The following is a 72,089-nucleotide window of genomic DNA, read 5'->3' on the forward strand; positions in this document are numbered from 1 at the left end:
TGTTCTGGATAAGTTGCAGAGGGCGGAGAGTGGAGGCAGGGAGATTAAGATAGAGGCTGTTACAGTAGTCCAGCCTTGAGAGAACCAGGGCTCGGGAGACAGTGAGCTTCTGGGGGAAGGAGAGGAAGGGAAGAATACCTCTGAGGAGGTGCAGCTGGTAGTGTGGAACGGAGATAGAAGTCAATTAAAAAGATAGAAAATGGCTGCTATCGGGGCCAGCGCCGGAAGGAACCCCGAAGGACGTGGCTATGATCGGATACGTTTCAGGCAGGTAAGGACCCGGCGAGAGCCAATCAGATCATTTTTAACAATCTGATTGTCCCTCGCCGGGTACTACTATTTTGTAACCTTTGGACGAGAAGGAACTCAGAAAGTAACAGGCACAAAATGAGACAAAGATATAATGGGCTTCATGACAGATTCTGCGGTGTGGGAAAAAACGGATGGTAATTCAGTTGTTGCTACTTTTATTGGTGGTAATTGCATTACCGCTGGATTACCTGCACCGCAAACTACAGGTTTGACCTTGAAGTGGAGGATTTTCATCCAGCATCATGCAAGAGATAAATCTGCCACTTGAAGGTAAAATATCTGCAGAATTACAGCTCTCAGCAATTCTGCTGAAATCCCCATGGAATCGTGTTGACTCCAAAAATGCAGATTAACACCACCCTACCATCACTTGTCATCCTGAGGTATAGCCACGGGACCAAGTGGCGGTAATTGTGAGAGGATTTGGTAGTAATTTGGCAGAACGGTTATTGACTTGCACCTGGAAATTGTCCCTGTCTAACTTACCATTGAATCTGGTTAGAAATAACAAATGATAGCCACATTTGCCAACTCTGTGACATGGGACAGGAATCATTAATGGGTATACTGTTTGCCCTTCATCATGAAGTAGAAATAAGAAGAAAACGGATATGCCCCATATTAGTCTGATAACACATGGCATTCATTAAAAAAAAAAAAGTAAACTGCACGGAGGGGGCCATTGCATTTGCACTTTTTTCCAGTGGTCCCCTTAATGCACTTTCACTATGAACTGGAAAGAAAATTGTTAAACCTGGTGAAAACAGGTTGACACATTTTGTATGCACCTTTGTATGCACCTCACAGTTAAAAAAGTGTATATGCCTCCCTCAAGTTACACGAGTTGTAGGCCTTTACGATATATTCCTAGAAAAGGTGCCAGCTTTTTGCAGGTGCTACAAGCCGGCAGATCCCCTAGGAATCCATTGATTTCCCAGCAGCATGAACATGGCATGCTGGCATGAAACCTGGTGCCTGTTGAAGGTGGAACAGGGATGCATGGTGGATTCTGTGCCCCCATTAAAAAATGAACAAAAAAAGGGTTGTTAATGAAAGAGTAAAACTTGTATGCCGGTCTTCTGCACAACATATTCAGTCTGTGGATTTCACAAGTTTATTTACACTTTTATTTAGCAGGTTGCCCTAATGAAACATGTTTTAATACTGACTCTTTCCTAGGCATATATTAGTCAAGGATCTTACATCAAAATAGTTATGCTTAGTAAATGTACAGAAGATCTGCAGAGGAGTGGCAATTCCACATGGAAGGGGTAATATGCCTAAGGAGCCTTGTCTACTGTGTTTCCTATGCATGTGTGACTGAATTTAGGATAATTGTATTGAGCGCATCTGTAGGCCACCAGGAAGAAGTGTGATTCCCAAAATAATAGCATTTGTCAGTCAACACAAAAGCATGTCATGCTTCTCGCAGACGAATGTAGTATAAGGCTGCCAGGAAGGAATTGAAAAGTTATGTTGGTGGAGCAAATGAATGAGTGGGAGGATGCAGAGCAGGGGGGAGGGATAGAGCAACTATGCAATGTGAACAGGGTTGCATGAGACCCACTTAAAAGTGCAATGGGGAAGGGCAAAGAGTGACTATGCAGAATGTGGCCTTTGACAGGTTTCCCTATATAATATCAATCTTTTACGAGTGATCTAGAGACCTGGATCCTATTGCGTGCTATGTCACATATACAGGCACTGGAATGCCTGACCTCTTTCCTAACTGACTGCTCTTCCCATGTCATCTTGTGCACCTTCTCCTCTCCTACTTCCTTTTCCACCTGAGGTGTCCCACAGGGATCTAATCATCTCCCCCTGGCTCTTTAACATTTACCTTGCTCAGCTGGCACTCCTCATCCCCTCCTTCTCCCCAACTTCCAGTGTTATGCAGATGACACTCAACTCTTCTTCAGACTTCCTGCTGACTCACTTGCACCTTTCTTCATTCCCAACTGCCCTTCTGCCATCCAGGCCTCGTGCACTTCCAACAATCTCTGCCTCAATGCTAGCAAAACTGAGATTCTTCTGATTAGGACCCCTGCTCCCTCCCTCTTCCCTTCTCTCTGGCCTTCCACCTTGGGCTCTCCCCCTGCTCCTTCCTCTGAATCCAGAAACCCTGGAGTCATCTGCGACTCCTCTCTATCCTTCTTCCCTCACATGCAGAATATTGCCAAGAAGTCCCACTTTCAACTGTTCTTTCTCGAAGGAATTCTCCCATTTCTCACTTTCCCCCAGAAGCTCAATGTTTCCCGGCCCTGTTTCTCTCTAGACTTGACTATTGCAACAGCTTCCTACTAAACCTACCTCCCTCCACTCTGCGACGCCTTCAGCTAATCCAGAATAAAGCAGCGAGACTTGTTCTTGGCCTTAGGCCAGGGACTGCATCTCCCTGCACTAACATGTCTCCACTGGCTCCCGGTTGCTGCACAGATCAAATTCAAATGTCTCTGCATCTTCCACAAGGCTGTCTGTGGCCGGGAACCACACTATCTGCAACTCTCTTTTATGAAATACTCTCCTTCTAGACCTGTATGCTCCTCTGACACCAACTCTCTGTGTGTAAAGCGTTTTGCTAAACCAAGAGCAGGAGGTAATTCGCTTTCCTCAGCTGTATCCCTCCATTGGAACAGCCTCCCCCTGCTCTGTATCTTGAGCACAACCGTCTTAAGTTCCGAAAGCACCTCTAGACTCTCCTCTTTTCCTCCTCCTTCCCATCTTCTAACCTCAAATCATTTCACATTTGCTTTGATTGGTGTCTTGGACCCTTGTGGATCTTCGGGGCCACTGACCATTCACACTCAATCTCACCAGATTCTGTCTACATTCAGCACTTGCCTTGGCACACCCTCCACACTGGACAATCGCACTTTCCATCCAACTCGGGTTCAGGCCGAATAGAACCTACATACACTGCACTTCATCCATGGCTCATGCTCGAGCACAGACACCCCAGCACCTACCCCACAGCCCTGTTCCTTGTTGCACTTGCTTGTTCTGAATACTCACAAGGCACAACACTCTCACACCTACCTGCACCTCCAATATAGGCTTTCAACACAAACCTTCCCATATGCCCTCTAAACATTACCACAATAAGCACACACACACAGACTCCGTTCTCTACCCTCTATTGATGAAATCTCACTGAGTGATGTTACTCTCCAAATGCACTCCTCCCTAGGCCTACTCCTCATTGAGACAACTTATGCCTGCCTGGGGAAACTTTGCCACTCTCGCCTTAGAGTAAGATCTCTCGCCTCTTCATTCGACTCACCCCCTACCACTCTCCTTTGCCTATGATTGCACCGTCTAACCAGATTAAGCATGTGCTCCTCCCAAATGCATCTTCCTACCTCCTTTGCGCCTCCCTCTACCCAAACCATTAGAACACCTCCACTGCTCTCACCCTCCTTCAAAGCATTAAAATGCCCACTGTTATCCAACACACCACCATTACAATTAATGAGCAAATTACCTCTATCCGTCTGAGCCCAGTTCCCCTCGACCTGATCAATTTATGAACCTTAAATGTGCCCTGATCAACGTTTGCTCTCTAGGAGGACATGCAATTGATACCCACAACCTGATACTAGAACACCAGATTTACCTACTAGCTATTACAGAATCTTGGTTACACCCAGCTTCAGGCCCTACCCTTGCGCTTGCTCTCCCACCTAATTATGGCTACACACGGCCTTTGCCTCAAAGATGATAAAACAGAGGTCCTCTTTTTGGGCACCCCTGCCCGTCTGAACATTCTTGTTAGCAACTACTATTCCATACTCATTCATGGCACTTCCATTCCCGTACTGAAACACATAAAAACAGTAGGCGTTTACCTGGTAGCTGACCTCTCAATGGCCGGGCACATCAATGCCCTTTCATGCTCCATGGCAAACACTTCTAAACTCATCTTGCTAAGTAGACAATACTCATCAGCACACACCTGTTTGACCTTAGCCCAAGTTCTGATCATTTCAAAACTGGACTATTGTAATGTGCTCTCCCTGGATACTTCAGCCACTAACCTATCCAATTTACAACTTCTACAAAATAAAGCCCTAAGAGCTGCTCTGGGCTTACAACGCAGCAGTCATTTCACTGTGACCAGACCTGAAGCGCACTGTCTGCCCATAAACGAAAGGATTCTCTTTAAGCCATGGCTCACAAGTGCTTGTACAAGGTTGCAAATGCATACCTCAATGACAGAAGAACCGTAAATTCAACACAACAGTCTTTTAGATCTAGTGACATCATCTCACTCGACATTAATCGTTCCAAGTGCAAAAGAGCAGGAGGTGACAGCTTCACTTTGCAGCTCCCTCCCTCTGGAATACTCTGCCTGCACATCTCAGAAATGAACAATCTTATCTCATGTTTAAAAACTGATTAAAACATGGCTTTTTTGACACATTTGAATGATACCAGCCGTGTATGGTCACTTGAAACTATACTCTATAACTGAATAATATGGTGTAACGAACGCTGTGATACCCCTGGGTTTGGGTGTTTAATAAATGTCATAAATAAAATCAACACATAAATAGTAAGTTTGACCTCCCTTCTCCCACTGCATTTATTTGTATTTAATTGTACTTACATCCCATGTTTCCTCCCTTCTGCCCTATGGGCGCTTTGAAACAGAATGTATTTCCTGTATAGGCGTCTAACAAGCAAACAATAAATAAATAAATACATGAATAAATGACTTTTATTGGGTGCAAAGGTGCACTCAGGGTGCAGCTTAACAGTGCAACCAAGTACAGTAATACCCAAGGAGACTGCCTGCCACACGCCCAACTCACTGAAAGTATGCCCCAGTGCTCACCTGTCATCTCAGCAGGTTTTGTGAGGGCCCCTGATTTTAAGTGCTGTTTTTGCCTGCACCCAAAATGCGAGGGCCCAGAAGGTTGGGTGTGGGGGTTTGGATGTGTGTTCATCCTATGGTAGCCACCTATCTGCCAGCAGCCAATGACCACATTTTTAGGTGAGATATTTTACTGCATTTTCCACCGGTATTTATGGGGTGCATAGAGGGATAGGATAAAAAGGTGGCAAGGGACATGGGTTAGGGGTGGAGAGGAGCTTCAGGCAATGAGGGGCTCCCCCCCTAGAAAGGCCACGCTTAAATGCACCAACGTGTCGCAGGAGGCCGGCCAGTTTGGGTAGATCCAATCCTTTAACAAGGCTTGCAAGTCCTATAGAGTGGTCCAATCAGAGATGGAATGGATCTGTGTTGGCCCTTTAATCTTTTTCTGGATCCTCTTTCAAATTTCCCCTGAGGGGCATGAAACGGCGAAGAGTGATCTCTCCTCTCTGATTCTCTTAGTTTTGTCTTTGTTAGGGCTCATGTTCATAATTATACATTGTGCATTCAGTGCACATGTCCACATTTGTATGAACATACTCTTGTACCGTTTCATTGGGTTCATGTTCGACTTTCATCCTCCTTCTATGGTTGGCTGGGAAACCAATTCACTCCACAAATAATCATCATTACGACCTCCTCGCCATGGGCTGGTGTCGAATGCCACATATACAATCCTTACAATCCCATGCTCTCCACCAATCAGATGATTCTAAATATGTTGTTGTCTGCTACTTTAATAGCTTTAGCTCCATTTTTCCAATGTCCTATCCTAAAAATGCTGGGGTCAAACTGTGGAAGAGGTGATAGGTGTAGGGTAGCCTTGTCTGACGAGCTAGTATTACTTTCCAGGCACTACACTTCTATCCAAAGTGGTTCATTAAGGGCGGATACCAGCAGTTAAGACCTTCCTTCAAATACAAATTCGACTTGTACAACTGGAATAAGAACTATAACCACCTTGCTACTTTAAAAAGCTTAAAGAATGTCTCTAATGTGGTGCATAGATACAAGTGCCCTCAGCAGTACTTGGTACTGAGTCCTAGCCCAGACATACGCTGGGTTTTACTGCGACTTCGAATTAGCCAACTACCAATTTTAACTGTTCTAGGGCCACAATTGAAAATTCCTGCTGAAAACAGGTCCTGGCGAATCTGTCAATGTAAGGATACCCTGGAAACTGCGAGGCACTTGTTCACTGAGTACCCACACCTCAGTACCGTATACATGTGCACATATGGGAACTTTGTGCACACGCATAACATTATCAAATCAACCAAATTCTGTACATATTGCCTGACCTCCCCTACAGTTGCGATACATATTGCATTATATCGGGTTTGGCGCAACACAACTAAGATGTTGCCCACTGGATACGACAACATTGTAGAATGCCTGTGTCTATGAACAACTGTTGATAAACTGAAGTGTGAACCTTGGACATACAATAGCTTGAACAACTGCCCACATGTGTAACTGAAACAGAGTATTAGATCATATATAATTGTGTATGATCGCACAGGTTAGGTCCTTTATGAAAGGAACTAGCGCCTTATACTAAAACTATGGTACTTATGTTTATGATGTTAGCCTGGTATAGTGCTGCTGCTGATTTGAGATTATTTTTAGGTCTGTAAAAGGAATTTTAGCAAACATTTTAGAACGTTATTATACATGAAATGTAATGTGTATATTTTGTATCATATGTATTTTGTATATGTGTATATATCCCTTTGTTTGATTATATTTATTGTGATTAATTATGAATTTGATACATGTCTTTAACGTCAATTGAATAATAACTTAAAACAAAATAAAAATGAACACATTAGTATCTCATCATCTAGCGAGTAGAGCGCTCGCTTTGACATCTGTGTAGACCCTGCTGACGCAGGTTCAAATCCCGGCAGGGCCAAACTCAGCCTTTCATCCTTCCGAGGTCGATAAATGAGCACCACACACCGTGGGTAATAATAAGCAGCGCTCAGATGCCTGAGGGGTCGCAGCGCTATATAATGCTAAATTATTATTATTATTATTATTATTATTATTATTATTATTATTATTATTATCTATCTCTTTAGTTGAACAGCCAGATATGAGATGCATCCACGTGCACGCACTCATTCTCAACCAAACAAAAAAGCAACACATCCTACATGAAATAATGTCGCTTTACATCTATCCCTGAACCATCCCCTTATACCGCAATGTGTGCATGCTATATATTCTCTTTAACCCTATGGTCCTGAGTGGACCCTTATGTGGTTTATCTAGACAATGTAGCTCGACCTCTTCTTTCCTGTGTTTCTCATTTAGGATGAATTGATAAAACAAAGACGTGAACTCTTATACATAGTTGCACATTCTTGCTTTCACTATTGACCTAAAAGGCATTGATTCATTTAGAAAATACGCATTTCCCCACCTATGCTAAATATTGAGAAGGAACAGCATAAGAATCTATCCATGATTGCAATTTCTTGGGCACGTGTTCGGAATGAAGCTCTCACATGATGCTAATTAGACACATTCCCAATGGCCATCCTATTTCCTCTTTCATGTAGTGGGTCTATCATGTTCCCAATTAAGTCTTGCAGTAGCTTAGATGTATTTCACAGTCTCATTAAAGTATTTTATCAATACATGTGCCCACCAGCTGGGCTTTAATTGGAATAGTTCTGCAGACATAGTCTGTTCCCCTGATGCTTTGTTTTATGGAAGTTCAAATATTATTGACAATCACATGTCATGAATATTAACGTATGTTAATATAAATTATTAAGTGAACTGATCTTGTGAACAGGCAGGTTAGATTCAAAAAGCGATCATTATTTTAAGATGAAATAATCTTATTTTCCAAACAGGGAATGAAAGGAATTGTCCGCTGTTAGGAAACTAGATTCCAATGCTGAAAAAGAGGAGACGGAGAAGTAGAAAACTGAAGAACATTCATTGCTTATAACTCGTCCTCCTTCTTCTTTATTTCAAGCCATTTACATCCTTACTCGTTTCATTACTGTGTAACAGGATCATGAAATAGTGCAATCTTGAAATGCTTTCTTAAAGACATGCTGTCACTATTTTATCTGAATGCTTCCAGGATGGTAATCCAGAAATATGAACCACATTTTGTTAAAGAGCGGATGTTCTATTTTTGAGTGATTAATATGATCTGTAAGACTGAAATTATTTCCATGATTCCAAAAATGTTTGGAAGAAAAATGCGTTTGATCACAGATGTCAGAATTTTAATGGAGGTCCTACATTTTGATCAAGGGTGTCAAATTTCCAATGGACGTCTTAAATTGTATTTCCCATTCAAACTCTCATAGGAGAAGTTGTTCTTGCCTACAGCAAAATAAAATACAGTGTGATGGATTTACATCACAATAGTGACTGAAGCTGGTGACATGCGCAATTCACATGCCTAGTTTGGTTTTGAGAAAATGAATGCAGTGATTTCTTTAAAACTTTGAAAGGTAGGCCAGGGAACCATAATGACCCTAGGTCTGATTGCTCTGCATATAGCCCTGGAACCCATATTCAAAGCTCCACAGAGAAGTTCGATTGCATGAAAAAGAAACCACCGTTGCAGCTCCTTGGATTATGCCCTGGCACTAAGAAGGGCAAGGTCACATACATTAGGGATGAAATATGTCCCATTTTAATGAAAACAAATGACTGCATAAGCCACACATGCGAGGCTTTGGAAAAGGAGGACAGAGCTTTAAATATAGGCGAGGTTAGACAAACGTGGAGTCACTTGGTACTATGGGAAAATGGTAATTGTGAACCTTTTTTTGGCAACTTTTTGTATGAAGGGCTGCTACAGGGAAGGGACATTTAAATGTGGGGTTCGAGGGAGCGGCTAGGAATGACTTTTTCTATTCAAAAGTTTCCTCTCGAATTCCTTATCTGTTTATTCAGAGGATAGCGGCTTGTTAAGTGCTGTAGTCTGAACAATTTAAAAGGAGGATGGTTAACTCTGTTCAGGCACGGGGGAGAACGCAACATTGATAGACTATTCACAGGCAGGCATGAAGGGATGAGTTATGTTCAGTGATGGGAGGTGCAAACAACATCAATAAAAAGTTCTGTATCCAGGTAGACACAGTCTGTTGCCTTAAATGTCAATGTTTAATCTAGGGATAGAAAACACAGTCAGTCCCAAGTTGCACCACTGTGTTTAGATGAACAATCAGGCTGTCGCCTATTAAATAATTGTGGGAACTAAAACTACGAGAGATTCCTGGGAACACTGAGAGAGGGCAGAGTGAAGAACACTGAGGGCAGCCTATATTGTGTGCTTTTCCTTTTAAGTCCTTTTCCTAAGTCTAGAAGTTAGGATTTGGACAGAGGACAAGGTTTCTTATTTTGAGTAATTTTGACGAGGACCCTTAGTTTAGTTTGTTAGGCAGGGAGCTTCCCTTATTAGCAATAGGGTCAGTACAGTGTTTTCTTTAATTTAACATACGTTTCCTGTAGCAAAAGTCCGAGTCTTTCTACTGGTATGCCACACAACACTGTGCACGTACACTACATATGCATTTCGCTTCCATTGACTTATAACCTCCCCACATTCTGCTCTTTTTCTAGGATAGTGCACACAAAGTTTTTTTTTCTGTGTTCCTAAAACATTTTGATCCACTGCTTGTACTATCAGGAGCTTCCCATTGTATCAGTACGTGTGGCACCAACCCCTTTTCAAAGATAAATAGTGCAATGTCATCATACAATTTAATGGGATGGTCCTGCATTGGACAAGAGCACTTTTCAATGAGTTTTGTGTAGTCTGGGTCACTGACTCCCCCAAACACCAGCAGTCCTTTGCCAGCCAAGCTCAAGTGTACTGCAATTCTGCCAACAATTCTTTTTGGAGGCTTGATTCTGAGTATTGTATAGATGCCAGCAGTGCCTTCTTCGGTATCAGATCACGGATGTCATCTGAGGGTCACCAGGGGTTACCGATGCTACCCCTGGTGACTCCCTTTTAAACCCTGACATTTCCTCCTCAACACCTGGTGAAGGAGTGCAGATTCAGGACTCCTGCCCACAAGTGCAGAATCCAGGAAGCGCACTGTGCTTCCTGGTTTCTGTTCTTGTGCGCGAGAGCAGAGAGGACCTCAGAGAGGATCTCAGAAACAGCATCTGGACCTGCAGGGACTCAGAGGTAAGTGAAAGGAAAATGTAATTTTGTATGTGTATGTTGTATTTATGCATGTGTGAATGAGCGAGTATGTGCTTTGTAAATTCAGTTTGAAGACGTGAATATGTGTTTGAAAGAGCTGGTATGTGCTGTGCAAATGCTGGGCCCATCTGGGTGGGCCAGGTTTGTGATAAGGGGGCCCAAGTTCCATTGGGTTTGGGTCTAGGAGCACCCTAAAGAAAGTGCTGGTGTCGATCCAGATTTCACAGATCCGTGATCCTGCAAACATGTCTTCCCAGATCTGGAAAAATACATTTGCACCCCTCTATAAAAATACAGTACAAAAGGAGAAGCAAGGAAAATAGTGTTGCAAAATCAGTCAACCTATCTTCCCTTCCCATCTGCTGTTCCCTTGCTATTATGTCCTATCCTCCTCCACCTTTCACCCCCAGTCACCTTCCTTCAGCTCCCCTAATCACCATTCGCATTTACCTCCACTCCCTCCTACTCCGATCAGCCCCCAACATGTCTTTCTTAGCCTGGCTGGTGAACATCGAGGTTGATGCATCCTCCACCTCCTCTGGGCGGGCTGAGCAGTGAGGTCCCCAGTCTTTGCACCATCTCAGATGATGGTGTTCACCCAACAATCCCTTCCTGTACACTGTGGCTGCTCCCAAGAGGCCCCAGAGGAGGTGCTTGTGGTCCCTGCATCTTATGGCAAAGATATACTGAAGTAAGGAATAGGAGATTTTGTTTCTTAGAAAATTATGTTGCATTTATGCAGCACATTTTAATTGAGTTGTGAGTGTGAGGGAGTGCTAGCATTTAGGAGAGAGTGCTAGGGCTGGGCGAGCTGCATGAGGAGGCAGACTGTGCTGGTTGAGGGGTTTCTGGCTTCTGGCATCACTCCTGGTGGGGTGTGGCAGAGAGGAGAGAACCTTGCTCCCCTGCCTTGCCCCTGTGCATCATTGTTTGCTATATACTGGCTATAATATGCACTTTTCCATGAGGAAGTTTTGTTTGATGTGTTTACATTGATTTGCTATTGAATAACACAATTTTGTTCAATACATGCAGTCTGATAATTTTAAAGAAAGATGTGTGTTCTTGGCTGGTTCCAATGCATGTGTTGCCCATCTATTAAACCATGACTGGGGCATTTGGAATAGCTTATAATGCAAAATGAATCACTTATAGGGGCACCTAATTTTAGCAGGTACGACAAAGTGAAATTAAATGATTTGTACAGGATCACACACTTTGGTTGAGTGGTAAAGCCAGAACTTGAGCCACACCTGAAATTTAGATACTTAACCATGCCTCTTCCAAGCTCAACTTGGTACAAATATGTGTTGAAGTTTGGTTTTGAATACCTACAATACTATGTAATTTTATACAGATTACTTTAAAAATGCACAAGTCAAATGATAAATCAACCTGAAAATGTACTCATCATTGTAGAAACGTGTTGATGAAAAGAGTAAGAGGGGCATTTTTTTTGGAATCCTAAATTACACAGCTAAGGGACCACTCCTGTTTGCACTTTTTGCAAAAGGGGCAATTCCTTAATTGTAATTGTTTCAATCAAGTACTGGAAAAGTAAAGAGTAAAACACAGGCGAAAATCACCTTTGCTCTTTACATTTCCACTACTTGTCTGGGATAGTGTAAATCACTTCCACAATTAATGATTGTGGGAGCCAACCACAATGGATTCCTATGGAACCTGCCTGCTCTTACCAGGTGTAAATGTCAGACAGATCCCAGAGGAATCCATTGGAATCCATTGGTTTTCTGCCAACATAAAAATACATGCTGGTGGAAAACGAACCTGATTTGGCAACTTCATATGCCAAATCATAAACAATCCTGCATTTATCACCACTTCTTGCACTCTGCTTCACTGAGAAAATGATGCCCTATGATTCCAGCTTTGTTTTCCCCATCCTGAATGGAAGCATATAGGCTCCAGCATAAACATTAATGTGAATTTACAAAAAATCTCATACAGACACAAAGTCAAATGAAATGCATGACAAGATCATTGTTTCACACCGCTTGTTCTGTATCCTAATCACCCAACAATCACACTTAAATAGCTTGTTAAAACCCTATATAATTTAAAGAAAAAAGTGCCACAGCAATGGTCACTACCTGTTACCTTTTCTCATCTCTAATTACTTTCTGTTAATCACTTCCTGTTGTAAATAAGTTGCCTCTGAGACACGTTAAAAAGATACAACCTCAGTGGGAGGGCTTGTGCAGCCCTGGGGGAGACAGACAGAGCAGGGGGGCATGGGCATTAGTCCCAGGTTCAAATGTTAAATCCAACTCTGATTGCACTCTTTAGGAAATATTTAAATACTGTTTTTTAGTTTTAAAAGTAGTACACCTTTTATACTTTGCATGCAACATTACAAGAAATGCTCTTCTCTCATGTCATTTTAAAGGTGCTCTTTAAAGGATTCCGGCACTGCCTAAACACCCAGCTCCCAGGATTTACATTATACTTTCCAAACAAGACCCACAATGCAAATGATGTATTCTGTTGGAATGCAAACTCTAAGTTAGTCAAACAGTATGAACTTATCAAGTCGGTACTTAATTTGAATCATGAAATGTTCTGGCAGACTAGTATAGGCTTCCACACAGACAAAGATACATTCTATTTAGGTCAGAGCCCCACTGTTAAATATGCCTGCCTTCCTAGCCTCATAATTTTCAGGCAGGGTCTTGTTGGACCAGCTCAGTGAGGTGCAGCTTGATTCCCTAGGTGTAGCAAGCAAGGCACTCACATCTGGGCATATACATTTTCACTTCGGGAGACAAACTGAAACCAACATGCATTGACAAAGCAAACAGCTTGGGCTTTTGATTAGGCATGGATAGGCATTTGCCAGGCCCTGCCATAAGGGTACCACTTGGCCATAAGATGGGAACAGCTGGAAAATGGTGCGAGTACCTGGGCAAATGATGGCATTGCCTGGCAAATGTCTAATACCTATACACAAGCAAAAACAGTTGGCTTTGCGATTGCTTGTTTAAAACAGTAATTCAGGCAGAGCCATTGACAAAGATATTGCTTATAAAATCAACTGGCTGAAGACACACATTAAGAGTTTTTTTATCATACCAGGAGCTCATTTACAGTGAGGCAATTAAGTAATTAAACACTGAAATAATGCTTAGCTATAAAAATGGCAGGCCCTATTAGCAACACATTTGGTGTTACTTTGTGATAGAGCTTGCGCAAAGAGTTCCAGAAAGGTTACGTTTGGCGAGAGGCAGATAGTTGGTGGTAATGCCATGGGCTCTAACATAGCCATGGCTAGTCAGTGGGTGGGTAAATGACCAAATACACCCATAGGATGTGTGTTTCTCCTTACATTTTATCTCCACCCTCTGTTCCATTGCATTTGCTCTGTCTGGAACCTAATAGGAAAACGTCTGAATCAATTATAACCACTAGCATTGCACTGGCCAGCCTTCTGTTCCATTGTTTGCAAATTGCAGATGGGTCATGGCCTAGCAATTGAGATTGGACTGCACTTTCTGGTGGCAGCACGAAGAGCCATTTGCTAATGGTTCGTCCCCTTCTGTAATGACACAGACATACTACAGAATTACAGCATGGAATGTTGCGCAGAGTAACGGTAGTGGTAATGTTTAATTCAAAGCCTTGCATCTATCACTTTTTTATTTTACTACACTGCAGAATTACATTTGTGTTACTATCAACTTTATCTTTTTACTTATATTCAAGTAGTTAATGCAGCAGAATAAATACTTTGAATATAATTTGTAAGGTCTCCCAGTCAGATGATGCACCTCTGAAATCTGTGTTCAAGCAACATCATCTGTCATTTATTATTTCATATAGTAAACCATTTTATGAAGCATGATGCGAGAAATCGCTATATTCCCAACAAATGTAAACATGACCGATGGCAATAATTAGGCTAGAGCTAGGCCTGATTTCATTTAAAGCTATCATGCTGAAAAAACAAGCAGAAATGTATATCACTATGTGGAATAACCCCAACAATAGATTGTTACTTGCCCTGCATCAGGAAACACTTAAATAAGATACAACATGTCAACTAAAAAAAGTATGGAGGTTGTTTTCAAAGAGATATGCTGGATACAGAGGAAAGGGCAGGACATTGTAAAAATGAAGCATGCACTTGCTACACGTATTGAACTGTGGGAGTGGCTGGAAAATTATGCTCATTTGAAAACCTTAAAAAGTACCAGTCGGGATCCTATTTGTGATGTATGTTTAAGAAACCTCAGCAGTACATGAATCTCTTGCCTTCGCCAAGACTCAGACGTTTTCATACTATTACTGAGACTGAACCATCTGCCAGTATTGTCAGTAACTGGGTCATTTACCAACATACCATGGTGCGACAGTTGGTGTAGCATGTGCAAAGATAAGCACGCCATAGAAACGGCTAAACATGTATTGTCAGAATGCCCTAGTCTCACTGAGACATATACCAGACTTTATGGGATTTATGTTTACAATCTTAATACCATAAAGGATATGCCTTTCTGGGCACCGTATATCAATACAAGGAACATGAAGGTGTATATTTCGATGTATAATGTTTGGCAAAAGGTGGAAAAACTCCTGGAAATAACCACATAATAGTGATTTCATATATTCTTTAAACTCATGCATGCACACTGTAGAAAGTTTAAGCTAGATTGGAACTAGATGCTATTTTTGAATTCACATATTTCAATTTGGTCGATTGGAAATCATTGTGGACTTATGTATTTTAATTTTGTCAGAAATTATATTTTATTTTATATAGCATATCAGCAATTATATTTATAGTTGTAGCCAGATTGAATATGTATTATAGATGTTTTGCACTGTTATGATAATATTGAATTTGCAGAAATTATTGAGTTGATTGATTGATTGATTGATTGTTTATTTGTATAGCGCCTATAGACAATGTGTATCAAAGCGTTTCAAGGATGGAGGGAAACAAGAGAAAATACAATACATTCTTACAGGTCCTTGAAGCAAATCAGAATGTGAGAAATAACTATCATATCATAACTGATAGTACAAGTGCATGGAACAAATAATGGAGAGGTGAGGGAGGAAAAAAGGAGACAATACAAGCAGTAGCATTACTATGTCTGACGGCAATTGTTGCAGTGCAAAAATGACAAGGGGAGGGGAGGGAATGGTAGGGGAGAGGAACAAACGGGTGACTATCTTAACGGTCAATGAACAATCAAGGTAGTGCTAGGGGGAGGGGAGGAGAAATCACGAAGGAGGAGGGGGAAACAGACAAGCTCTTTATCAGAGGTCAGGGACAGTGATAAGAGTAAGTGCTTGTAAAATAGAAGGAAAAAAAAGGGCGGAGGAAGGGAGGATGGAAGCAGAAAGCAGGCGCTACACTTAATATGCCAGACGGGGTAGTGCTGGAGAATAGACAGAGGGGGGAGGGAGGGGAACGAAGGAAGGGTGGGGGGAGACAAGAGGAGGCAAAGGCAAGGATGAGAGAGCAGGAGGAAGAAAGGAGAAGGGAGAGGAAAAGGAATATGAGCCAAAGGGGGAATCAGAAGGATACAGGGTGGGCACAAAGATGAATATGTGGCAGGGGGGGGGGAACCAGCAGCAATGGATGCAGGGGCAAATGGGGGGACCACATGAAAGGAAGCAAGAAGCAGTGGGGGGCAAACACTGATGGACGTAAACATTGAAATGTTTGTTTGTACTAGGCCCTCATTACAACCCCGGCGCTAAACCATGGCGCTATTAGCACCGTGGTTGGTGCCGGTGTTGTAACGAGTCTGCCATGGTGGAATGGGGAAATACCGCCCCATTCCAAGGTTGGCGGGGCGGTATTTCCCCATTTCACCATGGCCCTTCCCCATTCCCATTTTCGCCCCATAGGGATCAATGGGACTGGGGAAGGTGCTAAGTACGGTACTGCAAATTGCGGTACCGTAATTAGCACCGAGGTCCCTTTTAGGGACACTACTTTAACGGCTGGTAAAACCACTTGTTAAGGTCGGGTCCCGCAAAGGGACCTCGTAATCAGGCGTTAAGGGTTTAACGGCACCGACACCTTTTACGGTGCCGTTAAACCCTTAACGCCAGGGTCGTAATGACCCCCATTGAATGTGAAAAGTTTACTTGTATGACACATTAAATAAATATAAAAAATGTAAACATGCTTTAAATTACAGAAAGCAAAACTGTGATTTTAGGTTTGAAAATAGTTGTAGGCAGCCAGCTTGAATGAGTATGCTACCTCCTGGTCATTTCATGGCTGTGGGGAATACATCATTGTCTAGGGCATGAAAATAAATCCTGGCCAACCTCCTGCAGTTCAGCCTCTCAGAATGATATCTCTGAGGTTGCTGCTGCATGTGTAGAGTGAAATCCACCCCCACACTCATATTTCCTCAGGTCCCACTGGCATGGCCTACTTTCTAGGGGGGCCAGAGGGTAGCCTGCCAGGCTATAGCCGGGCCTGGTTGGATGCGTGAATGTGGTGTTTGAATGAGCAAATATGTGATATTTGAATGCGTCAATGAGTGTTTGGATGAGCGAGTATGTGCTTTGTAAATGGTGTTTTAATGCATGAATACATGTTTGAAAAAGTGAGTAAAGGCTGTGTGAATGCTGTTTGAATGCTTGAATGTGTGTTTGAATAAGCAAGTAAATGCTATGTGAGTGCTTGTACTTATTCTCCCAACATATTGCACTCACTCTTGCAAATGGATAAGTAAAAGGGATGTGATGACTTTACTAACCACATCTAACAGCGTGATGGGATGGTAATTCTTGGGATTGGTCCTCTTGCCCCTTTTAAATATAGGAACCACCAGGGCCCTCCACCAAGACTCAGGAAACTGATTGGTTAATGCCACATACTTGAAAAGGAAGGTTGACATTAGTGCCCATATCAGAGGATCTTCCTTTAAAATATTATTAGTCAGGTCGTTAGGGGCGGGGACCTGGGACGGTTTGCTTTGGTTAATTAAATCATACACCAAATCGGTGTTCAATACCAATTCCCATCTATCCTTCACAACACATAACTCACCCGATGGTCCTAACGGTATTGCAGCCTGGCATAAATATAGTTCTTCAAAATGTATAATACAATATGCTTCGGACACTGCATTCAGTTGAGTTATCGAAGCCTTGACCACTTGGGAATAAATAATCTCGTAAAATGCTCTAGAGTCCCTTTTTTAAGCAGGGTACTTAACATTAGTTCTGCGTCTCTCTGCAATACATTGCTTGATGGTCTTTACAGAATGTATTGTAAGCTCATTTTCTCTGCTTACTTAACTCCAATTTTCTATCTAAAACATTGCCGGAGAACATAATTGACCTAATATCTTTGTGCATCTCTTTTTTCTTTAAAGCAAAAGGTCATTAAATTTGTGCACATGAGATCTTTTTCCCACATTGTTTATTCACCCAGGTATTCCCCAAATATATTTTGCCCAATGTGTCTGCCAATAGTTTATTAAAATTGTCGTTATTATATGTAGGCAACTTCCAGTCATCTGTCATCCTTTTAAAAGTCTCCTCCAATTAAATGTAGACAACCTCCAGTCATCTGTCATCCTTTTAAAAGTCTCCACCAAGTTCCAATGAAACAGTCAATCAATTTTGGTGACCGATGAATTCTGTTATTTGTTGAATTGACATTCAACTTGATTAGAGCACTCTGGGTCACGCTACAAACGGAGAGCCCAAATTCAACCCTCAGCACAGAATGGTCACTCCAAGCGTTCTTCTTTATGCTCAAACCCAGACATAAATGATCGTCCACAAAGATATAGTCGATTGTGGACTCATTCAGCCCCTGTGCCATGTTGGTTGCTTTATAAGATCTCACATAACCTTCCCATTTATCATCTGTGGACCCACAGAAGCTAATGCTGCTCTCCATTGTCTACCTGCCTGTGTTTTGTGCTACGAAGATACCATGTCAGAAGTTACGGTCCATTCTTCTTCCCCAAATTCAGGCTCTATGCAAGTAGCATTCAAGTCTCCTGCCAGTATAATACGGCCCAAACTAATTCTCCCTGCCAAGCTACAATACTATCTATAATAGCACGCAGGAAATTGTCTAAAGGAGTGATACCTTTATTGCATTCAAAATATATTAGCAAACATGGTTTACATTTCCCAATTCCAGATAACATACACAACAGCAATTTCCCCCAAAAAGGACATGCAATACTTCTCCAGCAGCCAGATCCTGCCAGGAATGTATCTTTGTTATCAGACCCCCCACCAGATGTCCTCCTGTACTGGGTCTGGCCGCCTGAGCAAATGCCATGTAGCTGTCCAACCCTGGTGCAGACATAAGTGAACATTTTCTTGCAAAACATACAATAGCATTGTTTCAAAAGATCCAAGGCTTACATATTATATATAAGATGCACACTTTCACGTGTATTGTAAGAAATCCTCTTCATATATTTAGTACTGCTAAAACACTGTTACAGAATTCCAGAGCTCTGGATGCCCTTCCCCCAAAATGCTGCCAAAACCCCAGACTGATGCATGGAGGGCACACACGAATGGGCCACCTAGGTCAATCACTTCACGGCAGGGTCCCTCATTTGGCTTCAAAGTCGCCCTGAGGTCATTTAATATTGCCGTCCCCCTGTTCTCCATTGGATTCATCTCCCCACCATCTAACAAAAAACCTAGATGAAGCAAGTTATGGACAATACCAAATCTCTGACAATTGTTGATCAGAAGTGCAGGATACATTTCTAAGTTTTTATCTTATCCACAAATTCCACCCGATCAATGTCAGCTGAAGATAATGCTTTCAGACTAGAGATCCCAGAGTAAATCAACAAAAAATGTGATTGATTCAAACACACACAGGAATCTCTTTCCCCAGGATGCTCGTAAATCATATTCTATTGACTGAGGGCGCTAGAGAGCGAACCAAGATGGCGGATCCTCTGTGAGCTCCTGTGAGGCTCCTTAATTAATCCTGCTTCATCGCTGCACCCCTGGAGAGAAATCATCCCCGACCGGCTAGATAAAGGCAGTAAAGAAATATAACCAGCACTATACCCAAAATCGCGACGTGCAGGCCCCCTGAACCCGTACCTCCGTGCTGGCGCAGAATCGGAAGAAGGCCTGGTGGTGGCCACGCTCCCGTGGCCTGGATGAGCCCCGGAGCGCACCGGGCAAGGACAACGGCAGAAACAACCTACACCACTAGCGAGTGTAAGAACCCAAGAAACATTGTGAATCCCCTTCCACCCCCACAGTTTGCTGGGCGATAACTGCAGAAGTCAGGGAGGACTCGCTTGGCGTCCCCAGCCAGGGTGTGGAGGGCTGGAACGCAGCAGCGACCCACTCACCCATAGGACATCCAGGCGGAAACAGACTGCAACCAGCCATATCAATGCCATATCACCACCAACGCCAAGAAGCAGAGGAAATCGATCCTGTCCTGGGTCCGTGACCCCCTGTATCCACACCTGAACAGTAGGTGGCACTGCTATGAAAACAACTGGGGGGTCGGGGGCTGAAAACCGGGAGGCGGACGCATCAGCCAGGGAAGCCCATCTGCCCAAAGAACAGCCTAGTCGCAACAGCCGCCTCATCTCCCCCCTGGGCTGAGCGGGGTGAAACCATCAACAGCAGCCCTGGAAACTCCTTGCCTGCGGGCGCTCGGCTGCCATTGGAAGCAGAGGACACCACGTAGAGAGAGAGCGAGGCCCGCACAACCACAGCTGAAAATTGTGGCCGCTCGCCGAGGCCCACTGGTTCTCGGTGGCTACCCTGACATGAGGAGGCATTGGCCGCCGCGCCTAGCACCCTCTAACAAACATGCTGCATACTATGAAATAACCAGCCACCCAAAACAAATCGCTTCCCTGGAGGCAAAGAATGGTATGCATAGTATTCTGGCAGCATTCCCATGGGAAGGACAACCCCATGTAAGTAGACTAAGTGAGCAGACGGAGACCCTGCTGCTGCCCATTCTGAAAACACCGGGCCGGCCTTCGATAACAGCAGGCATAACACAAACTGCACGAAAAGGACCTGGTCTTATTCACAGAACGGTGACCACCATCCGATCCTTCAAAGATCTAAGCCACTGCAAAAGCTCAACTCCTGCCACATAACCAAAGTAAATTACCCATCATTCAACTGACCAACACTACGGAGACCACGCACAAACACACTCTGACGGTGACCGCCATGAAAATAGAAGGGACCAGGGCCACAGAGACATGAGTGAAAGTCCATGAACACTGCCTAACTTGTGGCTCACGACGCAAGCATTGTTTATCCTGAGCAACTCCGGATACAACGGCGGTGGAACCCATTGACCCTGCACCCCCTACACTGCGGAGAGCCAGAAGCGGTATCTCCACCTGGGGTGACCGGCCAAATCACCACCCGGGCTCCTGGGATCAGCATACCCCACTGCCACCTGGGTCCTCAACAGGCAGACAACCGGACTGAAGCAGGAAGAACTTCAACACCACTAACCTTGATGCCTGCAGCGCTGACAGCCTGGAGTGAGCCAACGCCAACTTGCTGGACGCACCCTCCCTCGGCTCCAAAACGTGACAACCGTCGGGAATTAAATCAACCAAATAAGGGCCCACATCGCTTTGTTCCCACAGCCAATCAGTGCTGAGACCCCGAACCCTCGGCGATTCAACATGGGAAAGTCCAACAAATACCGACGGAAACTAAATTTCGAAGCCGGTACTTCAATTAAAACCACAAAACCCAGTAGCCCCCCAGAATCCCCACAAGGACACGCATCCCAGGAAGAAGAATCCGCCCAGCCCATGGACATTCGAGAGATCGTTATAGACCTGAAAGCTGGGATTGGCAACCTTGACTTTAAACTTGATACACTATCTTCAATGCTGAATCAGTTACAGCACTGCATGAACTAGCATAGTGACAGGCTAGACGACGTTGAACAAAGAGTCTCTGATCTTGATGACAACACGATATCGCTAATGGCGAGGAAGTTGACAATAGAAGGTCAGATGAAAGCGGCCAATACCAAGAATGAGGACCTAGAGGGACACTCCCAATGAAATAATATACGGTTGGTCGGGATCAGAGAACATCAACTTCAGACGAGGATGGAAGACCATGTTGAGAAATTATATAGAGAACTCTTTGGGGCAGCAGAATCATCACAACTATTCATCGTGGAGAGAGCCCACAGAATCCCGTCCACCAGACCCATTCCAGGAGCACCCCCACGACCAATCATTGCCAAATTGCTAAATCACAAATACTGGGATGCAATCCTGAGGCTTGCTAGAGATAAAGGTGAACTCCAGTTTGATGGAGACAACATAGAATTGTATCTAGACTTCTCCCCATCCGTCCAAGCACAAAGGAGGTCCTTCGCAGGCATCAAACGTCAGTTGAAAAATAACCAGATGACCTACTCGATGCTTTTCCTTGCAAAACTACGTGTCCAACATGACGGGAAGGTCCAATTCTTTAACTTGCCAGACGAAACCAACTAATTCCTCTGCAAAGTCGGGTGCAGACCCCCCAACAACAATACAGGGCTGCAGCAGCGAGAACGAGCAAGAAGAAATCCACCATGAAACCCGGAACACTAGACCAGGTCGGGCGCAATCAAGGCCAACTCCAACGCCAGGATAACACATCTTTTCAACGTTGAAGGAGCCTCCAACCTTGAGAGGATGGTAGCGCCCCACGCGCAGCACTGTTAACTTCATTTAAGGAGGGTCACCAAGACGGGCGAGTTGGAGGTTGCCCGTGTAAGGGAGGATTTATACAAGCTGTTATGGGAATGCGCCAAACGACCCTCGCCCCTCACCACCCTACTCCACAATCCCCACAAGCTCCTTCGCCTCTTCACACCAATACAAAAATGACCAATCGCTCTCCTCATACTCTCTCAACATCACCACCAGACCCCGCAGGAAAGACTTCCAAATATAGTCCTAAACAAGGAAGCCACATGCCAAGTTCAAGGTAGCTAAGTGGAATATTAGAGGAGGCAACCTCCCATCTAAAACAAGGAAAATCCTACAATACCTTAAAAGGCACAAAGTAGACGTGGCCTTGATACAAGAAACGCACCTCCTCCCAGAAACTGAACACCATTGGGCCAGGAACTGGGGCTGCCACAGTTACTTCTCCTTCTATTCGTCGTATGCCAGGGGCTTTGCCATCCTCATTGACAAAAAATCCTGCTTCTGCCTAATAAAAGTGGAGAAAGACACTGAGGGCAGAGCACTCCTAGTAAAGGGGATCCTCACGGGGAAAGAGGTTATTTTTGTAAACTCTTACACCCCCAACGTAGAGGAGCAAATAACTTCGACTGGGTACTGTCACACCTTGTGGGGTCAGGACCTGCAACAATCATCTGGGGGGCAGTCTGAATACACCACTAGACCCTCAGAAAGATAAGTCACAAAACACAACCACTCACCCATCCAAAGCCAGTCTTCAAGTTCAAGAAATTTGCAGAGCCTACGACCTGGTTGATGTGTGCAGACACAATAACTGGGATTCGTGGGAATACACCTTCCACCCTTGACTATCTACCGGTCTCCTCCCAAATCCCACTCCAATGGGGAACGTACCAAATCCTTCCTAATACTTTCTACGATCACACCATGGTCACACTCAATTGCAATCCCCCTGACGTCAGACAGGGCACACCCCACTGGCGATTCAAACCAGGATCGCTGCTAGATCAGGCGTTTGCAACAGAACCACGGGACAAAATCATATCTTTCCTGGAAACCAACCAAGGCACAGTCATATCAGCAGGTACACTCTGGGAAACGCTAAAGTGTTACATCAGGGGGGTGTGCATGGCAAAGGAGAACGGGATATTGAAGCTGATCAGAAGAGAACTGGCCACCAGCGAAGACTGCCTGAAGAGTCTTGAACTTGCATGCTTCACCTCAAACGATCCGCGCACCCAAGCAGAACTCAAAGAGGAACTACTGAAATTCCGGAACATGGCAGAACGAGAATTGAAATTCCTAGGACGTGGACAACAAATCCGCCAATATGGAGAAGGTCAAAAACCCAGAGCCCTCCTAGCCCACTTGATAGCCGCAGACAGAAAACCTACTCTAATGGAAAGAGTGTGCACCATGCAGGTCACACTGGTACATACAGAAGAAGAAATCGTAGAGGAATTTCGGGCCTTCTACCAAGAACTATACAGCTCCAAACACAATGTGGACTCTGAAACACTACATAGCTATCTAAACAATACTGAGCTCTACTGGGTAGAGAGATAGCTCTGAGAACCCCTAAATGAACCATCACAACAGAAGAGATCTTACAAGCCATAAACATTCTGCCTAGCACCAAACCTCCAGGTTCCGACAGCCTAACAGGCGAATTTTACAAAACCTTTGCAACCACACTGGCCCCTCTCCTCCTAAGTGTATACAAAGAGGCACTAGACTCCCGGATCCTTCCACAAACCCTCCGAGAAGCCAAGGTAATCCTCCTACACAAAACAGGCAAGCCCCCCGAAGATTGCGCATCATACAGACCAATCTCGCTAATTAACCTTGAGAACAAGATCCTAGCAAAAATCCTCACCAATAGATTGCTCCCCCTGATGCCAGGTCTGCTGCTTGCAGACCAGGTGGGTTTTTTACCTGGGTGCAACACAACATTTGGTATTAGAAGATTGTTCGGTGCCATGGAAGCACTTGACCCTACCCACCAAGCGATTGCAGTCCTACTCGACGCAGAGAAGGCCTTCAACTCTGTTGAGTGGCCTTTTCTATTCGCAGTACTCAGACATATTGGCTTGGGTAAGCACTTTATAAAACTAGTCTCCCTACTGTACAACTACCCCCAATCATTCATCATTCTAGGAACAATGAAATCTGCCTGAATAGACCTACAACGAGGGACCAGACAAGGCTGCCCACTATCGGCCCTAAAATTTGCATTGGTGATGGAACCCATAGCATCAGGTGTATGTACCCGGCAACTCCAGAGAGGTCTTTCCCTTGGGCCCCACAAGCTAATTATCTCCATCTATACCGATGACGTGGTACTTTTCATCCAAAACCCCAGCGAAAACCTAAATCCCATTATGAGCGAAGTAATAACATTTGGCGCTGTTTCTGGCCTGAAAATTAACCACACCAAATCGGTCATATTCTCCCTAACACCTAGTACCAGGGAATTCGTAGATGACCATGGGTTCAAAGGGGAGTACTCCCACTTACGCTACCTAGGGGATCCTACTGTCCCAAAATCACCAAGACATAATTCGGGATAACTATGAAAAAGTAATGAGATCGCTCCAAGAGAAAGTAAACAGATGGAAAACACTCCCACTAACACTATGGGGGAGGGCCTCGCTGGTTAAGATGGTGATTCTCCCCTAATTTCTCTACCTGTTCGATTACATATCACTCCTAGTGCCACAACCCTTTCTGAAAAGGGCTAGGAGCTTAATTCTTGAATTAGTGTGGGCAGGCAAACCAGCAAGAGTTGCTTACACAACACTCATTCAACCAGTGTCCAAAGGTGGCCTAGCACTCCCTGACCTAGAACGATACTACTGGTCTGCCCAGGCGCAATTTCTCAGTTACTGGTACTCTACGCTCTTCATCAGACCACATGTCCAAAAAGAACGAGCCCTGGCTTCACCCAACCTACTGAGAGCAGTTATCATTATTCAGCTGCCAGTGCCTCACACTACGCTGAATGTAGTTCTATCCACTTATGCGATCTGGAAAAGAATAGCTTCATACCAGTTCCCCTCTTCTACCAGTTAAATTCATACCAGGGATACCCCTAACCGCAGAAAGAGCTTTCCACCAATGGGCAGACAAACTGCACATAAGCACATTAGGAGAGCTGTTAGATGGAGGAAACTGTATAACACCTCAGCAAACTAGAGAGAGAGGAAGTGACACATCCCTAGACACATTTACATACTTTAGACTCTGTTACACTCTCCAAGCTTTCTTTCCTACATTTCCACAACAACCACCTACATGGCACTACTACATACTATGATTCAGGCACAGGGGGAGGGCAGGCTAGTTCCTATGATATACAAATCCTTCCTGGCCGACACCGTACCTGTAAATGCACGTACGAAAGCAAGATGGGAAAAATCCTTACGAGCCTCGATACCAGACGACGACTGGACATACATCCTACGGCAGACTCAAAAAGTAACATTAAACACACGTTTTAAACAAATTCATTTTAACTACCTTCATCAAACGTACTACACCCTAGCCAAAAACTGTACACAAGGAACGGAGTCAACAGCATCATGTGAAAGATGTGGAGTCCCAACAGCCGACTTCCTTTACTTAGCCTGGGACTGCCCTTCTATAGTCCCATTCTGGACACAAGTCCTCCAAACGACAGTGCCGATAATAGGGGAGGAACTGTTACTCATCCCTACAGTGGTGCTACTCGGGATGACAAGACAGCAAACACCCACAATGAGGAAATTGGCGGGCGTCCTACTGGTACTGGCACGCAGGAGAATCGCTATGTCGTGGGGCCGTGGACCAGTTCCGACGTTGGCAAACTGGCTAAAAGATGTTCTTTATTGTCAAGACGTGGAGACAGAATTTATTAGGACACTAGACCTGCACACACGTCCTCCAGACATTTTGGGATCATATGTTGCTTACCTAATTTCCATCCCAGACGACTCCTCCTCACCAACCCGAACACAACAACCCACTCAGGGGAGTGCCCACGCTCACCCACATACGGAGAGGGGAATTTAGAACAATGAGACTCAATGAAGAGACAATACCCTAACTTATTACTAATGCAGACAAGTGGAGGGGTGAGGGGAGGGGGGAATTCAGGGGCGCAATTGTTGACACATCCGCCTTTGGGTGGTCTTCTTTGTAACTGTTTATAAACACCAAAAATAAAGTTTTAAAATCACTAATTTTTGGGACCACATCCGCACACCCTGTGTTCCTTAATATACTGAAGGGGGGGGTTCTAGTTACTTCCTCTAATTGATAATATTTTTCAATGCCCCCTATAATTTCCACTGCCATATGCTTTGCCTATCATAACCTGCTTTACTCTTTTTCCACTGCTAAAGGATTGGGGACTGGTAAAGTCTGTCCCTCTAGGCCTTAGAGATTTCCCCAGTTTGGACCAGTACAATTTGCCCAAGAAATGCTCTATTTTCCAGCAGTTGTCCTTTATTTGGAAAGCTGTTGTCACCTCCAAGAGAACCTGGATACACTGCCCTCCCATACTTAAAGCAGGGCCATTAAGGTGTGACGATAAAGCCTGATCCCCACTGGGATGAATACAAGAGTCGTCATCTTCAGTTAAGAGCAACCCTCCTGTTGTTACATTTACATTATCAGAAACACCATCTGTCTGTACCGCTGAATCAACCTTACCACTTAAGACCTTTGTCACTACCACACCGTCCGGTAAAAATGTCCATATTCACACCCCTCATTTTCATTAGTTCTCCCAATGTCCTTATCTTGGTCAAGGGGTTCCACTTCACAACAATCCTGCTCCGCATCATTAGTATTTACATCCTCACTCAGGGAAGGCATGAAAGACTGAGAGGCTATTGTGATCAAGCTAACTAGTCTGCCATAGGTCCTGAATTGCTGAGTGACAACAGATTTGCTATTGAAAAACCACCTACAGCGTTTAAACCAATTAAACAGAACCAGACTTTCACAATTATTTTGCTCCAACTCACTGGAGTTCCAATATAGACCTCACAGTGGTCAGTAAAAAGCACTGTCACTGTCAAGTTACTACTATGATCGATTTGCCCATGGACCTCAGAGTTCTCCACAGTTCCCCATGGTCCTCCACAGCCCACAACAGACCACAACAACCACTGACACCCCTCTCACTCTGTGCTTCTTGCGTATGTGGCATTTTTAAAAAAAAGTCTGAGCTAACAGCACTGCAAGGATCCACCTCATCAGTTGAGCTGGAAAAGATACTCCAATTCTGATAAAGGCCCACAACAGACCACTCTGACACCACCTTCCTAGCCAACACACAGCAATCCTAGATGGACTGAATCCACACTCAGCAATAATAAAGCAATGGTTGGCATTGCCTAATGCCTATCTTGTTGAAAAATATCTTTAAAGTACTCTCTCTGATTCTGTGATAAGAGAAGTGTATAGAACCAAGTGGCACACCTATATACAATGCAGGTAAGTGATAAAAATGATCAGGTACATTTTAAAGTATGAAATTTAGGAAGTAGATTTGAGGTGCGGGGGGAAATAGACTCAACCTTGGCATCTAGGTTGGATACATAGAGACAAAAAGTGGTTGTTCTCAAAAGATTTTGTGATAAATCAGACAAAAAAACAACAATTTGAGGAGATCCTCTATCACTGCTTCGCAAAGTGAGAAGCTCCCGTTTCTCTCCTCCCTTTGCCATTTGGCCGTTATGGCTCTTAATGGTAAGCAGTTTATTATGGGGGACCTGTCCTTCAAAAAGTCGCTGCATTCTAACTTCTGTTTGAAGGTTTAGCTAATTCCTAAAACTCTCGCTCAGATTTCATATGTAACTTGAAATTATTTTTAGGTTTATTGCAATCACTCTTACTAATGTGTGGCAGGTCAAAAAATTAAGTGTGTGCATTCATATTACTACAAAACGTGCTAATACAACTATCCCAAGTTCAAAACCCTCTGCATTGTCCACAAGGTCTTCTGGGGCCTGAGGCCTCAATAACTTCAACTCTATCTTCCTAAATATCTTCCCTCTCGAGCTCTTCGCTCTTCCGCCTCTAACTCCCTTAGGGTCTGTTGCTTCTCCAAGCAACAAGTTGGTGGTAGATTTCTTTCTTCGGCTGGGACCTCCCTCTGGAACAGCCTCCCTGCCTCCCTGAAACTTGAGGAGAACCATTTGTGGTTCCAGAAGCACCTAAAAAGCTTTCTCTTTGCTTCTGCCTTTTCTCCTCCTCTCCCCTGCTGACCTCCTGGCTGAAACTGAATCTGCACTGGTTACCAGGCCAACCCTCTGTGCTCGGGCCCAGGTCCTTCCCCCACCATTCACACCTGCACTTTCTGCCTGGCAACCCCCGCACTTGGGTACTGTTTCTGTATCCCTACAGTCCCACTACCAGCACTTGACACCTGATGTCTGCACTTACCTTTGCATTTGCCACCTGCTGGCAGTTACCTTACCTATTGTTATCATTCTATGCCATGTACTACACTGTCCCCTCCCGCCTCCCCCCGCACTTTCCTCCTTACCCCATCCCATGCACTTGCATGATCTGAATGACACCTGGCCTAGTAGGATCGTTGTCTGTCCTCCCTTTGTTCCCACTCCCTTGCCTTGCCGCGCCTTGAAACACTTGTGTTATAAATGTCATATCATATCATATCATCATAGCTTTATATTTTGCGATTGGGACAGCATAGAAGAAATAATAAAATGTATCAGGGTCGCCTTTTCATTGTTCCAAATTCAGAGCCAGTGCAATACTGATTCTAATACTAATTCATCAGCAAGATAATCTAGCGCCAATTCCAATTGTCTCACAAAGTTAGTGGCAGAAGGTGGAACACCTAGAGTTCTCCTAAGGAAGTTGTTTTATATTACCTGTAGCCAGTCATAAGGACGAGCCATATCTGGCTATAGCAGCAGTGTGGGTTCTATAGAAGCCTTTAAGGTTGGCTTGGTCTATTGTTATTTGTATCTACCAAATAAGCCAATGAGATGAATTTTATAATCAAAAGTATTCTTTATTGTTTTTTAAATCACATAAAGATGTCAGTAGTTTGTACATTAGTGCCAACAATCTCAGCTAGGAGTTATGTGCATGTGTTTCGCCCTTGCTTAGGTTTTTTCAAGGCACAGTTTTTACAGTTCATTGTATCGTGAATATACTTTCTGAGATTGCCCATATTCCATTTACCGCATTATTTCAAATATACATTAATTTCATCATATGCCAATCTATAATGCTGAGTGGACAGATTTTGTGGTTCTTTACATTAAAGATAAGGTCATATTGGTGCAATGCAATTTTTTTCTCAGGCAACGACCCTCCGAAATGGGAATTCCTTATTTAACAGATGCCTTAATGGTTATTCTTATAATGGGCCATTCAATCAATAATCTTTAGTTCATAAGTCCTTGGTCTGTTTGTTTCAAGCCCTCCGTGGTTACGAGTGGTTTCTTTGAAACATACCAAGGACCTATGAACTAATGATTATCGATTGAACGGCCAATTATAAGAGTAACCCACTGAACCAAAGTGAACCATCCATGGACATTTTAGAGTAGCAATCCACTATGATTAGACTGTAATATGCTGTTTTAATGAAATTATTGCAGTCAACATTCTAAAAGCAACCCCTATAATGAAAAATAAGTTAATAGGGCTGTAACAAAATACAGATCACATTGACATGACATATATATTTGAACAAATAAAGATTCATAGCAGACACAGTTTTTTCAGATGGTTCAAAGCCATACAATATGGAGGATAAGAAAACACAACTTCAACTTCAAATAACTAACAACCTTAACAGAAAAACACATCAACAATACAGAAGTCTTAAAAAAGACACATTGCTACACCAGATGCCTCATTAGGAGATAAGCAGCATTATTGTGAGTTACCTGAAGGTCCTTAATCAGATGGACTGGACTGCCATAGTATATCCTTAACTATTCAAACAGAACACTCTAGGTTAACATACATTCAAAGTCATGAAACTAATTATATTAAGTGCATAAACAGTCACAATAGCAAACAATAATTAAGGTCAAAGGAACAATCCAGTCCATTTTAAACCCACTGTTTGTTTACTCAGGTCGCCGTATTGCACATAGGACCCCATAATAAAAGGTCAGAGCGTGACGTCTCAGAGATGTTCTTGACTCTCTCCTATCAGAACCTCCATGTTCTCAGAGTTCATGGCTGGTAAACATGTTAGAAAGATTTAAGCACAGATCCCTTATTTCATCTATACATGAGTATTTGTGAGTGGTCAGTGTAAGGGTGGAAACGCAGGCCAAAGGAGCAGATAATATGGCCAAAGGATGGATATAAATGTTTAACAATATAGCTGAAATTGGTATCCTTGGCATACCCTTCCTCATTCACTTGTTTTTATTCTGTCCTGCCTCTCACTTGCTGGTGACTCTCATCCCCATTCCTTATCTCCTACCTGCCTTACACATCTCCCCTTCTGGTTTCCATCTCTATTGATATGGTATTACTACCTGTGAAGTTATGGATGTGCCTGCGCTTCTGGTGGCAACACCACCTGGCCTTATTTGGTAGATATTGGCAAGAAAACCCAAACAGTGAGGCCATTTTTTATTGTATTGTGTTTTTTGTATACATCATTCCTTACACAACATTTATTATACACATATTACAAATACCATACTGATAAAAAAAGAAGTTATTACACATATATCAATAATCAAATTCCAGAATCAATATCCCAGAATCAATATTCAAAATATGAAACCTCAATAAATACATTTTCAAAATTCATCCTCACACTAATTGCTTAAAATCATATCTAAAATCACATTTTCGTATTCTACAACCAGCAACAGTTCATTACAAATCACCTTTAAAAACCTTACCAGTGCCAATATTAAAGAAACATGAACTCCATTCATTAGTCTCTCCCCAAAGACCAAGGATATGACTGGAGAGGTTGAGTGCACACATGGACCAAAGACTTTTGTCCTGTTCAAAGCTGTGATAGACAATCCATCACCACATGAAACAAGGTCTCAGTACACTCACTCTTATACAGTCTGCAGATTCTTAGATCCCTGGTAATGTTTAATCTTGGACCAATAACCTCTAAAGTTGGAAGGCAATTGAGGCGCAGTCTCATGTACCAAGTTCTATAAAGCTGGGAGGGAAATGTGTTTAAATATGGCTTAAAATTCCCCTTTGGTAACATACCAAGAAGATGTACCACCATACAATTTCAATCTCAATAGGTCTTCTCTATCTACAATTTTGTCCCAAATTCAAATGTTCCTTTTTGTAACCCACTGTGTATCATTGTCGGTGAGATCAACCATTTGCATGAACCCATTACAGCTTTTTCTAAAGTTTCACAAGTACACACTAGATTCATGCTTCATTGTCTCACCTAAAATATATTCTGAGCTGGGATCCTAGATATTCAAGACCTTTTCATGCAATGCAATTAATTTATTAATGTATTGGGACCACCTAGATTTAAGACCTAACTCCAACCTTATTAAACTAATTGGGACAGATTTTGACCTACTGATGACTTCCTTCCAGATACGTTCTTTTGAGATGTCAAAATATTTTCTGTTTGGAGAAAAACTCTATTGCCATTCCATATAGCACCAGAGCAGTAATCTTCATGCAATAAAATTCAATTAGGTAAAGCAACAAATAGGTACACAGCCTATTCTTTATAGATTTTATCAGAGAGATGCATGCTCTCATTTTTCTTTGCATCTTTCCTTTTTGTATATTGAGGTTGTTTTTTTTTCATTTTAAAAATATAGCCTAAATAGCAGAATGAATCAACTTCTTTTATGGGTACCTTGTTTATAGACCAACAATACTGCCTACTCAACCTCTTAATGCTACTCACCATTATTATATAATTTATTATAACTACACTAAGAGGCAACCCCATTAAGCGAAGGTTTCAGTCCTGCTGGTGTAAAACCCAATAAAAGAAAATCCTCAGCATATGCAATACAATGCAATACAATTGATTCTCAGCCCATTCAATTTCAGAGGCGATATATACATTAAAAAGTGACACTGCAATTACACAGCGCTGATTGACTCTTTGTTTGCCTTCATCGTACGTGAGAGGTGTCCCTACCATTTAGTTTCCACCAAATAACTCTAGCGTTCCTGTGGGCTAAACCTATCCCAAAAAAATGCTTGATTCTCATTTATGTAATTCTGAATTGTATAATTCTTTAACCAATTTTAATGTTTCTACTTAAGAAAACATATCTTTATTTTGTTTTCTTCCCAATCTGTGGTGGTGGATTTCTTTGCCCTCTTCACTTCGGTCTATTTTGTTTGTTTGCATTTATAATGCCATCGAAATGTCTCCCTTTTCCCTCGACAAACATGGTCTGCTTCCACTTTCCTGTCGTCTTAAGTCTCCCTTTAAGAACAAATTAACAAGGGGGTCCTGGGAGTCCCTCTGCCAGACATTAGTCCTGGTTACGAGAGACTTATCCAGAGTCTCTAGCTCACTATCTTTCACATAGAAGAAATATCCCAAACATATCAGTCTTTGTCCTGCCCTGGGGCAGTCCAGCACCGAAATGCTAGGCAATTCTCCTCTGAACAAGAGTACCAACAGAAACCCCAGACACGTGTTTCGGTCTGGTTGAACCTCATCAGTAGGGTGGATCTGTGCCTCTCTAAGAATAGTGAGCAAGGGGTCCACATCTGGATTCCCCTAGTAACTTAGGGTGAGACCCAAAGTTACTTAAATATGCAAATTAACAGGGGGGTCCTGGGAGTCCCTCTGCCAGACATTAGTCCTGGTTACGAGAGACTTATCCAGAGTCTCTAGCTCACTATCTTTCACATAGAAGAAATATCCCAAACATATCACTCTTTGTCCTGCCCTGGGGCAGTCCAGAACCGAAATGCTAGGCAATTCTCCTCTGAACAAGAGTACCAACAGAAACCCCAGACACGTGTTTCGGGTAAGTCTTGAGCTAAAGACTCTGGGTAAGTCTCTCATAACCAGGACTAATGTCTGGCAGAGAGACTCCCAGGATCCCCCTTGTCAATTTCCCTTTAAGAACATCAAGAGTATTGGTAAACTCTTCAGGAGAACATTGAAATGTTCTTTTAATCATCAGTTAAATTCTGCCACCATTTTTCCAGGTCTCTATGGAAAGAAGTGGTGTTTTTACTGAACTGAACGAACCTATTTCCTGTGAGGTTCGTTATCAGATTAGTACATGCTGGCTTGATATCTCAAATTATTTTAGCCAATGGTAAGAAGCTCGTGGTCAGCATAGCATGGTCCCCATACCTGTTTTGTTTATTATTTCAAAGGTACATATATCTGTTAATTCAACATTGGCAAGAAAGATATAATCTATTACTGAGGAGGAGGGTGTTTCAAATCATGTCGGTTTGCTTACTAAAATGTGCATTGAGTTGGGTAAAAGTCCATCTGGTGAGAAATCTTGCCAAAATGCTGCCATCTTTCAGTTATTTTCCTGAAATTCTGGAAAAGTTGTCCCAACCGTTATCCTCATCAAGCTCCTGAAATTATACATTTTTGGCCATATACAATTAAAATCCCCTGCAATTATTATAGGACTGCCATCATTCTTGCTCAACCAGCCTGTCAATACATTTTCTAATTCATTAATCACCTCATCAATATTCACATGTATTGGATTAAAATAACTATTAATCAAAAGGTTTGAAAATACTGTTTTACTGATGTAATTAAACATGCCTGTCACTAGAATCGTGTCAGACTCTATTTTAATATGTTTAATCATCCTACTTTTACTACAGTTATAATACCTCCAAATTGTCTCCTTTTATTACCTTTGCTTGATAATATGGTATCTATCATGAAGCCATCCACAACCGGAATAACATTCAACCACCTATCTTGAATGAGGACCATATCAAATTCATGAAATACAATAATTTAACCTCCTTGGTTCCCAAAGCTCGGTTGATTCCCAATGAAAGTTGTGAGTGTGGATCACAGCCAGGCCCAACTTGGTGGGTCTTTTTCGCTTTGTCAGACCCACAAACATCATCAATGATCTCATTCTCACTGTGTTGCTTTGATCTAGGTATATGACTTCAATCCTCTCTTCATTATACTATCATAACCTGCATATACCAGGTTGTTGATTATTTCTGAAAAAAAATGTACCACACCCTTCCCCACCCACAAATTTTCAAACAGATCAACACATTTTTAATCAGTCGTAGGAATAACCTTGCATCTGCGAGAGTTCGTCTCTAGAGTGCTGTTTGCTGACTGCCTGCTGACTGCCATTTGGACCGCCACTTGTACATTTTGAATTTTTAACCTGTTAAAGGTGCTTTAACCTTGGATATTGACTTGGATATTACCAACGACTTCAAAAACGAACCTGGATACCGCTGGAATGTATTTCTAACAGTATTTATTTTGTATTTCTCTATTGAATGGGAGGCCATGCCCCCCTTCCCAGCGCGCACACCTGCAAGAGTGCCTCTGTAGAGTGCTGTATGCTGGGGGCTGTGGCTAAGGGTATGGGCTGGTCCTCCTCTTTTTTTCAGTTATTTTATACTTAGGTCGCATTAACTTTTGCAACCATGTTGTTTCACACTATCTGTGTGGACACATTGTGGATACGTTGTATGGGTTGGTTCTTGCCCCCTGGACAACAGTGACTGTTTTAGGCTCGTACTGTGCCAACAAGTACTCCAGTGGTCATCTGCCCACTTTCTCGACAAGGCCGGCCGGCAAAATGTTCTGTTTACACTGCTCGCCAGCTTCTCCGCTTTGCCCCTGCTTTGCACCCCTGTTCTGAATTATGGGACCTAAGCTCCTCTCGCACGTCAATAATAGGAAGCTATGGGACCCTAGCAGTACACCCCCGGAATTACCCTCCCCTGTCTAGAACCCAAAAAAAAAGGAGGGGTTCAGTGAGTAGTGGGTTTAGAAAACTGGATAAAACACAAACTAAAATATCCGGTTTATAATCAAGAGGATTTGGAAATGAGCTCGAATGAGAGTGTTTATTGGGGGGGTCGGTGGCGTTTGTGGGTGCTTGTGAGGGGTCGAACAAAGGCATTCTAACTCTGCCAACTAATAGCTCCATGATTGATAAAAACTCCTTGCTGAATATGTGCCAGGAATTCCGACGCCAATCTATGATAGTGAAAAAGGCGCCCGCTCAGGGTTTGGTGTAAGGTAGTATGGAACCTGTAGTTAATATGGATAACATTATTGGAAGTAACCTTTCTGGGATTCCCAACCTTGAATTTTTGGTACAAGAGGAACCTGATACCGAGAATGAAAGTAACTGTTGGGATGTGAGTGATGAAATTGGTGAACGATCACTGACCATGGCAAGTAAGCTGGAGGCTATTGCAGTTATGTGGGACGCCGTGTTTTCCTTGTGCTCTAATATTCTGAAAGAGCAGCGTGATTTGAATGCCATTGAGACAGGCCTTACAGCAAATAATGATCAAGAAATCAGCAAAGAGGTGGAATAGATGGGTCTAAAAGTGGGTAAATGATGTGATGAGGTCGATGACTTGAGTGACGTGTGCCAAGCCCTAATAGAGGATGACTGTGGTAACAGGATAACAATAGTTGAAAGTATTGAAAAATCTATGGATAAGAGTGTGAATGTGGTTACTGTGTCAGAGGGTGAACGAAGTATCATCTATGGGAGTAAAAAACGCACTTGTCGGAAACACAATTACAAAAAGGGTGAGAAGCAGAGGTGTAAGAGGGGAAAAAGCAGAAGGAAAGGTGTGAGTAGAGTGAATAGTGTCTCGCTTGGAGAGATAGGGAAAAAAGATGTCACATGCAAGCTTAAGGGTGATAAAATCTAAAAAAAGTAAATACGGCAAGGGAAGTACCAAAGATGTCTGTAAACAAACAAAGGACTATTGGAGAACTGGCTGAATGTGACGCTGAGTGATACCCAGGTGAACATACAGGGGCGTAGGAGATACATACAATCTGGGGGGGACAAGGGACACCTTGGGGACTTTGCTTTTTTTCTTCATTTATTGTGTTTTAGTGAAAGAACTCGACTTTTCACAAAATTTAAATAGCAGTGCGTATTAAATTACATATATCCTCACTGTATAAAACATGAGAAAAGAAGAAAAGAAAACAGAAGAAAGTTAAGAAAAAGAAAAGCAGTTCAGAGCATAAAATCCTTTAATTTGGCTGGAAAACCTTAACTAACTTTGAATGCCCTGCTAAAGAGTGAGATGTTTATGCAGTCCCACTTCAGACCAGTTATAAGAGGAAGCCTGTCGTGCCAGAATCGTGTTATCCTTTGCACTGTGTGCAGCTTGTCTCAGTTGTTTCCTAATGCGTGCTCTAGTTAGCTGATGAGCATTTTGCCGGAAAATGAACAACGGAAGTAGTATTACTTTGAAGCACCGCGCAGGCTCTGCGCTCCTTCATCTTCCACAATTCTAGAGAGTGCAACGTTACGTTTGGAGTTTTGCCTGAAATCATGATATGTCCTGCTGTCCGCCTGCGGCCTGACCGCCCTCCATGTGTTTCATCATATGCACTGCCAAGAAAAGATCTGGTGCCAGATTATCAAAACTTTGCGCTTGTGCAAAAAAATAGAGCAAATTAATATAGAACTCATTTTTGAAGTATACCAAACAGGACATGGTGCAAACAGGTTTAGCCCCAATCCCTATTATTTAAAAAAATTGTTCACTGGGGTTAAAATGAAAGAAAATGTATTGTTGTAGATATTTGCTGTCTAACGTCAAATGTAGTAAACACATTTATGTCATGTAACAAACTAGTGCACACACTAGTTCTAATGTAAAGTACTTTTCTTTTTACACAATACATATTGTGACAAAACTTGTCTGCTCCATTCCGTATTAAGCATTGTTAGGGAGAATTCTCATTTTATGGCTAATATCCCTCACCTAGAGAGTCCCCCAGCAGCATTGCTGGATTTCTGGAGTTTATTTTTTCCACTTGGTAAGAGTGCCTCTTTTTCCCACTCTTACCTGTGTTTTGCATTGTGTATTTCATCTGTTTTTGTGATTGTGGACTCTGGAGTACACCACTTCAGTAGCCCCCTTCTTTTGTTTATTACACAGCACCTTCAGTGCAGTGACACAGGGTTGTCTTCTAGGCTTCCCACCGACTCCATTTCGTGGGCTGACTCCTGTCCCCCAGAAAAGGGTAAAGTTGCCATTAACTTTATTGAGTCATTTAACCACAGATCCAGTACACCCCATCTTACCTGGAGTACTGGAAAGGGTTAATCCTTAGCCCTTTTTATCTGTACCTCGTAGAGCTTTGTTTTGCTTTTTTAACATTTAGACTTGGCTGGTGGCAGTGGTATCTACCCTAACCTTTCTACCGCGATTATACTATATAACGTGGTATTGTTTTAGGCTATTATATTAGCCTCGAACATAAACCCGCTTGACCAAATACTCTTTCCTTTGGCTCCGGTCGGGTTTATTCGCCATTTCTTTTTGTTAAAGTCCTTCTTGTGTTTTACTTTGCATGGCAAACCAGGTTTGCCTTCTTTTGCAGGCTTCTGGGTGTCTAGGTGGGCTGAATGTGAATGAGGGGTGTAGTCACCCCCTGCACAGGGTATCCTAGAAAACACAAGTCACACTTTGCCATGATTAGCTGAGGTTGTTGTCCGGGCTGGACAACCCCCTGCTGCGTGATTGACAGCCAGGCTGTGTGAATGTGGGATTTTCGCATAAAAGGCAGGACTCTTGGGCTGGAAGTCAGAGTCGCCACTGGAACTACAAGGAACCAAAGAGAAGCGGAGAAGAAGTTGGCTGCTGCAACTACCCCGTCCCGGTGAAGCCCTGCTGCAGTCCTGAGCTATCTGCCCTTCGACGACCAGAGAAGATCCAGTCCAGAGTCTTCTTCCCTTGAGCTTGGTGGGGTCAACCAGCTCATCTTCCACAGCCAGAGGATCATCTTCGTGGTCGAAATCGCTGCACACTGCTGTAGTGGTCCGGATAGCCACCTGAAGAGCCTCTCTTGTTTTAAAGGAGCGCACCTTTTATTCACAGTCGCTGCTGCTGGCTTCATCCCTGTGTGGTGCAGACCCCCTCCAGACGTCCTCCTTCTTGCCGAAGCTCCAGGAACTGTTGGTCTGCAGCAAACCAACAGGAACAACTGCCGTGGCACCAGCTTCTTCATTGAATAAGGTACTGTGTTCTGCTTGAAGAACTAGGGTGAATCCCTTTTCTCCCCCTCCAAGGCCTGCCCTTGTCTACCCTCCTTCTTATAACTTTTGTTTCCTCTAAAGACAATATCCAAGTACTCTCGGCAACGTTGAATCTTGAACTGTCTGACTGTGTGATCCTCAACAACAGGAACCCGGTTCCACTTGACACTGACTCTGGCCTATTGACTTTTTTGTATTTCTGTCAGCGAGTGTTCTCTGATTCTGTCTGCCTTGACAAAAGTATTGCATATGATTTTTGCCCCCAACTCTCTATGGTTAGCCCAGGTGCTAAGTGCGTTTTTGCCCCGATAACATCCTTTGCCACGGAAACGTGTTTCTTTAATACGACTGAGCTGTCAAAAAGTGATCGCATTTGTATTCCCGGTAACGTCTTTTGTTTCACAACACCGGTCCGCCAAAACAGAAGGTACTTACCTTGAGTGATTCTGTACCAAGAGAATTGGTTACTTGTAGTGTATTTTACGTGTGGTTTTAAATTTATAGAAGTGTTGTGTTTTACAGATGGTTTAAAAAATAAATGTACTTATATTTTTTTAGTTGAAACCTTGAGTCAGTGTTTGCTTGAGTCACAGTAATTGTGGTCCATTTGTGTAATCTCTGCTACTGCTCATATACTCTTGAGATAAGCCTGGCTGCTCCACTACTGCTACCACTTTAACATAGTAGTACAGGCTTGTACCAAAGGTGAACTTGTATTACCACTTGTAGTCTTAATTGCTTGTAGTGGTCCCTAAGGGCACTGCACAGGATTCTGCCTAACACTGGTGTACAGTGGTGAGGGTTTGGAAGTAGAGTGATTACACTTAGAGTGCTTCTATTGCTTGGGCTCAACTAACCACAAGGCTAAACACTACTAATTCTATTTAACTGCTAAATCATGTTGAATATGGAAAACTACAGTGAAGAGGGTCTCTTAAACTATACTGCTGAGGTTCTGAGAACCATGTGTAGAGAAAAGAATCTCTATGGTAAAGGAAAAACATCTGAACTGGTTGCAAAGTTAATGGGAAAACAAAGTCTGGAGAGTGGGTCAGAAGGGCCTACCACTCCATCAAATGTGGATACTGATGTTTCTGATTCTGAGAGTGTTGGACTAGAAGAAGTAAATGAGTCCTTGTTAGGAAAACCTACAACTCCCTTACCTGTTCAGAAAGCACAACCTCTGTCCACAGGGACCCCCACAGGTCCTACACTTACTCCTGAGTTTATTGCACTTGAGAAAAAGAGACTTGAATTGGAAGTGAAATGTATTGATGCACAAACTGCCATGAAACATCAAGAGTTAAGGCTCAGAAAATGGAGTTGAACCATGAACTAGAAATGAAGAAATTGTCTTTAGAAAATGCTTCTCTCCCAGAGTCTTCTAAGTCTTCCAGCCCTAAGAGACCTTGTATGCCAAAGGAGATGATTGGTATGTATGAGACTAAACTTGATGTTTTGGATTGGTTAGCAATGTTGAGTACAATCATGGGATTCAAGGTATCTCAGGGAATCAGTTGATTCCTTGGCTTTTCTCTAGGCTTCCCCCTGTTGCAAGTGATGCTGTAATGGAGTTGGGGGAGGAGGATAAGCAGGATTATGAGTGTGTGAAGCTAGCATTAATAGCTAGATTTGGGAAGTCCCCTTCCCAGTATCTTAAGAGGTTTAGAAACCTGAAAAAGTATGATGGTACCCCTTGGGCTACCTGGGTGTGTGAATGTTTGAAAAACTTAAATGGTTGGGTTAAGGGTTACAAAGTAAACACTTATGAAGGTTTGAGGAATCTGGTAATGTTGGAGTCTATTTTTGATGTCTGCTCTCCTGAGCTTAGACAGCACTTGGCTGATTCAAAGGAGATAGATCCTAAGAAGTTAGCTAAGGCTGCTGACTTGCGGGTTGCCAACAGGGCTACTCACAAGAATTCTGGGGCAACTCAGAAAAAGGAAGAGGGAAAGCATTCAAAGAAAGACAACAAAGAAAATTCATTTAATTCCAATCCAAAAGAGTACCACAAACATAACCAGGGTAACCCACAGGGGAAACCGAATCAGACTAGTGTACCATCTGGTCCCAAACCAGATGGAGGTCAGAACAAACCCCCATTCCAGAAACCATTTGGAAAATGCTTTGTTTGTGGGTTAACTGGCCATGTGAAAGGAGATCCCAGTTGTAAGGCTAAACCTTCAAGGGTCCACACTGTCTCCTTAGCCTTCTCCCAGGTGGATGAAGTACCTATAGCCAGTGGAAACTTTCAGTTACTAGCTGATGAGCTCATGAGAGTCTCAGCTAGTGTTTCTTTAGTGTCCTTGGATCTTTGGGGACAACAGAACTTAGATGTCTCTAACTCAATCCCAGATAATACTAAAGAGTATTACACAGATAGTGTCCTTGTGAATGGTCAGGTAACCCCTGCCATCAGATACACTGGAGCCAGCATAACTGAGGTTGATGAATGTTTTTTCAATCAAGGTGGAGGATGTTGCTGAGGCACCCAAATACCTAACCAAGTTAGCTGGAGGCCCTGTGCAAATGGTTCCCCAGTTACCAGCTCTCATCCAGTGTAGTGACATGACTGTCAGAATACCTGTAAGTTTGCAAAATAACGTATCTGGGAGGGTCCTGCTGGGCAATGACCTTAAAACTCCTGGAGTTGTGTCTAGTTCCCCCAGACCCCCAGCACAAGGAAGCAGGAGCACACAAGGTCTGCAAGGGAGAGAACCTTGAGAGGCTCGACTGGGGACATGATAGACGAAACGATCACCCCAAGTCCACAGGACTTACTTACTGCTATTGCAGGACAAGGAATGACAAAGGGGAAACCTAAGTCTACCAGCAAGAAACCAGCAAGCACTCCTGTGCCCAGAAGGACATCTCCAAGACTGTCCAAAGTCACATCTGTGACTCCTACACCAGCTGAGGCTGAGTGTGAGGTTCAACCCTGTATGGTCCAGCTAGATACTGAGGAATGAGATCTAGAAGAAGATCTTACTCTGGTAGGAGATTTTGACCCTGTTGACCATCCTGAGCTGCAGTCTTTACTGGCAGAAGGTGGACCCAACAGGGCAGATTTCAGTAAAGGACAAAGAGCGTGTCCTACCCTGGGAGGTCTTTGCCTACAGGAAGCTTCTCAGCTCAATGGGAAAGAGCCAGGAAAGTATAGGTTGCACTGGGAAGGTGGCCTCTTCTACAGTGAACCGACTAAGTCAACCCCTGGAGACTGCAAGAGACTTGTAGTACCTCTATTGAACTGACTCCAGTTCCTGCAGTTAGCCCATGAGATACCTTTGGCTTGTCAATTAAGTTTTAAGAAGACCAAGGAAAGGCTCTCTCTTTACTTCTACTGTCCTAAGATGGAATCAGAAGTAGACAAATTCTGCAGGAGGTTCCACACTTGCCAAACCTCTGGCCAGAGTGGAGCCAAGAATGTGGCACCCTTGGTGCCTCTCCCAGTGGTGGGAGTTCCTTTTGAGAGGGTCGGGATTGACATTGTTGGTCCTCTTGACCCTCCCACATCTTCAGGTAACAGGTTTATCCTGGTTGTAGTGGATCATGCCACTAGGTATCCTGGAGCAATACCTATGAGGACTGTTACGGCTCAGGCTGTGGCTATGGCCCTACTTGGTATTTTTACCAGAGTAGGTTTTCCTAAGGAGGTGATATCTGACAGAGGATCAAATTGTATGTCCCACTACATGCAAGCCATGTGGAAAACCTGTGGAGTCACCTACAAGTTCTCAACTGCCTACCATCCCCAAACCAATGGATTGGTGGAGAGGCTTAACAGAACTATGAAGAGCATGATAGGTGTTTTAGAAGAACCCCTTAAAAGAAAGAGAGACCTTCTACTGCCATGCCTTCTCTTTGCATATAGAGAAGTCCCTCAGGAGGGAGTAGGTTACAGTCCCTTCGAACTTCTCTATGGCCATCCAGTCAGAGGTCCATTGGCCCTGACTAAGGAGGGGTTGGAGAGTGCTCCTTCCCCCAAGCCAGTCAGAGTGACTGACTATGTGATAGGTCTCCGGAGGAGAATGTCACACATGATGGCAGAGGCAATTGATAACTTGAAGGCTGGTCAGGCTCTGGTCAAGCACTGGCATGACCAGAAGGCTAACATGGTTGAGTTTACTCAAGACCAGCTTGTTCTTGTTATGGTCCCAACAAGGCAGAGGGCCTTGCAGGACAAATGGATTGGACCCTTCAAAGTTGTGGGTAAACTGAGAGAGGTGAACTATCTGGTGGACTTAGGCAATCCTAAGGAGGCTCCCAGAGTCGTTCACACCAACCGTTTAACCCTTTAAGTGCCAAGGACGAGGTATCTCGTCCTTGGAAGTGCACACCCAGTGCCAAGGACGAGATAGCTCGTCCTTTTCGGCACCTTGTTTTGAGCGATCCCTGCAAAGCAGGGATCGCTCAAAACTGTAATCCAACCCCCGGGCTATGTGAGGGGGAGGTCCCCCCTCACTGCCCGGGGGTTGGATTTCCTTCAGTTTCACGCCGACGTGCGTGACGCACGTCGGTGTGAAACGGAAAGCAATTCCACCGCAGCAGCCATTTTCGGCTGCTGCGTTGGAGAGAGAAGGTGAGTGCCCTTCTTGTTCCGCCTCAATCTCCGGCTGTATTTCAAGCCGGAGATCGAGGCGGGTATCGTTGGAAAGTGGAGATCTTCCCCTTTCCAACGGTACCCATTGTGTGGCTTTGCTGCCTGCGGATCGGGCGCAGGGCGCCTCGATCCGCGGGCAGCAACGTCACGGATCAAACGAAGATCCTTTTGTGACGCGTGGGGGAGGGGGGGCTGCTTACTAGGTAAGCGGCCCCCTTCCCCGTGGCCCCAAAGCATGGGGCCACAGCGCCAGGGACCCCTGGGGGCAAATGATCACTGACCCCAGGGGTGGGGGAAAAAAAAAAAATGTCGATGGAAGGAGGGTGGTGGGTGGGGGTTTTGGGCCCTGGGGCCCACTGGGCCACCAGGGATTGACCTAAAAGTGGTGTCCCTGGAAAGGGGACTTTCTCCCCTTTCCAGGGACACCACTCATATGCCACATTGCTGGTCACGGATCAGCGCAGAGCGCTGATCCGTGACCAGCAACCCACTGAACCACCATGGATCTGTTTGTGAGTTGGGGGGGAGGGGGGCTGCTTCAGGTAAGCAGCCCTCTCCCCCCCCGGCCCCCAAAGTATGGGGACACATGAAAATGAACCCTGGGGCAGATGGCTGATCATCTGCCCCCAGGGAAATATATAAAAGAAAAAAAAATAATAATCCGAGGGATGGGGGGAGGTGGGAGGGGGTTTGGGGTCCTGGGGCCCACTAGGCCACCAGGGATTGAGCAGAAAGTGGTGTCCAAGGAAAGGGGACTTTCTCCCCTTTCCAAGGACACCACATATGAGGCATTGCTGGTCACGGATCGGCGCAGAGCGCTCGATCCGTGACCAGAAACCCACTAGACCACCATGGATCTCTTTGTGAGGTGGGGGGGGGAGGGGGCTGCTTCAAGTAAGCAGCCCTCTCCCCCCTCCCAACCCCAAAGCATGGGGGCACGTGCATGTGAACCCTGGGGCAGATGGCTGACCATCTGCCCCAAGGGAATGTAAAATAAAAAATAAAAATGAAATGATGGGAAACAGGGTTGGGGGAAGGGGTGGGGGCCACTAGCCACCATGGATTTTTTACTGAATGAAAGGGGTGTTTCCCCCCTTGGGGGCCGGTGCCCCCCCAACCGAAGTAGAAAGGGGGCACCCCTTGTAACCCTCCCTGGGGGCAGATATCTGTTCCTAGGAAGGGGCATCTGACCCCAGGGAGGGATGCATGAGGTGGGCCCCCCCTATCTGCCCCCAGGGAGGGTTGCATGAGGTGGGGCCCTCCATTTGGGGTGGGGGGGTTGAGGGCCACCCCCCGTTGTGGTACATCATGCGCTGCCAATTTAGGGTGGCCCTCAGCCCCCCCTAAAAAGCAGCCTGTGATTTTGTATATTTTTTTTTGTTTACCCAACTTGGCTTGGTGCAGATGGGCCCATTAGTGTGGCTATCTGCCCCCAGGGTGCCCAAACCCTACCGCCCCATCTATTGGGGGTCCTGCCCCACCTTTTGGGGTGGCCCTCTCCCCCCTCACCCCAAATGGAGGTGGGGTGTACCTCACACAGCCGTTTGGAGGAGGCCCAGGGAGGCCTGCATCAGGTGTGTCCCCCAGCCATTGGGGGTGGGGTGGGGGGGGCACCCCAAAAGCTGGGGCAGGACCCCCAATAGATGGGGCAGTAAGGTTTGGGCACCCTGGGGGCAGATAGCCACACTAATGGGCCCATCTGCACCAAGCCAAGTTGGGTAAACAGAAAAAAATATACAAAACCACAGGCTGCTTTTTAGGGGGGCTGAGGGCCACCCTAAATTGGCAGCGCATGATGTACCGCAACGGGGGGTGGCCCTCAACCCCCCCACCCCAAATGGAGGGCCGTACCTCATGCAACCCTCCCTGGGGGCAGATATCTGCTCCTAGGAAGGGGCATCTGACCCCAGGGAGGGATGCATGAGGTGAGGCCCCCCCTATCTGCGCCCAGGGAGGGTTGCATGAGGTGGGGCCTTCCATTTGGGGTGGGGGGGGGGTTGAGGGCCACCCCCCGTTGCGGTACATCATGCGCTGCCAATTTAGGGTGGCCCTCAGCCCCCCCTAAAAAGCAGCCTGTGGTTTTGTATATTTTTTTTTGTTTACCCAACTTGGCTTGGTGCAGATGGGCCCATTAGTGTGGCTATCTGCCCCCAGGGTGCCCAAACCTTACTGCCCCATCTATTGGGGGTCCTGCCCCAGCTTTTGGGGTGCCCCCCCACCCCACCCCCAATGGCTGGGGGACACACCTCATGCAGGCCTCCCTGGGCCTCCTCCAAACGGCTGCGTGAGGTACACCCCACCTCCATTTGTGGTGAGGGGGGAGAGGGCCACCCCAAAAGGTGGGGCAGGACCCCCACTAGATGGGACAGTAGGGTTTGGGCACCCTGGGGGCAGATAGCCACACTAATGGGCCCATCTGCACCAAGCCAAGTTGGGTAAACAAAAAAAAATATACAAAACCACAGGCTGCTTTTTAGGGGGGGCTGAGGGCCACCCTAAATTGGCAGCGCATGATGTACCGCAACGGGGGGTGGCCCTCAACCCCCCCCACCCCAAATGGAGGGCCCCACCTCATGCAACCCTCCCTGGGGGCAGATATCTGCTTCTAGGAAGGGGCATCTGACCCCAGGGAGGGATGCATGAGGTGAGGCCCCCCCTATCTGCGCCCAGGGAGGGTTGCATGAGGTGGGGCCCTCCATTTGGGGTGGGGGGGTTGAGGGCCACCCCCCGTTGCGGTACATCATGCGCTGCCAATTTAGGGTGGCCCTCAGCCCCCCCTAAAAAGCAGCCTGTGGTTTTGTATATTTTTTTTTGTTTACCCAACTTTGCTTGGTGCAGATGGCCACATTAGTGTGGCTATCTGCCCCCAGGGTGCCCAAACCCTACTGCCCCATCTATTGGGGGTCCTGCCCCACCTTTTGGGGTGGCCCTCTCCCCCCTCACCCCAAATGGAGGTGGGGTGTACCTCACGCAGCCGTTTGGAGGAGGCCCAGGGAGGCCTGCATGAGGTGTGTCCCCCAGCCTTTGGAGGTGGGGTGGGGGGGGCACCCCAAAAGCTGGGGCAGGACCCCCAATAGATGGGGCAGTAGGGTTTGGGCACCCTGGGGGCAGATAGCCACACTAATGGGCCCATCTGCACCAAGCCAAGTTGGGTAAACAAAAAAAAATATACAAAACCACAGGCTGCTTTTTAGGGGGGGCTGAGGGCCACCCTAAATTGGCAGCGCATGATGTACCGCAACGGGGGGTGGCCCTCAACCCCCCCCACCCCAAATGGAGGGCCCCACCTCATGCAACCCTCCCTGGGCGCAGATAGGGGGGGCCTCACCTCATGCATCCCTCCCTGGGGTCAGATGCCCCTTCCTAGGAGCAGATATCTGCCCCCAGGGAGGGTTGCATGAGGTGGGGCCCTCCATTTGGGGTGGGGGGTATTGAGGGCCACCCCCCGTTGCGGTACATCATGCGCTGCCAATTTAGGGTGGCCCTCATCCCCCCCTAAAAAGCAGCCTGTGATTTTGTATATTTTTTTTTTGTTTACCCAACTTGGCTTGGTGTAGATGGGCCCATTAGTGTGGCTATCTGCCCCAAGGGTGCCCAAACCCTACTGCCCCATCTATTGGGGGTCCTGCCCCACCTTTTGGGGTGGCCCTCTCCCCCCTCACCCCAAATGGAGGTGGGGTGTACCTCACGCAGCCGTTTGGAGGAGGCCCAGGGAGGCCTGCATGAAGTGTGTCCCCCAGCCATTGGGGGTGGGGTGGGAGGGGCACCCCAAAAGCTGGGGCAGGACCCCCAATAGATGGGGCAGTAAGGTTTGGGCACCCTGGGGGGAGATAGCCACACTAATGGGCCCATCTGCACCAAGCCAAGTTGGGTAAACAAAAAAAAATATACAAAACCACAGGCTGCTTTTTAGGGGGGGCTGAAGGCCACCCTAAATTGGCAGCGCATGATGTACCGCAACGGGGGGTGGCCCTCAACCCCCCCCCACCCCAAATGGAGGGCCCCACCTCATGCAACCCTCCCTGGGGGCAGATATCTGCTCCTAGGAAGGGGCATCTGACCCCAGGGAGGGATGCATGAGGTGAGGCCCCCCTATCTGCGCCCAGGGAGGGTTGCATGAGGTGGGGCCCTCCATTTGGGGTGGGGGGGTTTGAGGGCCACCCCCCGTTGCGGTACATCATGCGCTGCCAATTTAGGGTGGCCCTCAGGCCCCCCTAAAAAGCAGCCTGTGGTTTTGTATTTTTTTTTTTGTTTACCCAACTTTGCTTGGTGCAGATGGCCACATTAGTGTGGCTATCTGCCCCCAGGGTGCCCAAACCCTACTTCCCCATCTATTGGGGGTCCAGCCCCACCTTTTGGGGTGGCCCTCTCCCCCCTCACCCCAAATGGAGGTGGGGTGTACCTCACGCAGCCGTTTGGAGGAGGCCCAGGGAGGCCTGCATGAGGTGTGTCCCCCAGCCATTGGGGGTGGGGTGGGGGGGGCACCCCAAAAGCTGGGGCAGGACCCCCAATAGATGGGGCAGTAGGGTTTGGGCACACTGGGGGCAGATAGCCACACTAATGGGCCCATCTGCACCAAGCCAAGTTGGGTAAACAAAAAGAAATATACAAAACCACAGGCTGCTTTTTAGGGGGGGCTGAGGGCCACCCTAAATTGGCAGCGCATGATGAACCGCAACGGGGGGTGGCCCTCAACCCCCCCCACCCCAAATGGAGGGCCCCACCTCATGCAACCCTCCCTGGGCGCAGATAGGGGGGGCCTCACCTCATTCATCCCTCCCTGGGGTCAGATGCCCCTTCCTAGGAGCAGATATCTGCCCCCAGGGAGGGTTGCATGAGGTGGGGCCCTCCATTTGGGGTGGGGGGGGTTGAGGGCCACCCCCGTTGCGGTACATCATGCGCTGCCAATTTAGGGTGGCCCTCAGCCCCCCCTAAAAAGCAGCCTGTGGTTTTGTATATTTTTTTTTGTTTACCCAACTTTGCTTGGTGCAGATGGCCACATTAGTGTGGCTATCTGCCCCCAGGGTGCCCAAACCCTACTGCCCCATCTATTGGGGGTCCCGCCCCACCTTTTGGGGTGGCCCTCTCCCCCCTCACCCCAAATGGAGGTGAGGTGTACCTCACGCAGCCGTTTGGAGGAGGCCCAGGGAGGCCTGCATGAGGTGTGTCCCCCAGCCATTGGGGGTGGGGTGGGGGGGCACCCCAAAAGCTGGGGCAGGACCCCCAATAGATGGGGCAGTAGTGTTTGGGCACCCTGGGTGCAGATAGCCACACTAATGGGCCCATCTGCACCAAGGCAAGTTGGGTAAACAAAAAAAAATATACAAAACCACAGGCTGCTTTTTAGGGGGGCTGAGGGCCACCCTAAATTGGCAGCGCATGATGTACCGCAACGGGGGGTGGCCCTCAACCCCCCCCACCCCAAATGGAGGGCCCCACCTCATGCAACCCTCCCTGGGGGCAGATATCTGCTCCTAGGAAGGGGCATCTGACCCCAGGGAGGGATGCATGAGGTGAGGCCCCCCCTATCTGCGCCCAGGGAGGGTTGCATGAGGTGGGGCCCTCCATTTGGGGTGGGGGGGGGGGTTGAGGGCCACCCCCCGTTGCGGTACATCATGCGCTGCCAATTTAGGGTGGCCCTCAGGCCCCCCTAAAAAGCAGCCTGTGGTTTTGTATATTTTTTTTTGTTTACCCAACTTTGCTTGCTGCAGATGGCCACATTAGTGTGGCTATCTGCCCCCAGGGTGCCCAAACCCTACTGCCCCATCTATTGGGGGTCCCGCCCCACCTTTTGGGGTGGCCCTCTCCCCCCTCACCCCAAATGGAGGTGAGGTGTACCTCACGCAGCCGTTTGGAGGAGGCCCAGGGAGGCCTGCATGAGGTGTGTCCCCCAGCCATTGGGGGTGGGGTGGGGGGGCACCCCAAAAGCTGGGGCAGGACCCCCAATAGATGGGGCAGTAGTGTTTGGGCACCCTGGGGGCAGATAGCCACACTAATGGGCCCATCTGCACCAAGGCAAGTTGGGTAAACAAAAAAAAATATACAAAACCACAGGCTGCTTTTTAGGGGGGGCTGAGGGCCACCCTAAATTGGCAGCGCATGATGTACCGCAACGGGGGGTGGTCCTCAACCCCCCACCACCCCAAATGGAGGGCCCCACCTCATGCAACCCTCCCTGGGGGCAGATATCTGCTCCTAGGAAGGGGCATCTGACCCCAGGGAGGGATGCATGAGGTGAGGCCCCCCCTATCTGTGCCCAGGGAGGGATGCATGAGGTGGGGCCCTCCATTTGGGGTGGGGGGGGTTGAGGGCCACCCCCCGTTGCGGTACATCATGCGCTGCCAATTTAGGGTGGCCCTCAGCCCCCCCTAAAAACAGCCTGTGGTTTTGTAAATTTTTTTTTGTTTACCCAACTTTGCTTGGTGCAGATGGTCACATTAGTGTGGCTATCTGCCCCCAGGGTGCCCAAACCCTACTGCCCCATCTATTGGGGGTCCTGCTCCACCTTTTGGGGTGGCCCTCTCCCCCCTCACCCCAAATGGAGGTGGGGTGTACCTCACGCAGCCGTTTGGAGGAGGCCCAGGGAGGCCTGCATGAGGTGTGTCCCCCAGCCATTTGGGGTGAGGGGGGAGAGGGCCCCCAAAAATGGTGGGACAGGCCCCCCCAGTGGGTGGGGCAGTAAGGTTTGGGCACCCCGGCGCAAGATTGGCACACCAATGTGACCCTCTGCACCAAGGGGAGTTGGGTTACCAAAGGAAAAAAATGAAAATGGTGGAACGCTTTTTAGGTGGGGCGGTGGGGCACCCCAAAGGGTCAGGGAATTTTCTAATGGGATGGGGCATTGACCCCCTCCCCCCCACCCGCAATGGAGTGGGTGCCAAGTCATGCAGCCCTTCCTGGGACCAGATATCTGCTCCTAGGAACGGACGCCTGAGCCCAGGGAGGAGTGCAAGACAACCCCCCCCCTATCTGCCCCCGGGGAGGGCTACATTTTGCTGGTGTGACCGTAGGTAACACATGTTCTTTGTTTTGTTTACAGCTTTTTCTACCCGAGCAGCTGCAACGTTATGTGAGTACTGTTTTTTATTATTCTATGGTTAGGGCCCACTGTCAGTTCGGTGGGTGAGACTGGGGCTGGATTGTTGGTGGTGTGGGTGGGAATGGCCCGTCTGGGCAGATCACCTCCAACTGTCCTGGAGTTGCGGCTCGGCTGCATTACAGCTTTTCCCTTCGGGGAGGTATTGGCACACTGCCGAGACTCCTTGGTGGGGAGAAGCTGTAACGCAGGGCAGCCAGGGCTCCAGCAAAGTCGGCGGTAATATCCCTGGCCTTGGGCACCCTTCTCCCATGTGGGTCTTTGCTGGTGGTTCTGGGTATTACATTCTGGGCCGATTTGCGTAAGTCAGACCTCTGTGGATTCCCACGGGTGTCCTCTTTTGGGAAATGCATGGGGTTCCCTGTTTCCCTTGCTGGCTGCGACACCCTAGGCCCAAATCTGTAGGTTGCCCACATGAACAAAATGGGCAGTGGCGAATGGCTTGGGGTTCCCAGTCAGTTACCCTTTTCCTTTTGCGCCCCCGGTAGGTGCACCCACACATGTGAGGTACCGTTTTCATCGGGACACGTGTGGGGACACGGGAAGGTAGGCCACGTGTTGTTGGCGGTGTGTTTCGGTGGGTGGCCAGAGCGAAATGTCTGAGAATTGTCTTCATTTCCGGCCAATTTCAGAGACATTTCCCTGTGTCCACTCACCGAAACACGTCGCCAACAGCAGATGTCATACCTTCTTGTGTTCCCACAGGTGTCCCGACGAAAAAGGTACCTCGCATGTGTGGGTGCACCTACCGGGGGCGCAAAAGGAAAAGGGTAACCCGCTGGTAACCCCAAGCCTTTCGCCACAGCACAATTTGTTCATGTGGGCAACCTACAGATTTGGGCCTAGGGTGTCCAAGCCAGCAAGGAAAACGGGGAACCCCATGCATTTCCCAAAAGAGGACACCCGTGGGAAAGCACAGAGGTCTGATTTGCACGAAGCGGGCCAGAATTTATTACCCAGAACCCCAGACAAAGTGAACATTGTGTTTTTTCCCCACCAAATATCACACTTTGTCGGGGATTGTGGCTAATAAAAACTGGGGCAATTTGCGCAAGGCAGACCTCTGTGGATTCCCACGGGTGTCCTCTTTTGGGAAATGCATGGGGTTCCCTGTTTCCCTTGCTGGCTGCGACACCCTAGGCCCAAATCTGTAGGTTGCCCACATGAACAAAATGGGCAGTGGCGAATGGCTTGGGGTTCCCAGTCGGTTACCCTTTTCCTTTTGCGCCCCCGGTAGGTGCACCATCAAATGTGAAGTACCGTTTTCATCGGGACACGTGTGGGGACACGGGAAGGTAGGCCACGTGTTGTTGGCGGTGTGTTTCGGTGGGTGGCCAGAGCGAAATGTCTGAGAATTGTCTTCATTTCCGGCCAATTTCAGAGACATTTCCCTGTGTCCACTCACCGAAACACGTCGCCAACAGCAGATGTCATACCTTCTTGTGTTCCCACAGGTGTCCAGACGAAAAAGGTACCTCGCATGTGTGGGTGCACCTACCGGGGGCGCAAAAGGAAAAGGGTAACCCGCTGGTAACCCCAAGCATTTCGCCACAGCACAATTTGTTCATGTGGGCAACCTACAGATTTGGGCCTAGGGTGTCCAAGCCAGCAAGGAAAACGGGGAACCCCATGCATTTCCCAAAAGAGGACACCCGTGGGAAAGCACAGAGGTCTGATTTGCGCGAAGCGGGCCAGAATTTATTACCCAGAACCCCAGACAAAGTGAACATTGTGTTTTTTCCCCACCAAATATCACACTTTGTCGGGGATTGTGGCTAATAAAAACTGGGGCAATTTGCGCAAGGCAGACCTCTGTGGATTCCCACGGGTGTCCTCTTTTGGGAAATGCATGGGGTTCCCTGTTTCCCTTGCTGGCTGCGACACCCTAGGCCCAAATCTGTAGGTTGCCCACATGAACAAAATGGGCAGTGGCGAATGGCTTGGGGTTCCCAGTCGGTTACCCTTTTCCTTTTGCGCCCCCGGTAGGTGCACCATCAAATGTGAAGTACCGTTTTCATCGGGACACGTGTGGGGACACAGGAAGGTAGGCCACGTGTTGTTGGCGGTGTGTTTCGGTGGGTGGCCAGAGCGAAATGTCTGAGAATTGTCTTCATTTCCGGCCAATTTCAGAGACATTTCCTTGTGTCCACTCACCGAAACACGTCGCCAACAGCAGATGTCATACCTTCTTGTGTTCCCACAGGTGTCCAGACGAAAAAGGTACCTCGCATGTGTGGGTGCACCTACCGGGGGTGCAAAAGGAAAAGGGTAACCCACTGGTAACCCCAAGCCTTTCGCCACAGCACAATTTGTTCATGTGGGCAACCTACAGATTTGGGCCTAGGGTGTCCAAGCCAGCAAGGAAAACGGGGAACCCCATGCATTTCCCAAAAGAGGACACCCGTGGGAAAGCACAGAGGTCTGATTTGCGCAAAGCGGGCCAGAATTTATTACCCAGAACCCCAGACAAAGTGAACATTGTGTTTTTTCCCCACCAAATATCACACTTTGTCGGGGATTGTGGCTAATAATAACTGGGGCAATTTGCGCAAGGCAGACCTCTGAGGATTCCCACGGGTGTCCTCTTTTGGGAAATGCATGGGGTTCCCTGTTTCCCTTGCTGGCTGCGACACCCTAGGCCCAATTCTGTAGGTTGCCCACATGAACAAAATGGGCAGTGGCGAATGGCTTGGGGTTCCCAGTCGGTTACCCTTTTCCTTTTGCGCCCCCGGTAGGTGCACCATCAAATGTGAAGTACCGTTTTCATCGGGACACGTGTGGGGACACGGGAAGGTAGGCCACTTGTTGTTGGCGGTGTGTTTCGGTGGGTGGCCAGAGCGAAATGTCTGAGAATTGTCTTCATTTCCGGCCAATTTCAGAGACATTTCCCTGTGTCCACTCACCGAAACACGTCGCTAACAGCAGATGTCATACCTTCTTGTGTTCCCACAGGTGTCCAGACGAAAAAGGTACCTCGCATGTGTGGGTGCACCTACCGGGGGCGCAAAAGGAAAAGGGTAACCCGCTGGTAACCCCAAGCCTTTCGCCACAGCACAATTTGTTCATGTGGGCAACCTACAGATTTGGGCCTAGGGTGTCCAAGCCAGCAAGGAAAACGGGGAACCCCATGCATTTCCCAAAAGAGGACACCCGTGGGAAAGCACAGAGGTCTGATTTGCGCGAAGCGGGCCAGAATTTATTACTCAGAACCCCAGACAAAGTGAACATTGTGTTTTTTCCCCACAAAATATCACACTTTGTCGGGGATTGTGGCTAATAACAACTGGGGCAATTTGCGCAAGGCAGACCTCTGTGGATTCCCACGGGTGTCCTCTTTTGGGAAATGCATGGGGTTCCCTGTTTCCCTTGCTGGCTGCGACACCCTAGGCCCAAATCTGTAGGTTGCCCACATGAACAAAATGGGCAGTGGCGAATGGCTTGGGGTTCCCAGTCGGTTACCTTTTTCCTTTTGTGCCCCCGGTAGGTGCACCCACACATGTGAGGTACCGTTTTCATCGGGACACGTGTGGGGACACGGGAAGGTAGGCCACGTGTTGTTGGCGGTGTGTTTCGGTAGGTGGCCAGAGCGAAATGTCTGAGAATTGTCTTCATTTCCGGCCAATTTCAGAGACATTTCCCTGTGTCCACTCACCGAAACACATCGCCAACAGCAGATGTCATACCTTCTCGTGTTCCCACAGGTGTCCCGATGAAAACGGTACCTCACATGCGTGGGTGCACCTACCTGGCCGGCAAGGGGCAAGCCGAAAACGCAAGCAACCCCCAGTCTGTTTGCAGAGGGGAATCTCAGCCATTCTGCCGACCGGCACAACATACAGATATGGGCCTCGGGTGTCCAAGCCACCAAGGAAAACAGGGAGCCCCATGCATTTCTGAAAAGAGGACACCCGTGGGAATCCGCAGAGGTGTGATTTGCGCACATCGCCCCAGATTTTTTTACCCAGACACCCCTGCAAAGTCCGAAATGTGGGGGAAAAAACGCTTTTTCCGCACATTTTGCTCGACGCACCCATCGAAACACGCCCCCAACAACACATGGCCTACCGTCCCGCGTTCCCACAGGTGTCCCGATGAAAACGGTACCTCACATGCGTGGGTGCACCTACCTGGCCGGCAAGGGGCAAGCCGAAAACGCAAGCAACCCCCAGTCTGTTTGCAGAGGGGAATCTCAGCCATTCTGCCGACCGGCACAACATAAAGATATGGGCCTCGGGTGTCCAAGCCACCAAGGAAAACAGGGAGCCCCATGCATTTCCGAAAAGAGGACACCCGTGGGAATCCGCAGAGGTGTGATTTGCGCACATCGCCCCAGATTTTTTTACCCAGACACCCCCGCAAAGTCCGGGGCACATTTCGGACTTTGCGGGGGTGTCTGGGTAATAAATTCTGGGGCGATGTGCGCAAATCACACCTCAGCGGATTCCCACGGGTGTCCTCTTTTCGGAAATGCATGGGGCTCCCTGTTTTCCTCAGTGGCTTGGACACCCGAGGCCCATATCTGTATGTTGTGCCGGTCGGCAGAATGGCTGAGATTCCCCTCTGCAAACAGACTGGGGGTTGCTTGCGTTTTCGGCTTGCCCCTTGCCAGCCAGGTAGGTGCACCCACGCATGTGAGGTACCGTTTTCATCGGGACACCTGTGGGAACGCGTGACGGTAGGCCATGTGTTGTTGGGGGCGTGTTTCTATGGGTGCGTCGAGCGAAATGTGCGGAGAAAGCGTTTTTTCCCCCACATTTCGGACTTTGCAGGGGTGTCTGGGTAAAAAAACCTGGGGCGATGTGCGCAAATCACACCTCTGCGGATTCCCACGGGTGTCCTCTTTTCGGAAATGCATGGGGCTCCCTGTTTTCCTCGGTGGCTTGGACACCCGAGGCCCATATCTGTATGTTGTGCCGGTCAGCAGAATGGCTGAGATTCCCCTCTGCAAACAGACTGGGGGTTGTTTGCGTTTTCGGCTTGCCCCTTGCCGGCCAGGTAGGTGCACCCACGCATGTGAGGTACCGTTTTCATCGGGACACCTGTGGAAACGCGGGACGGTAGGCCTGGTGTTGTTGGGGGCGTGTTTCGATAGGTGCGTCGAGCGAAATGTGCGGAAAAAGCGTTTTTCCCCCCACATTTTGGACTTTGCAGGGGTGTCTGGGTAAAAAAACCTGGGGTGATGTGCGCAAATCACACCTCTGCGGATTCCCACGGGTGTTCTCTTTTCGGAAATGCATGGGGCTCCCTGTTTTCCTCGGTGGCTTGGACACCCGAGGCCCATATCTGTATGTTGTGCCGGTCGGCAGAATGGCTGAGATTCCCCTCTGCAAACAGACTGGGGGTTGCTTGCGTTTTCGGCTTGCCCCTTGCCGGCCAGGTAGGTGCACCCACACATGTGAGATACCGTTTTCATCGGGACACCTGTGGGAACGCGGGACGGTAGGCCATGTCTTGTTGGGGGCGTGTTTCGATGGGTGCGTCGAGCGAAATGTGCGGAAAAAGCGTTTTTTCCCCCACATTTCGGACTTTGCCGGGGTGTCTGGGTAAAAAAACCTGGGGCGATGTGCGCAAATCACACCTCTGCGGATTCCCACGGGTGTCCTCTTTTCGGAAATTCATGGGGCTCCCTGTTTTCCTCGGTGTCTTGGACACCCGAGGCCCATATCTGTATGTTGTGCCGGTCGGCAGAATGGCTGAGATTCCCCTCTGCAAACAGACTGGGGGTTGCTTGTGTTTTCGGCTTGCCCTTTGCCGGCCAGGTAGGTGCACCCACGCATGTGAGGTACCGTTTTCATCGGGACACCTGTGGGAACGCGGGACGGTAGGCCATGTGTTGTTGGGGGCGTGTTTCGATGGGTGCGTCGAGCGAAATGTGCGGAAAAAGCGTTTTTTTCCCCACATTTCGGACTTTGCAGGGGTGTCTGGGTAATGAATTCTGGGGCGATTTGGGCATATCATACCTCTGCGCATTCCCACGGGTGTCCTCTTTTCGGAAATGCATGGGGTTCCCTGTTTTCCTCGGTGGCTTGGACACCCGAGGCCCATATCTGTACATTGTGCCGGTCGGCAGAATGTCTGAGATTTCCCTCTGAAAACAGACTTGGGGTTACTTGTGTTTTAGGCTTTCCCCTTGGCAGCCAGGTAGGTGCACCCACACATGTGAGGTACCGTTTTCATCGGGACACCTGTGGGAACGTGGGACGGTAGGCCATGTGTTGTTGGGGGCGTGTTTCGATGGGTGAGTCGAGCGAAATGTGAGGAAAATGCGTATTTTTTCCCACATTTCGGACTTTGCGGGGGTGTCTGGGTAATAAATTCTGGGGCGATTTGGGCATATCATAACTCTACGGATTGCCACGGATGTCCTCTTTCCGGAAATGCATGGGGTTCCCTGTTTTCCTCGGTGTCTTGGACACCCGAGGCCCATATCTGTACATTGTGCCGGTCGGCAGAATGTCTGAGATTTCCCTCTGAAAACAGACTTGGGGTTACTTGTGTTTTAGGCTTTCCCCTTGGCGGTCAGGTAGGTGCACCCACACATGTGAGATACCGTTTTCATCGGGACACCTGTGGGAACGCGGGACAGTAGGCCATGTGTTGTTGGGGGCGTGTTTCGATGGGTGAGTCGAGCGAAATGTGAGTAAAATGCGTATTTTTTCCCACATTTCGGACTTGGCGGGGGTGTCTGGGTAATAAATTCTGGGGCGATTTGGGCATATCATACCTCTGCGGATTCCGACGGGTGTCCTCTTTTCGGAAATGCATGGGGTTCCCTGCTTTCCTTGGTGGCTTGGACACCCGAGGCCCATATCTGTATGATGTGAGAGTGTGACATTTCCGGTGTGAAAACAGACTTGGGGTTACTTGTGTTTTAGGCTTTCCCCTTGGCGGCCAGGTAGGTGCACCCACACATGTGAGGTACCGTTTTCATCGGGACACCTCTGGGAACGCGTGACGGTAGGCCATGTGTTGTTGGGGGCGTGTTTTGATGGGTGCGTCGAGCGAAAAGTGCGGAAAAAGCGTTTTTTTCCCCACATTTCGGACTTTGCAGGGGTGTCTGGGTAATACATTCTGGGGCGATTTGGGCATATCATACCTCTGCGGATTCCAACGGGTGTCCTCTTTTCGGAAATGCATGGGGTTCCCTGTTTTCCTCGGTGGCTTGGACACCCGAGGCCCATATCTGTACATTGTGCCGGTCGGCAGAATGTCTGAGATTTCGCTCTGAAAACAGACTTGGGGTTACTTGTGTTTTAGGCTTTCCCCTTGGCGGCCAGGTAGGTGCACCCACACATGTGAGGTACCGTTTTCATCGGGACACCTGTGGGAACGTGGGACAGTAGGCCATGTGTTGTTGGGGGCGTGTTTCAATGGGTGAGTCGAGCGAAATGTGAGGAAAATGCATATTTTTTCCCACATTTCGGACTTTGCGGGGGTGTCTGGGTAATAAATTCTGGGGCAATTTGGGCATATCATACCTCTGCGGATTCCCACGGGTGTCCTCTTTTCGGAAATGCATGGGGTTCCCTGTTTTCCTCGGTGGCTTGGACACCCGAGGCCCATATCTGTATGATGTGAGAGTGTGACATTTCCGGTGTGAAAACAGACTTGGGGTTACTTGTGTTTTAGGCTTTCCCCTTGGCGGCCAGGTAGGTGCACCCACACATGTGAGGTACCGTTTTCATCGGGACATCTGTGGGAACGCGTGACGGTAGGTCATGTGTTGTTGGGGGCGTGTTTCGATGGGTGCGTCGAGCGAAATGTGCGGAAAAAGCATTTTTTTCCCCACATTTCGGACTTTGCAGGGGTGTCTGGGTAATAAATTCTGGGGCAATTTGGGCATATCATACCTCTGCGGATTCCCACGGGTGTCCTCTTTTCGGAAATGCATGGGGTTCCCTGTTTTCCTCGGTGGCTTGGACACCCGAGGCCCATATCTGTACATTGTGCCGGTCGGCAGAATGTCTGAGATTTCGCTCTGAAAACAGACTTGGGGTTACTTGTGTTTTAGGCTTTCCCCTTGGCGGCCAGGTAGGTGCACCCACACATGTGAGGTACCGTTTTCATCGGGACACCTGTGGGAACGCGGGACGGTAGGCCATGTGTTGTTGGGGGCGTGTTTCGATGGGTGAGTCGAGCGAAATGTGAGGAAAATGCGTATTTTTTCCCACATTTCGGACTTTGCGGGGGTGTCTGGGTAATAAATTCTGGGGCGATTTGGGCATATCATACCTCTGCGGATTCCCACGGATGTCCTCTTTCCGGAAATGCATGGGGTTCCCTGTTTTCCTCGGTGGCTTGGACACCCGAGGCCCATATCTGTACATTGTGCCGGTAGGCAGAATGTCTGAGATTTCCCTCTGAAAAGAGACTTGGGGTTACTTGTGTTTTAGGCTTTCCCCTTGGCGTCCAGGTAGGTGCACCCACACATGTGAGGTACCGTTTTCATCGGGACACCTGTGGGAACGCGGGACAGTAGGCCATGTGTTGTTGGGGGCGTGTTTCGATGGGTGAGTCGAGCGAAATGTGAGGAAAATGCATATTTTTTCCCACATTTCGGACTTTGCGGGGGTGTCTGGGTAATAAATTCTGGGGCGATTTGGGCATATCATACCTCTGCGGATTCCCACGGGTGTCCTCTTTTCGGAAATGCATGGGGTTTCCTGTTTTCCTTGGTGGCTTGGACACCCGAGGCCCATATCTGTATGATGTGAGAGTGTGACATTTCCGGTGTGAAAACAGACTTGGGGTTACTTGTGTTTTAGGCTTTCCCCTTGGCGGCCAGGTAGGTGCACCCACACATGTGAGGTACCGTTTTCATCGGGACACCTGTGGGAACACGTGACGGTAGGCCATGTGTTGTTGGGGGCGTGTTTCGATGGGTGCGTCGAGCGAAATGTGCGGAAAAAGCGTTTTTTTCCCCACATTTCGGACTTTGCAGGGGTGTCTGGGTAATAAATTCTGGGGCGATTTGGGCATATCATACCTCTGCGGATTCCCACGGGTGTCCTCTTTTCGGAAATTCATGGGGTTCCCTGTTTTCCTCGGTGGCTTGGACACCCGAGGCCCATATCTGTACATTGTGCCGGTCGGCAGAATGTCTGAGATTTCCCTCTGAAAACAGACTTGGGGTTACTTGTGTTTTAGGCTTTCCCCTTGGCGGCCAGGTAGGTGCACTCACACATGTGAGGTACCGTTTTCATCGGGACACCTGTGGGAACGCGGGACGGTAGGCCATGTGTTGTTGGGGGCGTGTTTCGATGGGTGAGTCGAGCGAAATGTGAGGAAAATGCGTATTTTTTCCCACATTTCGGACTTTGCGGGGGTGTCTGGGTAATAAATTCTGGGGCGATTTGGGCATATCATACCTCTGCGGATTCCCACGGGTGTCCTCTTTCCGGAAATGCATGGGGTTCCCTGTTTTCCTCGGTGGCTTGGACACCCGAGGCCCATATCTGTACATTGTGCCGGTCGGCAGAATGTCTGAGATTTCCCTCTGAAAACAGACTTGGGGTTACTTGTGTTTTAGGCTTTCCCCTTGGCGGCCAGGTAGGTGCACCCACACATGTGAGGTACCGTTTTCATCGGGACACCTGCGGGAACGCGGGACAGTAGGCCATGTGTTGTTGGGGGCGTGTTTCGATGGGTGAGTCGAGCGAAATGTGAGGAAAATGCGTATTTTTTCCCACATTTCGGACTTTGCGGGGGTTTCTGGGTAATAAATTCTGGGGCGTTTTGGGCATATCATACCTCTGCGGATTCCCACGGGTGTCCTCTTTTTGGAAATGCATGGGGTTCCCTGTTTTCCTTGGTGGCTTGGACACCCGAGGCCCATATCTGTATGATGTGAGAGTGTGACATTTCCGGTGTGAAAACAGACTTGGGGTTACTTGTGTTTTAGGCTTTCCCCTTGGCGGCCAGGTAGGTGCACCCACACATGTGAGGTACCGTTTTCATCGGGACACCTGTGGGAACGCGTGACGGTAGGCCATGTGTTGTTGGGGGCGTGTTTCGATGGGTGCGTCGAGCGAAATGTGCGGAAAAAGCGTTTTTTTCCCCACATTTCGGACTTTGCAGGGGTGTCTGGGTAATAAATTCTGGGGTGATTTGGGCATATCATACCTCTGCGGATTCCCACAGGTGTCCTCTTTTCGGAAATGCATGGGGTTCCCTGATTTCCTCGGTGGCTTGGACACCCGAGGCCCATATCTGTACATTGTGCCGGTCGGCAGAATGTCTGAGATTTCGCTCTGAAAACAGACTTGGGGTTACTTGTGTTTTAGGCTTTCCCCTTGGCGGCCAGGTAGGTGCACCCACACATGTGAGGTACCGTTTTCATCGGGACACCTGTGGGAACGCGGGACAGTAGGCCATGTGTTGTTGGGGGCGTGTTTCGATGGGCGAGTCGAGCGAAATGTGAGGAAAATGCGTATTTTTTCCCACATTTCGGACTTTGCGGGGGTGTCTGGGTAATAAATTCTGGGGCGATTTGGGCATATCATACCTCTGCGGATTCCCACGGGTTTCCTCTTTCCGGAAATGCTTGGGGTTCCCTGTTTTCCTTGGTGGCTTGGACACCCGAGGCCCATATCTGTATGATGTGAGAGTGTGACATTTCCGGTGTGAAAACAGACTTGGGGTTACTTGTGTTTTAGGCTTTCCCCTTGGCGGCCAGGTAGGTGCACCCACACATGTGAGGTACCGTTTTCATCGGGACACCTGTGGGAACGCGGGACAGTAGGCCATGTGTTGTTGGGGGCATGCTTCGATGGGTGAGTCGAGCGAAATGTGAGGAAAATGCGTTTTTTTTCCCACATTTCGGACTTTGCGGGGGTGTCTGGGTAATAAATTCTGGGGCGATTTAGGCATATCATACCTCTGCGGATTCCCACGGGTGTCCTCTTTCCGGAAATGCTTGGGGTTCCCTGTTTTCCTTGGTGGCTTGGACACCCGAGGTCCATATCTGTATGATGTGAGAGTGTGACATTTCCGGTGTGAAAACAGACTTGGGGTTACGTGTGTTTTAGGCTTTCCCCTTGGCGGCCAGGTAGGTGCACCCACACATGTGAGGTACCGTTTTCATCGGGACACCTGTGGGAACGCGTGACATTAGGCCATGTGTTGTTGGGGGCGTGTTTCGATGGGTGAGCCGAGCGAAATGTGTGGAAATTGCGTATTTTTTCCCACATTTCGGACTTTGCGGGGGTGTCTCGGTAATAAAATCTGGGGCAATTTGGGCATATCATACCTTTGCGGATTCCCACGGGTGTCCTCTTTTTGGAAATTCATGGGGTTCCCAGTTTTCCTCGGTGGCTTGGACACCCGAGGCCCATATCTGTATGATGTGAGAGTGTGACATTTCCGGTGTGAAAACAGACTTGGGGTTACTTGTGTTTTAGGCTTTCCCCTTGGCGGCCAGGTAGGTGCACCCACACATGTGAGGTACCGTTTTCATCGGGACACCTGTGGGAACGCGTGACGGTAGGCCATGTGTTATGTTTGTGTGGTTTTCATAACGTTTTGACCCATTTGCTGGAGCCCTTTGTCTCACAACCCTTTCTTTTCCCAAATGTGACCTACATTTAGTCGCTGCTTTTAGCCACCATACACTTTTGTAACCTGCACAAGTCACCTACCCTTGAAAAGGTCTGCCTGTGCTCTTTCAAAAAATGTATGGCTGCCATTCCTCACCACATTGGTTTTCCCAATTTACACATGCTAAGTGCGTCTGGTCAGGCCGTGAGCGTAAAACTCCTGTGTACCATGGCTCAGTGTTTGGCTTGTGGTATTGCTTGTTTTGTACAAACACTACAAAAATGGTATGCTCTCCTAACTGCAAGAGTCGGGGGAATGTAGCGGAGCATTGCTTTTCTCAAAATTCATAGAAGCCATTGCCGTACCAAGCCAACCATGTCCAACACATACCTTTTTTTCAGTCATTTTCCCGCTTTTCCCCCATTCGATGGCAGTTTCCCCTACCTAGTTGTTGCCTGACCTATACAAATCACCCATTCCTAAACTTGAAATTTTGTCTACTTTTCAGAAATATATGCCTTTCTGTCCTCCAATTTGGCTTTCCTGCCCTTTTCTTCTATTCCGTCCATGCATGTCCAATTGGCAAAAATGCCAAAAATCGCCTACCTCTCACAAAACGGTTGATATCCCCATCAAAATAATTTTTTTCCATTTCCACTCAACCTGTTCCTGAAAGCCAACACATTGGGGAACTCAGCACAGCAAACCATTTGTTCCTAGCTCTTACAAGGAAAAAACCACAGGCTTCTTTGTACATCATTTTATTGGCATTTTTTGAAAAAACCCAAAATTTTCGCACATTTTCCTTATTTTCTCTCACCCCCCTACAGCAACCTGGGATTCCTGGGTGGCGTTACAACCGCCTACATGTGGGAAGAAAGGAGGCAAATTTGGCCGAGATATCTCATGTAACGTAAAAGTTACAAGCCATTGAATGGCCACATACCAAAATCACCAAAAAAGGCTCTGGCACTGGGGAGAAATACCCATGGCACTTAAAGGGTTAAAGGCTTATGTCTCTAGACCTGACATAGGAGCTTTGGTTCTAGCTTCAGCTTAGGGGAGGAGGAGAGTGAACCTCTGCCTGACCTCCTCAGAGGCTTACCTTTAGATGAGCAAGTGGAAGGAGTTAATCTCTCTTCCAGTCTCACATCTGACCAGCAGGATGAGTGCAAGTTGCTGTTGAATCAGTTTGCCTCCCTGTTCTCCCTTTCACCAGGCTTGACCCCTTGGGGCCAGCATGATATATTCACTGGTGACTGTCTGCCTGACAAAAGCAGGGGGTACAGAATGTCAGACAATGTAAGAACCCATATAAGGAATGAGGGCAACAAGATGCTTGATCTCGGGGTTATAGAGCCCTCTACTAGCCCATGGTCTTGCCGAGTTGGGCTTGTACCAAAGGCAGGATCCAAAGAGTTGAGATTCTGCGTGGACTATAGAGCTCTAAATACAGTCACCAAGACTGATGCCCATCTTTTGCCTAGGACAGATGAGCTGGTGAACAAACTTGGTAGAGCCAAGTACCTCAGCACATTTGACCTAACATCAGGCTATTGGCAAATAGCCTTGACAGACCATGCCAAGGAGAAAACTGCATTCTCCACCCCACTACCAATTCAGGTAATGCCTTTTGGAATAAAGAACGCACCTGCTACATTTCAAAGGATGGTCAATAAAGTTCTGAATGGGATGGAGGACTTCTGCATGGCATACTTGGATGACATTGCAGTGTTCAGCTCTATATGGAAAGAACATATTGAACACCTAGGATATATATTGCAGGCTCTGGAACAGGCCCATCTGACCATAAAGGCACGCAAATGTCAAATTGGTCTGAGTACAGTGGTCTACCTTGGCCACGAGGTAGGAGGAGGTGAAATAAGGCCATTGCCTACCAAAGTACTAGCTGTACAAAACTGGCCCACCCCTACTACTCAAACCCAAGTGAGAGCCTTCGTAGGTCTCACTGGGTATTACAGGAACTTCAGAGAGAACTATGGGACCATAGCTTCTCCATTGAATGTCGACTCATCTCCCAAATTTCTAAAAAGGTCAAGTGGAATGAGGAGTGCAATCAAGCTTTTAAAGGTCTGAAGAAATCCCTTTGTCAAGCTCCAGTCCTAAGAGCTTCTGACTACCACCAACCCTTAATTGTACAAACTGATGCTTCTAATGTAGTTATAGGTGCAGTCCTTATTCAAATGGATGAGAAAGATAGGGAACACCCCATTTGTTTCATCAGCAGGAAGTTAATGGATCCTGAGACAAGGTGGGCAACAATAGAACATGAATGTGTTGCTATTGTGTGGTCACTGAAGAGGTTTAGACCATAATTGTATGGATCTACCTTAATTATTCAGACTGACCACCAACCCTTGAGATGGCTGATGCAAATGAAAGTGGAAAACCCAAAGTTGCTCAGATAGTCAATCTGCCTACAAGGATTTGATTTTTCCATTGAGCACAGAGCAGAAAGTCGCCACCAAAATGTTGATGGTCTCTCTAGGATGTTTTTAACTGACTAGAGGTATGAGAACCATCCAGGAGTGGATTAAATCCTCCTGTCCCTTAGTCTGGGGGCGGGGGGTGAGTGTTAGGGAGAATTCTCATTTTATGGCTAATTTCCCTCACTTATTGAGTCCCCCAGCAGGTTTGCTGGATTTCTGGAGTTTATTTTTTCCACTTGGTAAGAGTCTGCCTCTTTTTCCCACTCTTACCTGTGTTTTGCCATGTGTATTTCAAGCGTTTTTGTGATTGTGGATTGAGTACACCACTTCAGTAGCCCCCTTCTTTTGTGTGTTACACAGCACCTTCAGTGCAGTGACACAGGGCTGTCTTCTAGGCTTCAAACCAACTCCATTTCTGGGGCTGACTACTGTCCCCCAGAAAAGGGTAAAGTTGCCATTAACTTTACTTAGTCATTTAACCACAGATCCAGTACACCCCATCTTACATGGAGTACTGGAAAGGGTTAATCCTTAGCCCTTTTTATCTGTACCTCGTAGAGCTTTGTTTTGCTCTTTTAACATTTAAACTTGGCTCGTGGCAGTGGTATCTACCCTAACTTATCTACCGCGATTATAATATATGAACATGGTATTGTTTTAGACTATTATATTAGCCTCAAACATAATCTTGCTTGACCAAATACTCTTTCTTTTGGCTCCGGTCGGGTTTATTCACCATTTCCTTTTGTTAAAGTCCTTCTTGTGTTTTACTTTGCGTGGCAAACTAGGTTTGCCTTCTTTGTTCACCGTATTTTGGTGGGCTTCTGCCAAGAAGCCCTCCTCTGGGCGCCTCGATGTCTAGGTGGGCTGAATGTGAGGGAGGGGTGTAGTCACCCCCTGCACAGGGTATCCTAGGAAACCCAAGTCGCACTTTGCCATGATTGGCTGAGGTGGTTGTCCGGGCTGGACAACCCCCCTGCTGCGTGATTGACAGCCAGGCTGTGTGAATGGGGGATTTTCGCATAAAAGGCAGGGCTCTTGGGCTGGAAGTCAGAGTCGCCACTGGAACTACAAGGAACCGAAGAGAAGCTGAGAAGAAGTCGGCTGCTGCAACTACCCCGTCCCGGTGAAGCCCTGCTGCAGTCCTGAGCTATCTACCCTTCGACGACCAGAGAAGATCCAGTCCGGAGTCTTCTTCCCTTGAGCTTGGTGGGGTCAACCAGCTCATCTTCCACAGCCAGAGGATCGTCTTCGTGGTCGAAATCGCTGCACACTGCTGTAGTGGTCCAGATAGCCACCTGAAGAGCCTCTCCTGTTTTAAAGGAGCGCACCTTTTGATCACCGTTGCTGCTGCTGGCTTCATCCCTGTGTGGTGTAGACCCCCTCCAGACATCCTCCTTCTTGCTGAAGCTCTAGGAACCGCGGGTCTGCAGGAAACCAACAGAAACAACTGCCGTGGCACGAGCTACTTCATTGAATAAGGTACTGTGTTCTGCTTGAGGAACTACAGCGAATCCCTTTTCTCCTCCTCCAAGGCTTGCCCTTGTCTTCCCTCCTCCTTATAACGTTTGCTTCCTCTAAAGACAATATCCAAGTACTCTTTGCAATGTTGAATCTTGAACTGTCTGACTGTGTGATCCTCGACATTGGCTCCGGCCTATTGACTTTTTTTGTATTTCTGTCAGCGAGTGTTCTCTGATTCGGTCTGCCTTGACAAAAGTATTGCATATGATTTTTGCCCCCAACTCTCTCTGGTTAGCCCAGGTGCTAAGTGTGTTTTTGCCCCGTTAACATCCCTTGCCACGGATACGCGTTTCTTTAATACGACCGAGTTGTCAAAAAGGGATCGCATATGTATTCCTAGTAACGTCTTTTGTTTCACAACACCGGTCTGCCAAAACAGATGGTACTTACCTTGAGTGATTCTGTTCCAAGAGAATTGGTTACTTGTAGTGTATTTTACGTGTGGTTTTGAATTTATAGAAGTGCTGTGTTTTACAGATGGTTTAAAAAAGGAATGTACTTATATTTTTTTACCTGAAACCTTGAGTCAGTGTTTGCTTGAGTCACTGTAATTGTGGTCCCTTTGTGTAATCTCTGCTACTGCTCATATACTCTTGAGATAAGCCTGGCTGCTCCGCTACTGCTATCACTTTAACATAGTAGTACAGGCTTGTACCAAAGGTGAACCTGTATTGCCACTTGTAGTCTTAATTGTGTGTAGTGGTCCCTAAGGGCACTGCACAGGATTCTGCATAACAAGCATTTGCCCAATTTTTAGCACTGGTCGAGATATTAGATGCTGTAGCCTCGGGTAAACACGGTAAGTACTACTTCTCCACGAAACCAGGAAAGAAAAGACCCTGCCCAGACTAAAAGCTGAACAAAATATAATCACAAATCTTCCCTAAAGAACATGGCGAGAAACCACATCAAATATGAAAGTTACAATGTCAAACAATTATAGCTCTTTTTTTATATGTAGGTGAGTTTTGAACCTGTTTGGTCAGTTTGGTGTTCTTCCATAGACAAATTCCTTAACCTGGATATTATATTTTGCAGGAAACGATGACCATGCATTTAGAGTAACATTACTGACAGTGTGTACAATTCATTGCTGACTGGTTCACAGTTGCAGGGGGAAATTATCTGTGAATTAAATGCAAACACAGGTGTCCCGCTCTATTAGTCGGAGTGAACACTGAACAAATGCATGGCCCTGCAGCATGACACAAGCCATTTTGTAAATATAGGGTGGCGTGTGAGAGGAGAAAGGGAAGGTGGTAAGGAGAGGAAGCAAAAAGGGGGAGTAGAACGAAGAGTGGCATAGCTCCCAGAAGATTATGTTGGTGACTCTGAGAGGGAGAGGCCAGAAGTGATACTCTGCACGAGGAAGTGGGGCAAAAGAATGGGAAATAAAGAGAACAAAGTATGATGAGGATTGAGGAATGCTTTCTGATGCAATATTTTCAACATTATACAAAATGAAACAAACAAATAATATGCAAACCCTATAAAGAAAGGCACCAAAACTATGGGGAAAGGGCAGGGAGAGAAGAACAAAGGTTAAAAGGGAGATATAAGAAAGGAAGAGAATGCTACCTTAGCTCCTACTCCACCTCCGGCCAGCTGTCCCCCAACGCTGCCTCGACGTGTCCCCAGTGCCCACACCGCTGACGACTGAAGAACGTGGTGCGCGCAGTCTATGCAGAATACAAAGGAAAAAGCCCCCCAAGCCCACACCAGACTTCAGAGGGGCTGGCTGCCACCGCCAGGCAGCCAAGGGCTTCTGTCAAAAATTTAAGCCTCATACCTACTCTCACTGGTAGAGTTTCCTCAGATGACCACCGGAGCCAAACTTGCCTCGCGCCTCCTTCTGTGATGCTGCGCACCTTTTCCAGCCTTCAGCTTGAACGTCGGTACCTTCACTCAGTACTGCCAGTGTTGCCTGTTAATTTCGGGGCAGTTTGTCACAGTTCATGACTGATGTGGACCCATCTCAAGAGTGCCTGAAAATCACAATGTTCACAGTATTTGGTTGAAATGGCTGCAGCTAACACCTCTATCTCTGTAAATATCTGCTTTTGGTTAAGTTTTGAAGTCTGGGTCATTAGCACTTCAAAAGGCAATTTTCTCTTCAATGCCCCACGTTTAATTATCCGTCCGTACCTATGCCTAAGTAAACTGAATCACAAAGTAAACCTATTTTTAAAAGATTTAAAACATGGACTGGTTCATTTCTGCTTCTTTGACGAGCATAAACCGTGTTGACTAATTGTGTAAATTAAACGTTTTGCACATTATGTATATCTGCAAGATACATGTCTGTGCCAAACAATTCTCTCAGGTAAGTACTTCATCACACAGTCCCTTCTAGGTTGTATCTATCTCGTGAAGGTAGCACAACCTAAAGGGCAGCTTGCACAGATCCCAAGTGGTCCAATGTTGTGTTAAATCATAAACATGTGACTGCTTTAGGTTAACATCGTATTTCATTGTGGTACCTGAGGTCTTCAATGTATAATGCAGAGATGCTGAATGACATGAGCTACACATAGCATAGCCCGCAAAACATGATCTGAGAGCTGTTCCTTAGTAGTAGCGTTATTGGTTGGGAGAGTTTTCCTATTAAGCAGCTTGGTGCTTTCGGATTACTGCTGTGCAGCAGAAGAGACATTTACTTGTGCCACTGTGCTCCTCAGATGGTGCCAGTGGCACATGTTTGTAGACAGTGGCGTAACACAAGGTGTGGGGACCCCCCTGTGAGCCATGCGGAGGGCCCCCTCAACTCGGCAACAAATCGCGGGTCGTGCCACACTCTGTGCCAACCTAGATGAACACGCTGGCACAATACGTACGAACGTGCTGCTGAAGGGCTATGCCGCACACTGTACTAGGAGAAAGATATACATATGTGTTTTAATGCAACATACAGCACACTTTCTGAGAAAAATTAGCTAAAAAGACAGAGTGTTTGCAATTGTTTTGTAGGGTAACACCAATCCAATACATGCAAGTCACCAACAGTGCACAGGAACATTAATGCTTTGCTATTAAACATTCCATGCCACATTGAAAACATGTCCCACTGGCTGCAAAATGTAGCCCAGTGTAGATACATAACATTACAGTAAAGCATGCCAGGCGACATTTAGACATACCTAGTCTGGTTGCACCAAAATGCCAGTCGAAGCAATAACACTCATCGGAAGAGAGCACACATTCAAGCCCGGGTTTCTGCAGCCTCTAACAACACGGCCAAACACTTTAAAATCTGCAGGGAACTGGTCAATCCTGTTGGGTCTCTACCTCTGCTGTTTCCTCTCAGTCCCTCTGTATGGCTCTGGCCTCTTACTTCTCCGCTAAAACTCAGGACATCCTGTCCTCTATCTCCTCTTCCTCTCCCTCTTCCTCTCTCGGCTCCCCTTTGGCCATCTCTACCCCTCCTCCTCCTTTCTCCTCTTTCTAGCTGACAACTTCTGACAAGGTTTCTAGACCATTCCGATCTATGAAAGTGTCCAAACAGGTGCTCCCCTGCTCCTCCAGAACCATCAAGGACCATATTGACACCCTCGCTCCAGCCTTGACTGATTTCTGTAATCACTCTTTCGCCACTGGAACATTCCCCTCTCTCCTTAAGCACTCCCTTGTGCACCCACTCCTCAAGAAGCTGTCTGGCGATCCTACCTGGCAAGCAATTGCCCAATCTCCACCCCGCCCCTTTCCTGGGCATGCTCTTGGAAAAGCTGGCCATCTCCCAGCTTACTCGCCATACTGAATATGTTGGCTGCCTCCATGACCATCAGTCTGGCTTCAGAGCTGCCAGAGGCATGGAAACTGCTCTCCTGAACACCTGTGAAGATCGGCTCTCTAACCTTGATTCCAGCATTCCTTCTGTCCTAATCCTCCTTGATCTTTCCTCTACTTTCAACACAGTCAACCACACCATCTTGATCAATTGACTATGTGGGAAACTGGGCATCATTGATCAGGCCCTGGAGTGGCTGACCTCCGTCCTCTTGGACTGCCCCTCCAAGGTCCAACTGGGTCCCTTTCGCTCCACCACCTCACTCTCTACTTGTGGCCTTCCCCAGGGCTCTATCCTCTCACCCTGGTTTTTCCACCTCTACTTGGCCAACCTGATCTCTACCTTCTCCTCTAACTTTCAGTGTTATGCGGATGATACTCAACTTTCCTTTGGGCTCCTCTCCTCTCTCGCACATTCCTGACTCACTATTCGCGATTCAGGATTGGTGCGCCTCCAACATCTCTGCCTTAATGCCAGTAAGACAGAGATCCTTCTCATTTGGACTCCTGCCCCTGCTTTCCCTCTCTCACTCTGGCCACCCACCTTGAGCATTCTTCCTTTGCCTTCCTGCGAGGAAAAAATACATCTTCAACTCCACTCTCTCTTTCTCTCCTCACATCTCGGACGTTGTCAAGAAGTTCCACTACCAGCTGCTCCTCCTCAAAGGGACTCTTCCCTTTCCCCCAGAAGCTCATTGTCTCCAGAACCCTGTTTCTCTCTGGGCTGGGCTACTGCAACAACCTCTTCCTCAATCTGCCTTCCTCTACTCTCCACCCTCTGCAACTAATCCAAAACAGGACTGCAATGCTTATCCTTGACCTCAAGCCCAGGGATCGTATCTCTCCAGTCCTGAAATCTCTCCACTGGCTCCCGGTGGCTGCAAGGATCAAATTCAAAACCCATTACATTGTCCACAAGGCTTTCTGGGGTCGGGGCCCATACTACATCCAACACTCTCTTCCAAAATACCTTCCTTCTAGAGCCCTTCCCCAGCTACCTCCAACTCTCTAAGGGTTAGATGCTTCTCCAGGCAGAGAGTGGGGGTAGATCTCTCTCCTCTGCAGGTGCCTACCTCTGAAATGGCCTCCCTGCCCCTCTCAAACTTGAGCAGACCACCTGAAGTTCCAGAAGCAGCCCAGAACGTTCCTCTTCTCCTCTGCTTTCTTTCTCTCCCTCTGCTGCTGACCTACCTGTCTGCTGTAGCAACTGGTTGCTTGGCTACCCTCAGAGTCTCACTGGGTCCAGGCTCTTTCTTGATCAGTCACTCTTGCACTGCCTCCGGGCCTACCATGCACTTAGGGGCTGTAATTGTAACCCTACAGTCCCTTGTTCTCCTTGCACTACCCAGAATCACTCTGCCCTGGCTGCACTTACTCAGAGCAATTCCCCCCCTGCTCCCTTTCCCTCTGCATTTCTCGTTCTCACACTTGCACGATCTGAATGACACAAGGCCTAGTAACATTGTGTGTCTTGTCTGCCCTCTATCTTTGCTCCCTTGTCGTGTCGCGCCTAGAAATACTTGTGTACAGGCATGTTATAAATGACTTATAAACAGATGCCCAGAAACAATATACAATGCCGCAGTAAGAAACTGCTAGACTGACAGCACCAAAATGCCAGCCTAACCAGGTAATTCTACTTAGCAGACTGATATGCAAAGGGATATTTCCTATCTGTGACAGGTACAGTGAGCAAAAAGTGTGTGCTGCAAACTCTCATCTCAGAACAGGTTATCCTGCCATGTTCTTTCTGGAGAGGAGCGCCTGCTACCTTTTTTTTAAATATTTACAAGGAATTTGGGATTGGTCACCCTGAGTTACCTGGGGGCAACCAGACGTGGATTCCCTGCTCGCTGTGCTCAGAGAGGCACAGCTTCACCTCACTGATGAGGCCCAACAAGGCTGAAACACGTGTATGGGGTTGCTGTTGGTACTCTTGTTCACAGAGGATTTGCCATAGCATTTCGGTGCTGGACTGCCCATGTGGGTGGGACAAAGACTGATATGCAAATGGATATTTCCCATCTGTGAAAGGTACAGTGAGCAAAAAGCATGTGCTGCAAACTCTCATCTCAGAACTGGTTATCATGCCATGTTCCTTCTGGAGAGGAGTGCCTGCTACCTTTTTTTGAAATATTTGTAAGGAACTTGGGGTTGGTCACCCTGAGTTACCTGGGGGCGACCAGACGTGGACTCCCTGCTCACTGTGCTCAGAGATGTGCAGCTTCACCTCACTGATGAGGCCCAACAAGGCTGAAACACGTCTATGGGGTTGCTGTTGGTACTCTTGTTCAGAGAGGAATTGCCATAGCATTTCGGTGCTGGGCTGCCCGTGTGGGCGGGACAAAGACTGATATGCAAATGGATATTTCGCATCTGTGAAAAGTACAGTGAGCAAAAAGTGTGTGCTGCAAACTCTCATCTCAGAACAGGTTATCATGCCATGTTCGTTCTGGAGAGGAAAGCCTACTACCTTTTTTGAAATTCTACTTTGCAGGACTGCTTTAACAGAAATGCGCAGTTAAAAAAAAGTCATACCAAACTTGCTGAAATGACTTGACTGGCTGCACCAAAATGCCTCTCTAGCCACTAATACCACATATCGTGCCTGCTTAGCCTGGACATGGACAACCATTATGATGTATTGCACAATTCCGCCCCCCACACATCCCCTCTCCCTCCCACACCCTACCCCAACCTCCAAAATCAGCTCCTTGGCCCAGAATTACCTTCAAGTTCCTCTTCCTTGTCCCAAAGCTTACGTATGAGGCTCCTTGCTGCATAGGTAAGTGCTGGGAAGAGGAAGAGTGGGACG

The sequence above is a fragment of the Ambystoma mexicanum genome, chromosome 4p (assembly GCF_040938575.1).
Source record: "Ambystoma mexicanum isolate Mex_15411 chromosome 4p, UKY_AmexF1_1, whole genome shotgun sequence".
Taxonomy (NCBI): domain Eukaryota; kingdom Metazoa; phylum Chordata; class Amphibia; order Caudata; family Ambystomatidae; genus Ambystoma; species Ambystoma mexicanum.